We start from the raw sequence: 69,098 nt of genomic DNA on the forward strand, positions 1-69,098 counted from the left end.
CTAAAAATCCCAGTTATCTTCAGATCAATCATTTATAAGAGTTTCTGAGAATGCAAGGATGTATGCAAAACATTAGGGATATTCTACCGTTGGAAGAGTCTTGTGTCCTGCAGATAATTTTAAAGTGTGTCATAAGAAAAAGATTTGTGGTAAATTTGCTCCTAGATTTATTTGATATTGAATATGTATAGTGCTTATTTTTATAGATAATCCTGGCTAACTGATTCCTCCATTAATGAAGTCTTATATCATTGTTTTTCTATATTTGGCCTGAGTTGTGGTCTTTACCTCTTGTTCATTCAGGATTACCCAAAGGAGCAATAAAGGGGAATTTAAAGGAAATGGAAGGAGTTAACTGTATTCCAAGATAGGGATTGGGCATTGTACCCCATTTAAATTTAAATTGTACACATATGGTGGGATTGCCCAATACTACAGCCTTACTGGCGAGGGGTTTTTGAAATTTGTTCAGACATGTATTGCACTAATGTTTCCCCTTCTCTGGTGTTTGGGTTGCTCCCCATCTCCCCTGATCCAGAGCTCAATATTAGGAGAAGACTATGGGGACACCTCTTTTATGGAAACAGCCTTCCCCTCCAACACTTTCACTCTGGGTTACAAGGGTGAATGAGGTGATGAGGATGAAGGAAGTAAAGGCCTTTGATAATGATTCTATGGACAAATTTATCTCTAGGTGGGCCTGTTGGGAACAGTACAGCATCTCATCTAAACTTAAAATTAAGATTGGTACTCATTCTCTGCAGAGTAATGCTTCTTGACATGTTTCTAAGACATACCTTGTTTCTTGGGCTCTCATCATACGACCCCCCTGCACTCATTTTTGTTATTATGCCCTGTAACATATGAAACAATTGTAACCACTGATATTTTCACTTTGTTTTATTTGTGACGTTTATTTTATTGAATGACCATATATTTTGAACCATAAATTTAAATTTAGATCAGAGAAAATTGACTATGGCTACTGGTAAATAAGTATTAGGGGCCTGTAACTTATGTCAAGGTGTGTTTAAATCGTGAGGGACGGAATTTTTTTTTGTTAACAAGAATACCAAGACAAGGATATCATAAGTACAATCCAGTAAAAGAGAGATCAGAAACATATGCATACAAAAAATGAACATTGATCAAGCACATCCAGGAGAAGATAGTAGGGAATTTGGACAACACCTGCTTATGCACTATATTCTTCCTAGCTAAAAAAAAGCCAAAAATAACAACTAATGTAAAAGTATACATTGTGAAGCAGTAGGAGTTAAGGTGAAGATACCCAAGACTCAAACACTCAAGCTAATTGGACAGTTCAAAAGGTCATGAAAGAATTTAAGTATATACTTCCAAAACCAGTTCATAATAGAATGACGCTACATACGCTGTGTAAAAGAAGCCCGAGTTGCTGCACATTGGAACAGGGAATATCCAACAAGAAAAATGTCTGCAATTTAGGAGCAGAAAATAGGCAATGTGGATAATACAAGTTTGCAGGTATTATCCAGTGAAAATATTCAAGAAATTGTATTAGCATATGATGAACAGTAACCAGATGTAACTACATAAGTTGTGCTCTGAAGGCATAGTAAAGATAATCGTAGAAACTACCTCAAGGCAGAATAAAGGAGTCACACAATTGGCCAGTCCCCAACAGTTGGCTAAGGAACTACAGCCCAGCCAGGGGTGTAGTCGTAAAAAGAAGAGAGGGCACTGTACTATCCATGGCGACCGCACATGTGCATCATTGTTATGTAAATGTCTCATTCCCAAAAAGAGTGAGGGCACACCGTGCCCATACGAGCCCACCCCACTAGACCCCTAAGCCCAGCAGACTTTCAAAATGAATATTGCAAAGCTAGGAGAGGGTCTGGGTATTCCACAAAGGGGTATATTAATCCTAGATCGATGTATACCATTTCTAAGCCCAAATACAAATACTAGTAGTCTTTTTTAAGTAGGTTTGAGGACAATAGTGCTCCGCGAGCCACACCATTAGGAAACTCCTAAAGAAGCAGTATACGAGCTTGTAGAGAATCCAAACAATTGAGGCTTGTGTGTCATTACTAGCAAACTTTTGGGATAAATGGGACAATTGGGCAGCAACAATCTATGTGAATAATCTTTATTCACATAAGGGTGAGTCAGACCTCTAAGAGAAATAGGGTTGAATTTTTAGGAGAGCTTGGTTCTGCCTTAATTTCAAAACACTAAACTCCAAAAACTCAAAAAGAGAAAAGATCAAACCTCTAAAGAAGCCCTATATAGCAAAAGGAAGATAGCTTCCAGTGAATATTATGAATACCATTTTGTTAAAGCAAAAGCAAAATTACAAACGGGGCAGATTTTATGTACGAGGTGTAAAGGGAGGCATGAGTTTGGTTTCCTGGAGTGCTATATCAGCCCCTAAAGAATGGGAGAAATGAAAAGCTTTGATAGATTTTACTTGAGAACTGAAACATTATGTGATAACATGCACATTGTGGTTTTCCTGTTGGAATGTGCACTATACATTGTGAGTAGGAAGATGTGAATGCCAACTTGCTGAGCCTTTGAGAGTTTAATTAAAGTTTTGGGTTGCTGTAGAGGGAAGGAAAGACGGAAGAAATAAATCTGAATAAATAACACTGGGGAACAATTTTGAACAAATTTTTTGTAGACTTCAATTTTTAAGCCTATTTACACTAAAATAGGTATGCGGATTCTAAAAGTGCAGTTAGTTTTCTTCTATCACGTCAGGATTTTTCTCTACCTCTTATATTAATGCAATTACTGTAGCGTGGATTTGTATAGGCTATTTGTTTACATGCAAGACAGAGTGGTCAGACGTTGTGCTCTGCTTTACGTAGTGAATAGGCAAAATGTATTTTTCTACTTACACACGTATTTCCTTTCTTTCAGATCATGTCTGGCTCTGCTGTTTTTCGTTGTAAGTGCCAAAACAACCCTGATTCATTTTGTTATATCTGTGGCAGTTTTACCATTCCCAGACAAATGGCAAACATCAGCACATTTGTAGAGCAAACCTATTTGGCATATTTCAAGGTTAAACCTGATGATCAAGATAATTCTTGGGCCCCTCATAAGGTGTGCAAACAGTGTGTCGAGGGTTTACGGATGTGAACAAAGGGAACACGTGATAAGATGCCATTTGGTATATCTATGATTTGGCGAGAGCCAGGAGATCATTTCAGTGACTGTTACTTTTGTATAGTGAAAACTTCAGGATATAACAAGTAAAAATAAAGTAATATAGAGTATCCTAGTCTACCATCAGCTATACGCCCAGTGGCTCATTCAGATGAAATCCCAGTGCCGGTTTTCGTTACACTACCCTCTCTTGAAGAACATGATTATGGTGATGAACTAGGTGACAACAATGATGAAAAGTTTGAAATTGAAGAGGAATCTGTTCGTAAGGGATTTGATCAGCATGAGTTCAGTGATTTGGCACGTGATTTGGGATTATTGAAGAGGGCTTCAGAACTCCTAGCATCATGACTGCGTGAGAAAAACTTACTTGAAAAAAGAAACAAAGGTATCGTACTTTTAAACCAGAGAAATTGCATTTCTGTAGTACTTTAGAACTGACAGTGGCTTTGTGTATTGCCATAACATACCTGGTTTAATGGAGGAATTGGGAATTCCAATCTATAACTCAACTGAATGGCGGCTATTCATCGATAACTCGAAGCGGAGCTTAAAGTGTGTCCTCCTTCACAATGGCAAAATATTTGTCTCAGTCCCAATTTGCCATTCAGTTTCTCTTTGTGAAGAATATGCAGACATAGAGTCACTGAGTTGTTGCAATATCACCAACACATTTGGGTCCTCTGTGTTGACCCTAAAATGGTATTGTTCTTGGTCTGCAACGCAGGTACACCAAGTATCCCTGTTATCTGTGCATGTGGGACAGCAGAGTACCTCATTTTGGCATTTGCTAGCCTGGTATTTGAGAAAAAATAGGCCGGTGTGTTTGATGGTCCATAGATTCGGCAGCTTATCAAACATGAACATTTCATCAGGCCAATGTCAGAAGTCAAGTGTAAGATCAAACTCAACAAAAAAGGTGTTCCCCAGTGTAATCTGAGAAAGGTGTGAAAGTAAAAAAATGTTCAAATAAATAAATGTATATATATATATATATATATATATATATATATAAAATGTTCATGGGAACAAAAACACAAATTCTATTATCCCCTATTTGGCAAAAGAAAAAAACATTGGCCAAATATAAACAATAGTGAAGGGGAATTGAAACCTATAAACCTAACTAGAGGGAGACAATCATGCCTTGTGTTTTGTTAAACCCAATGGGAAAAAAATGAGAGAATCAGTATATAAACCAGATTAAGGAACTGTATACTGGCAGTATAGAGATCAGTAAAATACTAGAAATCCTCTTATCTATGTAAAAAAATGGTATTTTACACAATAGTAAGTGGGGCTTCAGTTAGGTAAAATAAATAAAGTTTAATCTCCAATAACTACAGGTAATTGGCTTAATTCAGTGTTAAGCAAAAAAAAAAAAAAAATCATTATTGGGCTGTATTTATAAAGACTTCCATTGTCACTAATAAAAAAGAAGGATGTGTTCAGCAACTGTAGTGAGGTTTAGAGAGGCTGTAAGAATGTAGTAATATATATCCATCAGACTGGATGTTAAGGACTCTTAACTGTTTTTTTTACCCAATCCTACTCGTTCTTATCCAGCATATGGTTAAAAAAATTTCTCTTAAACATGATGCAAAGAGAGGGTTGCTTCCTACCTATTATTATATTAGTAACTATAGCTGGCTTAACCCCGTAAGTGATTTACTCGCCAGGAAACGATTTGCATTGCCAATAATCCTTATTTCCTTTCACAGCAGAAGATATCTAATCCCTAAACTGGCTTGAAGGGCTTCATGAAGTGTGACTATTATTGTAATAATTGGTTGTGTAGCAATACATCATAATCTCACCAAGTATTCTGACCCCTTTCTGATAGTCTTAAAATCTAAAAATCAGATCTTTGTTCTTTCCTCTTTTTAAAGATGAATATCCAGCCAGTCATACATGGGTTTTAATCTAATCATCAGATTATAGATCAGAACAGATTTTAGTATTTTTTTGAAACAAGAACTTGACGCTACATTGTAGTTAGATCAGTCAGTAGACATTATATTTAAATGTAGGAGTTTTTTACTTTTACATGTTAGGCAACTTTTATGGATTTAATTCATTACTCCAAACCTACACTTATCCACACCTAAAGCATTTACATTTGTGTATGCCTGTTTAGTTGGCAGGAAATTAAAATAAAATAACAAAGTAATACATATTGGAGTCCTGCATGGGGTTGATAAGTTTCTTGTTTGGGTTGATAAGTTTCTTGTTTGATATGTTTTTTGGGTTGTGGTTCACATGCATGTTGAAGGTATTGAGGATCAGGGATGGCTGAATAGTGAAAATAAATATGTAATTGCTTTTATTCTGAGGAATATATCTAACTTTTTTAAAAAAATAACCTAAATAAACCTTGTTACAAACTTTCACAGATTTTGTTCCTGGTCCTTGCAACTGCCAGTATCTGCCTGGTGGAAGTGAGAGAGATCTTCTGACAGTTTAACATAGGACCATGCAGGTCTTAGAGGCAGTTATGGACTACAGGGCTCAACAAGAAATGTGCAGGGCCAGGATTATAGGCATCTTGAAACTACAACCCTCAGCATACACGTTGCAGCCAGATTTTGTACACAGGTAGTTGGACACTTAAGGGTTCAGCATGGTCTCTGCAGGACTAGGATTACATAATACACACAATGAAGGGCTGTGAGGAACTATAAAGCTGACTATTGGTACCAGGGTCAATAAAGAACCTCTAGGGGACTAAGGCTACGTACACACCTGCAATAATTCTTGTTGGAAATGAATGACCGTCCCAGCGGATGTGGGTGACAATCAGATCACAATCAAATGTGTGTACGGTCGTTCAGTGATCGTGGATGGTTCTGCAGTACACTTTCTGTAGTACACCTCACCTCCTGCATAGTTCAAACGATCGTATCCAGTGTGTGTACATTATTGGTGGATTATATTTGAACGATCATATTGTTACAGCATGTACAGAATCGTGCACTATACGATCGTTCAAAATAATCGTGCATAACGACATTTTGCAACAAAAAATATTGCACGTTTGTACGTAGCGTAATGGGTTCACTTTGCAAATTTAAAAGGTAAGCTTTCATTCGCAGATGAATGAAACAGAGTAGATACACAAGTAACAATGTTACTTTGAATCTCAAAAGTTGCTTCTGCAGCTGCTATATATATTTGAGCTTCCTGTATCATTTTGTTAGCTAGTAGTTTACAAGCTTCTGCCCACTGGTATTTAATGTAAATAAGGATCTGAAAGCCAGGTAAATGTCCAGGTAAATTATCAGACAGCTTTCCTAAGGACTGCTTGTTGTCAGGTGCAACACCCTGTTAAGGTAAACTTGGCTTTTGCTTAAGCCCAATAATAACCTGTGTTGAGCTGAATAACCAAGTAAAAAATATGTTTGACCAACATTAACAGCTAGGCATTACCATTAAGTTCTAGTGCAAATTACAGACTTATATTCACATTGCTGAGGTCTCAGGTGATGTTAATATACTGAGGTTAATTAAAAAGGAGCTCAGAATGTTATAAACTCACTAATTTCCCTGCAGGATCAATATGTATTTTAGGCATTTATCAAACAGAAATAATAAAACACTATCCATATTTCAATATATTCCTTATTCAGATGTGCCCCGATTTGGCAATTACTTCAGCTGACTATTACATTGTGCATGCACTCCAAAAAGGATTATATTTATGATTATATTCCTATACATGAGGCGAATTTTATTAAAACAGTGCACTGGAAATGCAACCTTCCCTTTACACTGTGTCATTTACTGTGTGTCAAAGCCTGTGACCTTCAACCAAAAGCAGGTATACCAGTAGTCATCTGAACAGTTGTAATTACATATGATACCCATATTATGTGTTCAGATTTGATTTGATTTATCAGTAATATAAAATACTAAATTAACACACGCATATGTATAAAAAGGAATTCTATTTCATATGTGAATATATTGTTGCAGGTGGAGAAAAATATATCCCGGCGTTAATGTAGCTCTTTTACCATCTTAAATAGAAAAAAAAATCTTCCTGTAAATGAAAAGTTTGAATACTTACTTGTCTGACCACCTGTGCTACCAATCGCCGTTCTCTTGAAGAGCTAAGCTAGCTGACCAAAGAATCTTCAGCATCTGACTGGCACAAAGAGTCTTTGCACAGCCAAAACCCCCAACAGATACTCTACAGTAATATAAAAGCAATTAGGCTTGAGGCACACCACCACCACAATCTTATCTATATCTGTCCAATATCTGAATTACCACAACTATGCCAAATGGCCAGGACATTACCTGCATTGAGTATGTATGGATTTCCTATAGGCAATACCAAAAATTACTTAGCTTACACCTAAAAAATGCCATTAGAATATATTAGAGACATATTGGCTATGGTAGGGACAGGTAGATTGGAATCTGCCCCAGGGGACATCACACCCGCATTGGTAACATGACTATGGACTGTGTATAGCACTGTATAGGAAGTGTCTAAAGAAGGAACCCATCTTCTGAGCTTTGAAAAAAAGAGAGGATTTGGGATAGGAATGGTTCATGCCCACAGATTCAGAGTAATGGGGATATTCAGATGTGTAGGTAAGGAAAGTAAGGCAACCTAAAGTTCAGGTTTAGGCACTCCTACCACATCTTTAGACAATGTCTTTTGGGGAAATGGCAGCTTTTAGCTTTACCTAGTGTAGGGCAGACTGGTGGTAATGGAGATTTTGCAGTAAAAATTACTTTTAGTTTTGCAGCTTTCTTTTAAATATGAGTTCTTCTAAAATTTCTAGTAGCATTAAAACTCTTTCTGATCAACAGTTTGTAGTTCTGTAGAACACTGCCCACTAGATAAAATATGATTAAAGTAGATTCAAGTATGAACTAAATTCATTACTAACAAGGAAATTGAAAAAACAATCTTTTGAAAAACATTCACCATACATTTTTAAAAGTGAATGTCAGAAAACGTGAGGAATCAAAGCAAATGCAGCATGGTGTGAATGGATTTTCTAAGATATTTACACAGTACGGAAAAGGTCAAGTGTTAGATTTTTTTTTTTTTACTTCTATGGACAAGCCCCGCTCAGCCTCAAGAGGCTAGTCACACTGTCCCAGCACTGGGGTGTCCCGGGATCAGAACAGAGGGAAGAAGGGCCACTGTACAGAGTGGTAGGGGAGGTTTACCACTGGTGGTCTGAGTCATTGACTGGAAACATATATGCAGATCAGGAAAGTTAAAGTAATGGCAGAACTGCCTCATACACACATTTGTGTTCCAGGTAATGTTTCCAAACATTGAAGCCAAAGGCTTAACATGATGTCAGACCACTGATCAAACCACAGATCTAACCACCCTGAGTATTGGATACATTAAAGAGATACGCAGATTTGCAAACTTGGCAGAGACTTTCCTAATGATCACAAATAAGACATGGTTACCTAATCTGGTCCTGTTAAATCTCATATCTGTGGGTGCCCCGTACAGAAATGAGGAATGATTGGTAACTTATGGAGAGGAACAAAGTTGGTTTCTGTTGTCCTCAACTTCTGGTGTTTTATTAATGGGATCTTTTCATATAAACATTTTCACTTCCCTTTTCTGGGCAAACATTGGGAAAGTTTAAAAGAAATTGAGTTTTTATTTTTTTAAGTTTTCAACTTCAAAATTTCAACTCATATTACTAGAATAACTCCTAAACATTAATTTAACAAACAAAACATAGAGGGTCATTCACTAAAGTTCAACTAAAATTGGTTGTTAAGAGGTGAACTCTGTTTTGAAAAACCAACCAAACCTTTTTTTTTCTTAGTATGTTTGGATTTTGTGTTTCTGAGAAAGAAAAAAATAAATAAATCCCTGTGTTTTGTTTTCTATGTACAGTAACGTGAAGCCCCCAAAAATTATTCTGAAAGACAATAAAAATCGCAACCAGGAATCATATTTATAGAGTCTGTCAATGGTTATGTGACTTATGAATTGATGATGTAAACAATTATTGTAAGAGCTGGCACACATTTTTTTATTACTTGTAATGATTTCTGATACTAAAATCCAAAAGTGAATCCAAAGTATACCTCCTACTGATAATAACCACCCATTTCGCCTCCTCCTTTTATCTTTCCTTGATTGGTTGTGGATGAAGTAATTGGAGGTGTTCCAACCGAAAGGACGATGTTGTGTTGTGTGCACAAACAATCACTTATGTACAACCAAGGTTCTGATCACTTTCTGTTTTGAGGCTTTTGACTGATCGATACTGAAGAGAAAAATTGAATGAATTTGTCGATGAAACACAAATTCAACAAAAAAATCTGTCCGTGGGTGTTAGGCCTAAGTGCTCTTGTGGAAAGGGATTGGACCTTTGCAGATGGAAACAGTTTAAGACACTTCTAATATCAGAATCTAATGACAGGAAAATGTGACTTGCAGTTTACCTTATTCTGACCTTCCAACGACCAGCTCAGTCGGTTCTGTTTTCCTAAAAACTTGTATAAGAATTTCTAATGCCCAATAAACCTAACAAAGCCCACTGAAGCAGACCTTAACAAAGCTGTTTTTGAAGAGCTATGTAGGGCTAAACATGTAGGGCTTTCATGTACATGCAATTAATTTACATGACCATCTAGATAGCAGCATAGGATTGAGCAATATGTAAAGTAGAACTGAAGTCATGTGGACTAATATTACATTTTTTACTGAACAGGATTTATATAGCGCCAACAATTTACGCAGTGCTGTACAATAAATAGGGGTTGCAAATGACAAACGAATACAGACAGTCGCACTTGAGGAGAGGACCCTGCCCCGAAGAGCTTACAATCTAGTAGGTGGGGGAATTTCACACACAATAGGATGGGAGATATGTAGTGGTGGAAAGTGGTGATGGTTTCAAAAGACAGAAGAAGATTGGTAGGCAAGTTTGAAAAAAATGGGTTTTGATGCTCTTTTAAAGGAGCATAAGGTAGGAGCAAGCCGAATAGGACGGGGAAGACTGTTCCAGAGAATTGGGCAGCTCTAGAAAAGTCTTGTAGCTGTGCATGTGATGAGGTTATGAGTAAAGAAGTCAGTAGTAGGTCATTATTATAGTTTTTTTTTGTTACCAGGTCACAAATGTAAGTGGGACAAGAACTGTAGAGGGATTTGAAGGCAAAAAACAGGAGCTTAAGTTTGATTCTAAGGTGAAATGGAAGCCAGCGTAGAGATCTGCAAAGGGATGCAGCGGAAGAGGAGCAGTGGGAAGGATGGATGACCCTTGCTGTAGCATACATGAAAGATTGTAGAGGAGAGAGTCGGGTTAGTGGAATACCAGAGAGGAGGAGGTTACAGTACAGACGAGAGATGATAAGAGCGTGGACAAGGAGTTTGGTGGTCTCAGGGGACAGGTAAAGGTGGATTTGCGAGATGTTGCGTAGGTGAAAGTGACAGGACCTGGAAATGTTCTGAATATGGGGGGTAAATGAGAGGGCCGAGTCAAAGGTGACACCAAGACAACGTGCCTGAGAGGAGGGACAAATAACAGTGTTAACAGCAGTTAAATATATGTCAGGGGGAAATTTGGAATTTGAGCGGGGGGGGGGGGAATTTGAGTGTCACCAGCATACAGATGGTACTGTAAGCCAAAGGAGAATATGAGACTACCGAGAGAGGAGGTGTACAAAGAAAAGAGAACCGGGTCAAGGACTGACCCTTGGGGAACACCAACAGGGAGGAGAGTGGGCGAGGAGGAATTACCATTGAAAGAAACTTGAAAGGAGCGGTCAGACAGATAGGAAGCAAACCAAGAGAGAGCAGTGTCACTGATACCAATGGAGCACGTGATTTGTATTAGAAGGGGTGATCAACAGTGTCAAAAGCAGAGGAAAGATCAAGGAGAAGGAGCAGGAAAAAGTTGCCTTGAGACTTAGCTCTGATGAGGTCATTGGCCACTTTAGTAAGGGCTGTTTCAGTGGAGTGGGCAGCTCGAAAACCAGACTGGAGGGGGTCAAGGAGAGAGTTGGTGCTCAGGTAATCGGTGAGTCTTTTGTAGACAAGACGTTCAAGAAGTTTGGAGACATATGGAATAGGGAGATAGGTAGGACGGTACTTAGAGGGTAGGGAGGGGTCCAGTGAGGGTTTCTTTAGGATAGGGAGAATTATGGCATGTTTGAAAGTGGAGGGGTATTTACCAGTAGAAAGGGAGAGATTAAATATTTTGGTTAGGGCCGGGCCAGGGTGGAGGAATGGGCACGGAGTAGATCAGAGGGAATAAACTCAAGTGGACAGGTAGCAGATGGAGATGATGAGAGAAGGGAAGAGACTTTGTCCACAGTAACAGGGCTGCGGGAGGCCAGTGATGATTTACAGGTAGAAGAGGTGGGTATGGTTGGAGACATCATGTCTGATTTTGTCAATTTTATCTATAAAGTAGGTGGCTATGTCTTGGGCAGAGAAGGTTGTTGTGGGGGGAGCAGGTGTGGGGTTTAGGAGGGAGTCAATTGTTAAGAACTGATTGCGTGGGTTGGAAGCCTGAGAGAAAATGTCCAGGGAGAAATAATTTTGCTTGGTGACAGTGAGCTCAGTGTTAAAGCTTTGTAGCTTGGCTTTGTAGTCCATGAAGTTCAGTGAGAGCCAGGAAGTTCAGAGATTTAGAAAGGAGAAGGTTGTGTATGGAGGTTAGTTTATTGCCAACAGATCGGGCATTCCATAGACTGCCAGAGAGAGGGGGTATCGACTTATGGGTAGGGTGAATGAGGATGAGGTTAGGAGAAGGGAGTGTTTTGCTGAGAGTGTATAGGTGAGGCTGTGGGGGGGGACCAGGGTTGGGTTAGATGTCACCAGAAAGTAGCACTAGAGAAAAAAGGTGAAGGAGCAAAGATAGAAATCAGGAGAAAGAAGGAGCAGAGAGACAATGAGTTATCAGACTGGGGAGGAGAGGGAATAGAGCCAGCAAAGAGAGTGCAGGTTGAATAATACATTTTAACAGATAATTGCGAACCATATGCATACAATTAACAATGTGGCAAACTGAAGTCCATGAGGGGTGGTCCTGTAATAATGGTTGTAGTGAGGCTTCTAGGCTTGGTGAGCTCCATGGGTAGGATATGTTGATTCATTCATCGAGATGGTTTGATGAAATACCAGTTCAGAATGGCAGTAGCACAAGATGTGTTGCAGTCCAGGTGGATGATTCAGTCCAGAGGCAGGCGATGGGAGTGGCGGAGTAAAATAATATGTCCAATTCTGTTCCAATTCCTGCATCTATTCCCTGGATTAATTCCCATTGCACTTTAATTTTGGCACTTTTATTTGGACACGTGACCAGGGTCCCAACATGACCTTGCCTGTTGTTTAAATAGAAGTGCTTTGGGTTCTGATTATGGATGGACTGATCAGAGTAACAAGGAATTTGGGATATCAGTTGAACCTGGGGAGGGGAGGGGTTGGCAGGGCAATAAATATAAATGTGCACTCAGCTGGAACTAAAGCTACGTACACACTTCCAATTATTATCGTTGGAAAACGAACGACGAACGATCCTGCACGATATCTACGAACGATCGTATAGCACCGATCCTTCACATAGAGATAACGACACGATCGTTTGTAGATATTGTACACACAATAGATACGATCGTTTGAGCGATAGAGGAACTATGTGCACGACAGGAAAGTGAACGCACGTTCGTTCATTACGCATGCTCAGATCATGGACGATCAACGAACGACCGTACACACGAACGATGTTCAACGATCGTCGTCCAATCCGATCCGCCGGTCCAGTCATTCGTTTCCAACGACTTTCCTCGTTCGTCGGCGTCGTTGGTTACTTTTTTTACGAACGATTTTTGCCCAATCGATCGTTCGTCGTTCGTTTTGAACGATAAAAATTGGAAGTGTGTACGCACCTTAAGGGATAGTGAACAGATTTATCTATGGGGAGATTAAAGTTGGTGCAATAAATTCATCTACAATGGGAGATGTACCATACACAATCAGATGGTAAGGTATGTTTGGTGTTCCATTAACAATGAATAGCAACCAAGCGCACCAACATGTGCATTTCCAAACCCTAACGCACTATTGGGAACAAGCCCTTACTGCAGCAGTGTCTGTCTGCTAATGTAAAGGAAACTTTGTAAATATTTCCAAAATTGTACTAAATAATGGAACAGTGATCATTCATACAAATGACATAGTTATGCTGTACAAAACTTAAAGTGGAACTCCCACCATGGGTTTCATTTTAGTATTGTATGAAGTACAGAAGGCTTAAAACCGGTTTGTCTTGTTTCTGTGTATTATAGGAATTCTCCAAGCAAACTGGAAAAGTTTTTCATTATGGGACTGGTATTTGTACTGCGACAGAGGACTTTTCATGTTCTATCAGCAAGCTAGGGGGCTCTTTGAAACTGCATGGTTGCCAGCTATGAAGCACACAGCAAACTGTATGATGTATGTTTGCTGATGTGTGACAAACCACAACAGCAACCATGTGACCAAAAGCAACTGTTTAGGAAACGCACTACAATCCCCTCAGCCATGTTAAGCCCCATGCTAAAAAAAATGTTCCCAACTTCTCCCATTCATTTGAAATGTCTCTTAGTCTGACAGGTGGATAAATTCATCATAAAAATTGCTGAAAAAGACTGGGTAGGAAGGACTATACGTTGCCTTTGTTGACTGCCCTCTGAAAACCCTCTAGATACATGTCTGTCTCCAGTTTTAATACCGTGAGACAATGGGGTTCATTTGCTAAAGGAATGTGAGCTTTTCCCTGAACAAAGTGAATAATCCCAATGCACATGATAATCCACTTAGTTTAGTGAAATAAATGAAGCTCTACTGACTTCAGCCATTTAATTACGTTCAAGCAAAAATCCTGTTTTTGATTTCTATACACATGATGTGCATAGACCATATTCACTAAAGCTAAATGAATACCTTTTACAAGGGTATAACTCACTGTTAGGTAAAACCTATATTTATAAAGTTTATTATTGATAATAATAATATTAATAATTTGTTTTGTAAATCGTAAATTAACCCCAATGACCCAGGGCAGGCATGCAAACTAGAAAAGTCAGAGCTGCCTGCATGCTTGTTCCAAGCCAGTTAATTAAAAAAGCGTGCTAGCGAGGGAGGTAATATTTTGAGAAGGAGGACCAGCATTGACAGATTCCATGTCTACTCAATAAGGCTTTCTTTGCATTTTTAGGAATAGTGACAATGCTAGTAGTTGCATTTCAGCTAAATGGTCTGTGGCCAAAGCATTATCTCTAGTATCCATATCTCATGCTATCCCATTAGTTAATTTCTTGTGCATAAACACTATTAGTAAAATAAGAAAGAAAGAGATCTGAGAAGAAATCACATAGAGATAAGGTATGCCTGGTTTTACCGATGTTTGTGCTCCAAACTTCTAGTGAAACAAGTAGATGTAAGTCTGCTAATGACAGTTAAAGATACGCTATGGAGATTATTATCTGAAGCAGCTCGATCAAGATTAGAAGACTTTGTATACCACAGCATCCAGTGTGTAACTTACAACACAAGCTTTCTTCTAATATTTGTGTTGTTTAAAGGTAAATATGATTTCTGATGTCTAAACTTAACCGGTCTCATGGTGGGTCAGTTGACAATCATTTTACACCTCTTGGTACCCTCAAGGTGTATATTAAAAGATGCTGCATAACGACAACATATTACAGTCATCCTAGAAACAATAAAAACTTTTATCTGTTCCTCAATGATTTAGCAAATATGTTACTTTAAATAAAATGTGATTACATAAATATGCTTCACATCTATTGACATATTTAGCATGAATGTGATGTACATGCAGTAGTAGATTTGTACTTCAATGCTTTCCTATACACATGCTGGTAAGCCAAAAAAGCATCTACCAGATATACCATTTCAATCACATGTGTGCATACAGGTAGCCCCCGAGTTAAGAACATCCGACATACGGACGCCTCCTAGATACGAGCGGGGCTTCCCTGCTTGCTCCTGTGCAGAATGGAGGCTTGAAGGGGGGAGGGGCAGTTTGCATGACGTGCAGAAGAAACCTTTTGCTAAACACAGCTGAGGTTGTGGGTGATCTTAGGGGGATGAGCTTTTTCTGCAGCCTCTTGTAACTCTTTAATGACCAAGACAAACTCTGCAGTTGTTTCTTTTTGCATATCAAAGCACAGCTTGCTCCAGAAGTTAATAAATGTCTAGGCTCCATAAAGATTTTTTTTTTTTGCTTTGTGATTTACTCACAGTGAGGATTTTATACAGTAACTGACACCACGCTGCCTAACATCCTAATTACATTTATTAGAATTATGTACCTGTTCCGAGTTACATACAAATTCAACTTAAGAACAAACCTACAGTCCCTATCTCATATGTAACCCGGGGACTACCTGTATATGTGTATTGGACAACGGATTTGAATGGAAAACGTCACACATAAGCATCTCACCAAAAGGCACAGATCCAGTTTTATTACATTCAGAAACAAGAGATCCTAAATAAAAAAAATATTTATAAAACATGAAGAGTACTTTGGAGAATGAAAACACCTGGTATATAGTTACCCAAGGCTCCTGGAGTGTATTTGGGTACTGAGAGGTTGAAGTTCCCCCAGGAGATTATGGATAATTGTAATTTTGGAGTGAAAAAGGGAGCACAATGTTTTGTTACAGTTTGGGAAGAAGAAAGACTTAAGACTGCACTGGCTGTACAATGCCTTCCTCTGCAGGCAGTCTCTTTCAGCAAGCAGGGCATGTGATCAGTAGTCCTATTGTATTCCACATGTGGGCTGCAGAAAAGGCAAGAAAGTCAGTCCAGGCAGGTCTCTTGATTGTCAGGTGTAAAGCAACATATGTTCTGAGCAGCAGAATTTCTCTGTGAATTGATGAAGGTCTAAAACAATGGCATGAAAAGAAAGTTCAGACTGCCTTTGATTTCAGGTACCTCGTTCTGGCGTAGTGTCCTTTGCAACCATCTCGAGAAGCAGACTATTACCTAAAGTACTGATAGTAGATATGCCAGGGGTTGAAGACACAGACATACACATATGCACTTGGAGATCAGATAACCTCTTACTTTAGGTGCACAGACATCAGGTCACATGACAGACTAGGGCCAAAATGCCTTTGGCTTTTGGGGGGAGCTAATATAGCAATAAAGGGCACTGTATGGAGTGGAAATCAAGAACAGGTCCACAGTACAACGCAGAGGGACAATGCACGACTGTGTCACAAAACACAGACAATTTATAGCACTGACTGAGTGATTATACCCTGGGATACCACTATTACCTGAGGGCAATGAAGGAAATACAATAGTCGGCACTGTCTATGTGCACAGCAATGTGTGTGCACATGCACACAATCTCAAATACACATATACACAGGTGCACATACACACAGGATCCATCTAGTACTTTCTGCCAATCTGTTCAGTGAGGTCTTGATAGCATATCTGAACAGAAGCAGTGGAGTAAATTTTCCATATTAATGGAAGGGGCTCAAGCATGAGCTTCATCAACACCTTCGGAATCTGGCTTGTAGATTGGTGCTCTCTGCTCTTTGGTTTCTTCACTCACATCATCATCTTTGCTATCGGTCTGAGGATAAACAACCACACAAAGCTTCTGGCCTGCACGTGTCATTGCATCTAGGGAAGAAAATACAAAAAAATACTAAATTTTACATTCTGATCCATTAGAGCAAAAAATGTAAATTCCCTCCATGGCACAAAGGCGCATTCACTTTTTTAAAGAAATATTTATCTGATTCTACAGCTTCACCCCTTTGCAGGTCAGGACAGCAAAATGCCATACCCTTTTTGACAGCAAGAGAGGCCATGAAAACAGGTATTTTTCTGTCTAATCTTGTCACTGGCATTATGCATTATGTATTTATAAAATTGTACTTTTTTGTAGTTCTCTGCAGTTGCCTTTTTACAATGTTCCAGCAATTTTGAAGCAGAATATATTTTATTACATGTATGAAAATGAAATATTGTAGGGGTTTTTTGTACTAAAAACATTTTAGAGAACGCTTCAGTGTAAATAGATTTCATAAACGTCCGCACAAATATTGTGCAACAAGCATAATAGGGACTTAATATTATATATATATATATATATATATATATATATATATATATATATGTGTGTGTTTTTTTTGGTACACAGTACAAAAACGTCTGTGACTTGTAATGCTCAAAAGCAATGACCAACAGTGCAGCTGCAAATTACTGCTTTTCTGTACGGTCTTTCCTGTCACTGCCTCACTAAAGACAAAGTAATGCTAATATAAGAGAATATTGTGGATCTGCATGTCATCAGTGACACAACACCGACCTCTACTGTCACCAGTGCGGCTTGAGAGTGAGGAAGTGGTAGGTAGAAGGTATAAAAAGGGAGGATACGGATTAAAGCTAGGGATTATATGTAAAGTGAAGGAGGCTAAAATTCAACAGGGTAGACAAGGCAAATACACTTTAAAGTCCATCAAGTGATGGTGCAAGATATTTCTTTTTGAAGTGAAAATAATTTCTGTGAATTTTTATTATATTACTGTAACATGAAAAAAAAAAAAAAAAAAAAAAAAAAGGGAATGTGTATAGATGGTGGTTTGGTGTGTCAAAGTTTAAAACCCGCCTCGGGCCCTGTGTGGCCCCAACCCATCTCCACTTAACCCTGATAAGCCCCTACATGAGCATTCATGCCCCAAAAGTGTAGAGAACCAGGAGGAAACTACAGCAGTTATTAGACATTAGGTTAGGATTATGTTTGAATCAGGCATTAGATAGCTGGAGTTGAGTGAACGGTTGGAATTCTCAAAGCATTGCATGTGATGAGATTCTGCACTTCAGACTTTCCGATAGTAAGAATCAGAATTCTGATCACAAACATATGATATAAGTTGTATAGTTTTGATTGTCTTTACTAATAAATAAAAAATGGTCTCTTATGATGAATTGATTTCCTTTCAGATTATTTCAGATAATAATACTAAGAAAGACATAAATCATACGCAGAGTATGTAGTAAGTTGTTGTATGAAGGGAAGGAGGATCAAACTGAAGAGACGACTTACCAACAAAGTTATTGAAGCATTGGGGCTTGTTTTGCCAGTGGACTCCCAAGAAGTAGACAGGGACTCCAGTAAGCATAATGGCCAAGCCAATGCCACAGACAACCGGCTCAGACCACAAACTGAAGACAAGCAGGAAAGCCCAGAACAGGAGGTAGATTACTGGGAAAATTAGGTTAACCTGTCGAAGAAACAGGATATTTATTATACAGTTATAGAAATAGAGGATTTTTCTTCTTTCATTCTTCTCTTATGAACATATCATATTCAGCTTATACCAAACATTTATGATTTCTAAGACTTGTTTTTTTACCATATATTTCTCTCTATTCTTTTTTTACCTACCACATATCTGTACATTTTTTTCAACAAGAATAATAAAAGAAAAGTGGTTACAGAGATTCCAAATGTACCTGTTGGAATATGTGTTTATTGCTGTCAAATGAATGCATCAAAACAGAACACAACACTGATAACATCCCATTCAATATGAAAATACACAATGGACGAATGACAAAAGCTATGGATATGATTCACTCATCTCTCATTTTGGTACTCTTTGAGCCTGTAGTAAACATGCAGGCAAAATATTGATGATGTCCCAACTAGCAAACTATTCTTTTCTTTTAATCCTTTCAACTACATGTAGTTACTGGGAGCAAAGGTAAGTAACTCATACTTCAAGGTGTCTCCCCTGCCACAAAGCAGAACTGGTGTTTTGCAATAGCAGATTGGGCTTCCAGAGTAGGGGCATTACATGTGGGCAGGGAGAGAATCCTCAATCCTGTAAATCATTTAGGTTGTGGATAAGCCTTCCTCACTTCCACTGGGGCAGGGGAAAAGCAAGAGAGTGAAAGGTAAGAAACTACACTACATTGACCCAAAAAAGGGCAATGAAATGGTTTCTTTGACAATCAAGGGTTATTTTTACTATTTTTTTATTAGGTATTTCTCATTTATTATGACCCACTCACCTTAATTGGTCGAGGAATGTCTGGCTGTTTCCATCTTAAGACAATCTGACCAGCCACGGTAACCCCGTAAAACAGGTAATTGATGAAACCAACATAATTAATCAGAGTATACATGTCACTGGTTACCAGCATCAGCAAGGTAGAAAGGCACTGTGGGCGAAAGTGAGAATTAGAAAACATGGCTATTATAACATCATCTATAATCCGTATATCAATGGACACACAAAAAAAGCAAAAGCAGAGGTGTGGAGACAGACAGGAAGGGCAGACGTTATGCAAACAAGGGTAGAGCTGAAAAGTCTGGAGGATTACCGTAAAAAGCAGAGCTGGGATCGGAGTACACCGCTTGATGTGGATCATGGCCAAAACACTTGGAAGATGACCTTCTCTTGCACCCGCGAAAAACAACCTATGAAAAGAACAGACTTGAGTTAATACCAAGAGAGCAACATGTTTAAACACAGCAAATATATTTTAATCATTACATCAAAGTACAGTTGAAAAAACAAGATCATAGTAACAGGATCTTTACATGGCTTTGTCTATGTATTACATAATAACTATTGCCTTTTTTATTAATGTTCTTATCACCCATATTCTAAAATGTACCTTTGCTTCCTTCAAGAATCACCTTAGTGAATTTGGTTTTCATATTTGGACAGAATGAGAGAGTTAAATCTTCTGTCTAATTACTGTTCTTTTTATCACTGCAGATATTTCCCAGTGACAGGAAATTAGAAGGAGTCCAGAGACACATTTTACAATACAAACATATTTTAATGAGAAATGTGTAATACCCTAACTTGGTATTATTGCCTGCATTCTCATTATGGAGATTTTGAGTAGTTTCCTGTACTGAAAGTAAAGAAAAAACTTCTGAAACAGAAAGCCTGATGAAGGTTTAACCGTTCCCCACCTTATTCATATTAATACAAATAATAAGGTTTGGTTTCCACTTTAACAAGCCATCAGAAAATGGATGATGATGATGATGATGAAATCTAAGTGATCACTTGGTCTGTATATACAGCACTCTTTATTGACCTGCAAGCTGGCATTTTTATAAATAACAGCAAAATGTAACGGTAATAACGCCGTCATGTGTTCATTCACAAAGTATAGTAACCTTAGTGGTGTTTTGACAATATAAAAAATTTTTTATTGCACCTATTACCCAATAAATTCTTTTTTTTTAGCAAACTGATACTCCTAGATAGTAATGTAAAATGTACCCTCTTTTCTATTAAAATAGCCTCTCACCTGGAAGAAGTGAAAAGAGATCCATTGACTCCTCCAAATGTGGACAAAGCCACAGATATTGGCATGATCCAAGCCATTACACCTAACAACTTCTCTCCAAATGTCTAAAGAAACAGAAATAAAGGTAAACAGTGTATTTAAAATGAATAACAAAATACACGATACGATAAAAAAAAATAAAACTAATAATTCAAAATGAGAAATTTCTTTCCCATACTTGTAGAATATTCAGACTAATTTAAAGATACTCACCACGGCTACTGCATTGGAAGCCAGTAGTTCCTGTGGGGACATGGCTGTGACATAGGCAATGTTTGCAAAAACGTATACAAAGGTGACAAGAGGGATAGATATGAAGATGGCACGTGGGAGGTTCCTGTTAAAAGACATAATAAATAACTGAGTTTTGCCACTAGAGGGAGCAATGGATACATACATGGATAGTGAAAAACAAGCCAGTGAGAACTGGAAATAATAAACAGATGTGAATCTGTGTGTCAAAATGATGATATTGGCATGATATGATATTTTTGCAACTGAGTTTTTGTTGAAACGTAAACATAAAGGCGCAGCATATGTACATAAATCATCGAAAATGCAATAATATTAGCCTTTTTCCCAAAACATAAAGTGAACCTATGGCCAGGCCAGGAATTAATCCTCAAAGTTTGCAGTAAAAACATTGAGGTCATTTTCCAAGCACCAAGCAGGTATTTATAAACACAGAGCAGGTGACCTGGATGAGAGAATAATAATGACTTCAGTGGCTTTAATGTCAAATTTAACGACGTGTAACTCCACAGTGACTGCAACTACAAACGTTGGTGGGAAATTGTGTGAAAACTATATTACTGTTTGTTAGGAATATGTAACATTTCAATGTCAATAGAAACAACCAACAGCAACCTTTCTGTAAACTGATTTAACCACTGCTAAAATATCAATGAGTTTGTTTCTTATTAACTCCAATGCATTTGTGTGAAATGGCCTAAATAAAATATCTCATGTCTATGATAAATTAAGTTGAGATTTCTCCTTAGACCACAGGTTCACATTAAACATAAAAATAGTAAATTATCCTAGTAAGCATGGCAAGAAAAACTAGTGCAAGGGGGTTAAAAATGAGGGGTAATAAATGCTTCAGTGTGGCAAAACTCTATAGTTACAAAGATTTCCCAGAAACCTGGAAAACCCTGCAACAGTTTAAGAAGGAACCCTGATGATGAAGAACTCTAATGGTAAAGAATTTAGTAATTTAATATATATAGCTAAAATCTAAGAATAAAAATGCATGCAGCAAATTTAGCTTAATAATGAAATAAAGCCATTGCTAGTTAAATGAAAAAGAATTTTCATTTGTAAATGAAATAATGCAAAATAATGCATGAGATGAACATACCTAATGTGTTATACCTTTGTGAATTGACCTTATGCAGTCTAGTGCCTGACAACCCAGAAAATGTTGTGTCTTTTTATTATTGCCTTGCACTGCTCCATAATGAACAATTTTAGGCAGAAACTTGTTAGAAAATCTATTGGAACACTGGCACCTGCTTGCTTTGTACCAGGATACCATGCAATAAAAAGCTTTGCAGCCAATGATAAATGATCAGATAAAAAACAAAAACAATCAATCAATAAAAAGTAAAATAAAAATCAATTTTTTGGTCTAAAACGATCATGATAGGCTTTTTATAGTTTTTGTTGTTGTTGTTTTGTTTTGATGGTTTTACCAAATTGAATACCTAATCCATAAAAAAACATTGCACATTGTATCCCTTTTAGTCATTTTCAAATTTCAATGGATTCAACTAGAAATTACTTATTAAAAAAAAATAAGTATCCGTATAAAATAAGTATGTTCACTTTGTGAAGCCTGTAAGGATACAGCTAACGTTAGTTACATAATCATGATCAATAGGGATTAAAGTTTCTCCTACAAACATATTTTACTGCTGTAGCCATGACTAACATGCAGATCCAAAGTGATTATATGCTTAGGGGTAGTATTTGGTATTTTTAAAGGATAAGTAACACAAAAGGTATTGTTTAGACACAAGGTGCAAACACTAATCACTCAGACTCAGATATCAGCTTTCATTAGGTTTGCTAAAGAGGAACTAATTATTTACTAACAACAGTGGGCATACAGAGATCTTTCCCACACTCCTTCATATTGTGACAGAGACGTGATTGAGCTATAAGTGGAGATAACTCACCAAAAATGATGATCATTGGGAGATGTTTCCACACTCTAATACTAAATATGGCTGACATTTACTGCACTTTTTATACTGAGCCCACTGCAATTACAATACAGGGCCAGAACTCACCAACTGGGAAGTAAGAAGGTCTTCCCTTTTAGACAAGACAATCAGAAAAGCACAATGTATTGCTTTGTCACACTACCATAACCAAATTATCAAAGGTGGGGCTGTATTTTTCAGGTTGTGGTCATATAAGGTTGGCTGCAAACATAGCAATTTTAAAAGTGTTCATTTAGCTGAAAAGCACGACTGCATGGTAATAAAAGGACAACTGCAACCAAAGTTTGAGGGGAGGGGAAATTGAATAAATGTATTTTGTTTGGCATTGGGATAGTATTACCTCTTAATCAAAATTTAGTCTGCTTACACAAAACATTTAAACTGTGGGTGGCAGATTACTGATTAAACCTCAGTGACCATTGTTTTCTATTGAATGCTGATGGAAAGCTTCCAAGATAAGTGCATAGTTGGTTCTACCAAACTGCTAATAGCTGATATCTGATTGTCTGATGAGGATAAATGACTTTTACTTTTTGCTTCTTTTTTAAAGGGAGCCTAGAATATGAGGTGGGCTATGAATATAAGTAGTGGGGACATGATGTTAACATTTTTTTTACTTAAATAAATAGGCAATTAGCACATGTTCCATTTCATTGATCATCAAAATAATGATCTCATTTTATAACAGTCACTGCATTGTATTTTGCTTTGTATAAATTCAACCATGAAGTGGCAATATTTTTTATTTTCTGACAAATACTGAAATGGCAATTTAACTGTTTAAGTGGTTTGTAATAAATAAGTTCTACATTCTTTATTGGGCATCAGTTTGGGTTTTGTAGTGCATCAATAAAATATGAATGCTGTCTACTAGTATATGGAATATATAAAGATTATATTTGAAGCATTTGCCATAATAATGGTAAAATATCAGTATTGCTGTAGTGTACTATGCCTATTTTGTAAAAGTTGTTAGCCATTAGATAACATTGGTACTACAATCACAAGGTAATTTCATGTGGAATATGCATGAAATTATCAGCCACCCAGTCCCTGTTAACTACACATACTTGTAGGGATTCACTAGCTCTTCTGTGACGTAGTTCAAAAAGTTCCAACCACCATAAGCGAACGATCCCTGCAGAAATGCTAACGCAATGAGACCAATGTCTGGCTCTTGGAAATTCTCAAAGGCATTCTTAGGTTCCAGCCAGAAATACTCCCCTGTGTAAGAAAAAGTAACATTATCATAGATATTTGATCTCATATACAAAAAATATGCACCTATACACAAAAAGGAATTTTTCGCTTTATGAATTTACTCTTCCTGTTGTTGCACAACATGGGGCAACATTGCATGCCCTGAAAATGCTGGTTGCTTGGCATTCATACTGACCCTTGGGCATTCTACATGACTGACCAAAACATATGTTTAGTTGCTTGTTCCAGGTAAATGACTGAAAGAATTGAAGCCAGAGAGATGGCTAGCATGTTAAAAACCTATCTCAGAAAATGACACGATTTCCTAAAATCCTTAGCCAAAAATCTGCAGGTGCAGCAGATCTGCTTATATCAGCAATGTTCCAATCACACATCATATAATGGGAGAATTTGCATCAAGGGTCAAATCTCGTTTTTACACAATATGTGGCCAACATCCATAAGGTCACTTTTAAGTATATGATGCTTATGAACATCCTAAGTATTTCAAAATATATTCCTAATGACTTTAAGTTATTACAGGAGTTTATGTAATATAGGTTGCTTTGATATAATCACAGCACACATACCTTTGCAGATCTGTACTATTCCCATGATTATGATCAAGGCTAATGCCAGCAGCTTTCCGGCTGTAAATATATCTTGAACTCGAGTAGCCCATCGCACACTTGAACAGTTTATCCATGTAAGCAGCACTACAAGATGAAAATAAAACAACAGTCAGTGTTAGGTTCAACAGACACTAATATATAGCCAAATCTACAGATCAGGTTATTATATGCTAGAGAAAGAGGAAGCTGACTTCCAATATCCTTAGCCAGCTCATAAGATATATAGTGTTTTATTGGTTTTCTTTTAGATAAGCATGTGAGCATGAATAGGTAGAATGGATCTAAACCCTAGTCTAAACATAACCTATGTACCTAGATAATGTGAAATGCTGTGTAATATTTACGTATCAGCAGCTCCAAGCTCCCTTTGGCCTCTGGTCTTAGTCAAAGGGCATAAAATATGCTTAGGCAAGCCACTAATAGGTTGAACTGGTCAGCATTTGAAAGTGACCACATGCCAGTACAGCTTTCGGGTGCTGGCCACGGATGGGAGCCTGGTACAGCAGATAGGTGACTACCTTTAGTTGCTTACATACTGGAACTGCAAGGGATGGTAAAATAGGGTAATTACTTCTGATCATTAAGCTCAATTTACTAAGTTTTCACCATTATTATTTACTACAACAAGAGCTGAAAATAATTATGAAAAATACAACATAAAATCTAGTATGTAATAATGTTCTAAAAACGTTAATGCACCTGGCAGGCTTACAAGAACTTCTGCATTTGGGCCAATGAAAAATCCAATACCCCTGGCACTCTGACATTGAGCCTCTGAAACCCCTGACTCTGCACCCCAACACGACTGACACTGAACCTCAACACCCTAAACACTAACTTTCTGCTAGCAAATAGCCCTACTGCCCCCCAGAAACTCTGCAACTGCATAATCCACCATAATCCATTCTTTTATAACAAAGTGTATACATATACATACATATATATATATATATATATATATATATATATATATATATAAGTGTGGGTAAGTGTATATATACATAAATATATGTTTTCAGACAAATTATTATACAGCTTTTATGGTATTGAGTTCTGAATTTAGCTGCACTTATTTTTTATTAGAATTTTTTATTGTTATACTATAGTAACACATATTAAGTATTCTTGTAGATATAGATAAAGTGTGCTGTAATTTCTGTAGTCTAAAAATAATTGAAATTTGAAAATGTGAATGCAAAACTATACATTAACAAGGAGCATGCATATACAAAATGGAAAATACTTTTCTTTAAAAAACAAGTTCCTCTTTCAGTAGACTTTGGATGTACATTATTATTATTGGAAAGCAGGAAACTTGAACTGATAAAAGAATGTCTGCCAATGACTGCGATCTCCAATCCAGTGAGAACCAGAACTGTCCTGAACCATGCTTCCTATAATAAATAGAGTCTGCTTTACTCACTGAGCACTGCAGTATTCCAAACCACATTACGATGAAGATTTATCAGATACATGCAAACTGCTGGTCTTATGGGAATATATTGACATATAATTCATGCTGTACTGTCACACAAGAGCATAGTAACACACAGAATGGCTGCCTATAAAGATTTACAGAATCCTGCGGCACTGGCCGTTATCAAACACTGTATTGATCTAAAGAGTACCATTCAGCTGGGTTTCATGACAACAAAGATTTAATACCCAATACATAGCTAGACATGAATTATTCCTGCTTAGATTATACATCCCTAACGCTTTCTAATTATCTGCAAAGAGGTGGCACTCCATCTGACTCATCAGCTATGGCCTCCTGCCAGTGCCCAAGTCGATGCAGCTCAGAAATGGCATGTGTGACGCAGGGGAATTTTATGGAAAATCGACAAGGTCATTTCCTAACTATCGAGTCTGTACAAGACACAGGAAAGACAATACAGGAGGCACCCACGTGTAGTATTAAACTGTTCTCTCGCGCCTACACCCAATACTACGTCCCTGACACATTAAGATAATGGTGTCTGCCCCAAGACACAATGCAGATAACCAGTACAGCCTGAACTGGAGTAGAACAGCCTTCAGATAACATGGATGATGATGGGTGTGTGGAGAGCACTATGGAGCGGTGCATGATAAACAGGGCAGGGGGAGGTAACTGCACATCCCATCCCCCATGATCACACACACATCTTGGCTGGATACAGAAGACATCTTATTATTTATAGTCCAAACACTCACAGCTTCTATACAGATTCATCACATATTGATTTGCCATCGAAATACAGATTACTGAATTTTTATAATTTATTTAGATATTAGGTATATTTTCTTTTATATTTATTTATACATATATGTACAGGCTGATCTACAAGTACATGGCGACAATAGATTGTATAGGTTTAAATGGTTTTTAGCTCATTAAGGATAACTGTACATTACACCATGAGCAATTATCATCTCTTAATAATGTCTGTACACCTTATTGGTTGGCGTCTTCTACGGGTATCTGACCCCCCCCAACCCTTCCTAAAAAGTCAGAATTACACTATAGCTAGCCAAATACAGGTCGATTTTCCTGTTTTCCTATTTAACTGAGCAGTCGATTTAATCATTCATAGCATGGAAGGTAAACTGATTATTTCTGAATTCTTTATAAGTCATTGAATTGAAATAACCTGGATTGGTCAATTTGGAAACCTTTAATTACATTGAACTAACATTGATTCCTGTATGTCTAATCTCCTCGTTCCTGCTCTGAAATAAACTAGTATGCTTATAGGCTGTCAGATCATGCTTAAGTATCCAGCAGCTCTCTAAAGTCCACCAACAATTTTCCCACATTCTTAGCATTAAAGTAGGTCAACCCTTTAAAAATGTAGTTCACCTAAGGATTATTATTGAGAAGATTATTCTTACAATTAAATTTTTCATTGCTAATGTTTACCATGTGACTGCATAAAGTTACATTTATAAAATGCATGATTTCCTTCCTTCCTTTCTTTAATGTATAAATTCCTTTTTAACTAGAACTCTGCTCAGTAATGTTGATTGAAATACTATAGCATGGGGGCTTAGTGAGTGGCCTTTTATCCTCGAGGACCGGAGATTCGTGATCCATTTGGGGAATTATTTGTAGAGCTTAAACCCCATACAGAACTCTAAACACTGTTGTTGGAAACAATCTTTTGTGATCGTTTTCAGTGACAGAACAACGAATGATGTTCCGTTCTATGAGGGGACGGCATTTTGCTGTGCTCGCCTCCAATGGAAAGCAAAGCTGTTGTTCCTGAGCAGACATTCATCAATCTATAAGGGCAAACTGATGAACAACATCTGGGGACCACAGTACATGCGCTTGATTTTTGCCCAACAAGCTATCATTTGATGTGAGGAAGCTTTAGTGGGGCTGGTACACAGATCAACGTCAAAGCTGTGTGTATAGTACAAGTGTATGCATAGTTCATGTTTTTTGTTTGAATAGAGAAGAGAAGGGTTTCCTTTACTCTGCTATTTAGAGGTACAACAGGAAGTTAGGTGAAATTTTAGACATTTGTCCCAGGAAAGGGTGTCCCCACTGGAATATTTCCCCCTACCTTTTGTTCTGGTGAGAAGTTTTTTTTTTGTCTGTGACAATGGCCAGGAGTACAAGGGGTGAATCTCACCAAAGCTAAAACATTCCAAACAAAAAACGCAAATACAGTTTTGAATGATGGATGGGAACCAAAGTACCCCAAGTAAACAAATAATCTATATATAGATAAAGTTTAGTAAGATTTGAGCCCAGGACCCCATTGGCATTGATGCCAAATATGACTGCCAATCACTAAATCACTGTACTTCCTGCTTCTTCTTGTTTGTATTGTACATTATGGGGATTACACAAAAATAAGAAAACCAAAGCCAATACTGACTTAAAAGGCTTTAAAGATTGTCATACACATGTTTTACTATAAAATCTAAGACACACAGACATTTGAGATGCGCTTACCATGCATAGTTACATAGTAGGTTAGGTTGATAAAAGACATAAGTCCATCAAGTTCAACCACAAGGGAAATAAACATATCCCAGACATAAAGCCCTATAGGACATAGTTGGTCCAGAGAAAGGAAAAAAAAACCCTGGTACAACTTGCTTCAACACGGGGAAAAAAATCCTTCCTGATTCCATGAGGCAACCGGATGTTCCCTGGATCAACAGTCAGTGTTATTTTTACTTTAAAGCCTTAATACCCAGTTATATTCTGTGCTTCTAGAAAAACATCCAGCTTTATCTTAAAGCAATCTATAGTAGTTGCTGAAACTACTTCCTGAGGGAGCTGATTCCACATTTTCACAGATCTTACAGTGAGGAATCCCTTCCTTATCGGGAGCTTAAACTTCTTTTCCTCCAGACAAAAGAGTGCCCTCTTGTTCTTTGTAATGATCTTAAAGTGAATAATGTGGGAGAGAGTCCTCTATATGGACCGTTTATATATTTATACAGGGTGATCATATCCCCCCTTAAACGTCTGTTCTCAAGGGAGAACAGATTCAGTTCAGCTAATCTCTCCTCAAAGCTGAGCTCCTCCATTACTTTTATTAGTTTAGTTGCCTTCTCTGCACTCTCTCCAATTCTACAATGTCCTTTTTGTGAACTGGTGCCTAAAACTGGACTACATATTCCAGATGTGGTCTGACCAATGCTTTGTACAGGGGCAGGATTATGTCTCCATCTCTGCAGTCTATTCCTCTTTTAATACAAGAAAGTACTTTACTAGCTTTAGATATTGCAGCTTGGCATTGCATGCTGTTATTAGGTCTATGCACAATAATTTTTACAAAAGAATAAAACAAAAAACATACTATATTAAAATGATCCTAAAAGCTCTTGTACAGTATCTCTAATACAACTTCTTCAATCACTACAAAAAAAAGTAACTAAGTATGGTATACTAAACACTCATAAATGTTACTAAGTATGCACATTAAACAAGACAAAGAACTACAAATATGTTTTTTAAATCACCTCCTACATTTACTTTATCCTGGCACAAAGAAACTTCATGTTGACATGAAGACATTAAAAGGCAGTTGGATGAACCACATGAATAACCTGCTGGAATACATTTTTATATGAAATAAACAAAATATGACATAATCGTGTATACTTGGATCACCTAACTGAACTTATTTATCCTAAAGGAGGAGGGAAGAGTAAGGGCAGAATGCCCATTCCATCTGGAACCAGCTAGATTAGGTAACAGCCATGAGAAGTGCATGATAATCTGATTGACTATAGTAACAAAAGCTTCAAGTATGTGCTTTAGAATCACAAATGGTTCCTACGATGAGTTCATAATGTTGCCTTGTAATATGCTGATATGCAGCTTTGTTTTTTTAGTATTTGACACACAAAAAGATCTTGCTAGAGGCTGTAGTATGTCATTGACTCATGTGGTGCAGGTATGCCTCTTCCTTACACCAATACTTGGAAGTCAGTTGTGCTCGTATACAATGTCCTGTAGATCAGGGCGTTCTGCCAGGCCAGACAACTTGTTTTTTAAGCTCAGAAAGTAGAAGACAGATGGGAGGGGAAAAATACCAGAAATAGGAGATGGAGCAAAGCAGAAAATTGGACACACACTTGTAAATAAAGTCCAGCAGGACAGGGAGCAATAAGGAAAAAGGGAAATTACGGGTATTACGTATGGTGCAGATGAATAGTATCACACCTAACTAATAGTAATTACTAAATTATAATACCAAGGACTAAATGAAAATGACACCTACTCTAACCTTAAATAGACCCTATCACCAGACCTTTCATTTCAACAAACTTAAATTGTAGCATTTTTCTGTGCATCTGGTGTGCTTATGAGGCTTAAGTCAGCTCAATTGGGAAGCAAACAGAAGTAAATTTACTAAAGAAAAGCATTGCATAAAAGCATGAAATAAATATTACAATTCTGGTCCAATGAATTAGAAAAAATGTTACATAAGCTAAACTAATCACATCAACCTTATATAATAGTCAAAAGAGAGGTAAGCACTTTTCTGTTAACTTTCTTGTACTTGCCTCTAAATGCCGAGTTAATGTTTATCAGCACGCCATTAACACTGAAGCCTGAAGCTTTTAAATTAAATGGCTGTGGTGTTTCAAGCACCCTGTGACCTAAAAGCTTAATGCCTGGATGAGACAACTGAACATTACACTTGTGCAAATGAATTATTAGCTAATACAGCTGTGGTATACAGGTGCTTTTCTTATTTTAGCATCCTTTGATAAAACCTGAACACATCAGCAACTAGTAAAGGCTCCTAAAAGCAGAACTATATGAATATAGCTAGATAAATAGTGCGCAGTTATGGGAGAGAAGATTAGGAGATATAGGACACTCCATAGAGACAAGTTTATTATAGAATAGCACTAATGAGTTGGAGCTTTTTAAGTACCAACACAATGGAGGAAGAACTAGATGATTTCCATAATAGAAGCCTGAAGACACACCACCTTTGGCCCCTTTTACCTATATTAAATAGAACATTTGCTTGTTTTACTGTTCCTAATCTGGAATATATGCGATGACCATCATTAGAATTTTTATGGGGGGAAGAAAATGCTGCCTGTATCCACTAGCCTATCGTGCATCATAAATATAGCCCTGGGTATTTGTACATCTAATATCAGAATATAAGAGCGTGATCCAAAAATTCCTAATGAACACACATGCACATGTAAAAGTACATTTAAACTTTTATTAGGCTATTAGATTTCTAATTCTTTTTGTATGATGGGTATATCTATTGGCTGCACTGTGGACAAGTTCATACAGTTAAGCTCAGCAGATCCACAGTTTTGATTTCTCAACTCTCCAAAAACACTGCCTACATGTGTATAATATTTTGGGTTCCTTATTTGGATGAAAGGTGATCAGATTTATGATTGGATGTACTTGATTGTTTATTCATATGACACAACTTGTGTGCTATCTATCAATATGTACACTGATATTTATACTTAACATGTCCAATCTATCCAACCAAAGAATTGGTGAGCTGATGAATTCCTTCAATTTACAGAGGATTTATTGATAAAAATATAAACCAAGAAGTTGCTTCATATACAGCAAGCATATGAAGTCTTGTTTATGGTGTTTTACTTAAAATGTAAAGTTGTTTTCTCTAATGACAAAACTGTTCTGGAATTATATCATGTGTGCCTGCCAAACAGTCATTTGACTAGTTGTGCCAGTGATATTAAATGCAGACCTTACGAGAACAAACACAGGTTTGTTTCTGTATGCAAGTCAAATGTACCCAGTGCAGGTTTACTTTCAGGAAAATGACCCAGAACAGGTCCATGAATCAAATTCATTTCTACGATCCTTTTTTAGAACTGTTTAGAAGATATCTAAGAACTGTTTTCCTCAGACTAGAACTCAATGTCCTAGTAAATCAGTGCCAGCTACAGATACTAAGCCCTTATCAAATGCCAAGCAAAATTACAGAATCTAGATTTTCTGTGCCAAGACAACAGTAAGACCCAGCCACCCAATGTCACACAAACATATTACACCAAGTCCACATATCTGATTCACACAAAATGATTAATAAAGGAAGTAGGGTTTAAAGATAAATGGAAATTGGAATATATATATATATATATATATAGTGACAGAGTGTCCCTTAAAACGTCAGGTATAGTGTTGGATGGCAGGTATGTTGCGCCTCTGATGAGGTATTACCTGTGTTAATGGCTCCAGGTAAAGGAGAGTGGTCATGTGTGTAGGTTTCTTGGGAAGAAAACCAGGTTCTTTGGGGGCCTGGAGTCAACCAAGGAAAGTGAAGGGTGGGTTCCTTGGCCCAATCCTGACTGGGATACGTTCACCTGGACTCAGGTGCAATTTAAAAAGGTGATCAGTCAAAGTCTGGGAGAGCCAGTGTGTTCCATGCATGAGAAGGAAGCAGAGCTCCAGGAAAGCCAGTGTCCAAGCCGTACTACAAACTGTGAGTTAACAGTATTGATATTGAGTGTATGTGTTAGAGAGACAGGGCACCAAGTGGCACCAAGTGAGGCCAAGTGAGCCCAGCCAGGCTACTGTTTGTTTTTTTGTTTTAAAGTTATGGAGAGTTTGCTGTAACACCAAGTTAAATAAACCTAACTGCTGTTAGTTTGGACATTTTAAGTCTCCTGCCTCTTATGTGCCTTGCAAGAATCTGGTTACCACGAGCCCCCTGTGATATCTCACAATATATATATATATATATATATATATATATATATATATATATATACATACACACACAGTATACGAATATGCATAAGTACTATAAACAGCACCAGTACACTGCCAGCTACATTTTCCTGAGAGCAAGCCGAGAGTCATTCAACCCTACCCAATAAGGGGGCACTCTTCACAGACACACATAGGATGCCAAGATGCTATAAAATCCTAGTGACCTAAAGCAAAAGCTACATTACTAAAATGACCTTATAGTCCATGTAAGTGGTAACAGCCACTGATGGTTTTGTTATTCTAAGATATGTTTAAAACATTCAGCAAAGCAACTTTTTCTATTTCTTTATTATTATACTTCTGGTCACAAAGGTGCAACCTTTATTATTTTTATATGAAATATTTATTATTTTTGTAGAAAGTGAGGGTATATGTGGAGGGAATGTTGGAGCCCTAGTGCTACACTATGAAATCAGATTTGACCCCACACCGAAAATACTTTATTGTTTTTTTATTATGATTTCAAACAAATTACAACACTAATTTAATAAGACAATGTTCTTGAATTAAACACTGAATTTAGTTTCACCCAGAAGCCTGCATACCCTTTTCTTGTCATTAAGAGCCCGTTTACACCATATCCATTGGCCTGCATTGACCAAAACATAGCAATGCAATAAAAAGCCAAAATCAATTGTTCTTACAGGCTCAGTTGACATTGTGGTAAAAATGACCACATTTAAATGCGGTGAAGCATGCCACATGTTTTTGTTCACAGCATCTGCCGTGATCAAAAAACGCAGGCACTGATACAACATGTTAAGAATGCACATCATCGCAACACAATGCCTAAAATAATTGGATGTCAGTGCAAGTCAAGTCAAGGGTATTTAGCGTGTGCTAAATGCAGCTGAAGTTATGAGATTTTAACATAATAAAGCACTGAATTTAGGTGGACCTTAACACAAACACCTTTTTCAGCCTCCATGCATTAAAAATTTACCGTAACTAGTCAGGGAAAACAGCAGAAAAATGTCAATCAACGTGTGAAAAGAAAAAAGCAAAATAAACAGGAGGTAAAATAAAAAGCCAAAACAGAGACTCTTCTAATAATTCCCCTGGTCCTCGGGATCTGATTAAGTTCCTGTAGTAGAGGTGCTGTTTATGTACACATAATAGTAGCAGGTTATATAATTCTTTTAAGCTAGTTGTGTTCTATCAGTGCCAATCTAAGATCTTTGTGACCAAGTATCCCATCTGCCAGTGCAATATTGAATTTCAAGGCCTAATGGAATTTCTGATAGCACCCTCATGTGTTGTATGCTTTGCGTCATTGTTATTATCAGTGACCCTGAGCTGCAAGGAGAGATGGAGGACGGCAAGACGCCACATCTGCCAGGACAAGGTGCACAGACAGAGCACTAAATCTATCTGTGTAACAAAACCAAAGGTAAACCAAAAACCCTTGTGATTTCAGCAGCTGCACAAAGAGCCCACATATAAGCAGATACAAAATCTTCTATACACAATGGTTCTACGTTTGATGCTGCATTTCTCATACAAACACACATGACTTTCTGTTGACACACTTATATACACAGACAGGCTTGTATTTTTTTAGGTTCAATCTCTCATTAATCTCAGCCATGCAAACAGAGGCTTTATCCTATCACTTCCCCTATACTATACCTTCTTGCTGACTCAGCTCTGAGTAATCAGCCTGTCTGAATAATGACATTTGAGGCCCAGCTGTGCTTGCATAATCCAGACATCCCCCCCCCCCCTTATGTTTTTAGCTTCTAGGGAACCAGTTCTAGCAGGATCCTCTCCTCCCGTCAACCAGGCACCGGTGTCCCAAGAGCACAGTCCAAAACAACCCATCCCCCATATCCGCAGAGATGAGAGTCACGGCCAGAACCGAGATCCAGTCAACACCTATTAACTGCTTAGTGACGGTTTTACTCCCACAGGAACCTCAAGCTTGTTCTATCTCTTGTTTTTGTCTTTTCTGGTGACCTACAGCGACCTCTTTATTTTCTAGGCATCAAGGGTACTGTGTACACAACTTGTAAGAGGGAGACACTATTCTCATATATTCCACCTTCCATGAATATAAGGTAGTGCTGTATCACATCCCCCTGCTAAACATCAGTGCCTGTCTCTTCCACAGTCTTATGGTTTTTTTTTTCAATCTGTGTAATCAGTTGCTGGTAGATTACACTCCATCAAATGAGAAATCTCTAAGTGAACGAGTAGTGCAGAAGTTATATCCTATATGGCTACATGTGTAATGCTAGCTGTACTTGAGTTGACTCTGGTTTAATTGATTTGTTTGATATAAATTTGGATTGAAAATCAATCCTATCACCACATACCCCGATTAATGCACAGTCCAACCAGAGAAAAGCACAGCAAAGAGTACATAAGAACGATCTAAAATTTGATCAAACAAGTGGTCTCAAAAAACGCTCAGATACTTGTATATTCAACTGATGTGACCTAAACAATTCAGATTCTTTTGTTTCTATATCCAATTTTGGGCACTTGCAGTCTTTAGTGGGCAAATCAGGTAAAATCACCAAAGCAGGGAGCAATAATAAGGTGACAGAGGTTTTAATATTTTTCAGCTTTAATCAAAACCTAATAAATATATATATTTAGCTGAAGTTAGGTTTAGGACCGGCTGGACTTGCTTGGGGTAAAGTTCAGATACAACTGATGCCCACCTTTTTCTGCTATATAAGTAGACAAGAATAGATGTACCATGTACCATCCATCCAGACAATATATGCCTATAAGCAGAAGAGGCAAAAAGACAGCTTGCACAGTTATTGGTCACATCTGTGCAATAATGAATAAAATACAACCCATAAAAATCTATTTACACATTGTCACAATGATGAAAACCAGATTATTTGAAAAGGTAAACCTGTGTTGTTGGTTTTAGAACCAAAAAGTTTGTGTCCTCACAAACTTGTTGGTTCTGGTGATGGAAATTCATCTCTTCTCTTGAATTTACATTACTTCATAGAAAAGGTTCAGTGGCATCATTAACTATGCATAGTTGTCCACCATCTAATCTTTGTAGCCATGTAAGTAGCTATACTAGGAAGAAAAGGTGGATCAGCTTAGATAAAAGCAATGTAGTACTCCATCTGTATATCACACACCTTCATGGTATTCCAATTTTAGCACAGTTTTAGGTACTGTTTCTGTCGATTGACTTCTAAAGTCTTCTAAACTACCTTAAAATTTGTGACACATCCGCACACTAATATATTTGTGTAGAATGTTTTAAAATGTACAGAAACCCAGAAATGTGTATACCAATTCTGAGTCTCTTAGCATCAAAAACTTGGATCCACGCTGCAATATTTTAAAAATACTAACTAGAAGACTGGTGGGTATAAAGAAATACAACCCCTTGGTTCAGACCAAGGGTCAGACATGCATCTTAAATTAGGGCTCACATAGATGGATGTTCTTTTCAAACACAGCCTTTTCTGTTCAAACAAAGCAGTTGACCTGATTTGCCTGTAATTTCATCACACCATGTAAGACCTTCTGCAAGGAAATAGTCAAATGCAGCCCCTAAACTGTCATCTACAATACTTGTGCAGTCAATGGAAATATGGTGGGATAAACACTTATTTAAATGCACAAAATGAAAGCCCCTCTAGAAGATTCTCTACATAAGCAAATTGAACGTACGGTGTTTTTAAACTCCCCATGTTAAAAAAAGCTATAGAGTTCGTAAGAATGTACACTGTTTTATGGGTGTCTTGAGTTTGCAGCCTATTATTTCATTATAAAGTATGTTTTGACATTGTACTCCCCTAGTTTCTATTTTAAGAGTGGCTACTTTGTGTCGCAAGGTCCTCTGGAGCCCCGTCATAGCCACACACATGCACGCCCTTGCTCAGAAATATACTTTTTTACCCCTGTCTTCTGCCTGTGGGGTTAGGTTAAGGCAGCATAAACTTCTAAAATTTTTGTTGTTGAAAAACTTTCACGATCATTTCTTGTGCCAGATGAACAATTGAGCGCTGTACATATAGTACCCGTTCTGTTCTACGGTGGGGAGAAACAAGGGAGTGGCATACCATTGTTCTCTCCTCCCTTGACTTAAAAAGAAGTCAATCCCCATTGCCCGTTCATGGATCCAGGTGTATATAGGAAAGCAGTAAAATTCTTTCAGTACTCAAAGTAGGTACTAATGAACAGACTACATCAACAGTAATTAAAGAAATGACATCATTATGTTATGAAGCATGTATTAGGTAAGCATGGCATTACAAAAACCTTTTGCATTACTTCATATGACTTTGTGGTCAGCATTTATGGCATACTGGCCTGAAGTTTATTCTAAACCGCATTTCTTTAGTGTGATGTGTTTTCCCTGCAAAATATACAATATATTGGATTTAAAAAAGTCTTCTGCTTACTATGGCCCTACTTTTAAAGTTTGTATGTAGGTGTTAGCTTCTGTGATCTCGGACTGATGTAAACAATTCTGTTGTTCCAATAAAGAAATGTACAATATTTTGCAGCATAAAAATCTATATACATATATAATCATAGGTTCATTAAATACAGTAAGTCTATCATCCATACATAAAATAGATTTAAATGATATGCATATGATAGACAGGTGCTATTACAATGTGAGGGCATGTTACTTACACAAACAGACAGCTGCTAAAAGACGCAGTCCAGATTCAGGTGCAAAACATGTTGGGAAAAGAGGTTGTAGAACATAATTGGAAAATGTAAGTGCAATGACTGCTTGATTTGTAGGATAAATCACTAAGACAGCAATCCAAAGTCGGAGGAATCTACAAAGAAATAGATAGTACTGTGAGGTGATCTATTCATTAGCACATCTCGTCACAATGTAAAGTTCAGGTTTCCTCTTGTAATTAGGCACCTACCCTGCAAGTCCTCCGAAGATATCCTTTACGTATGAATAGTCTCCACCAGACTTTGGGATGGTGACTCCTAGTTCAGCATAACACAGAGCTCCTACTGCAGTGATAACGCCTGTGACAATCCAGACTATGAGGGCCATTCCCACGGAACCAGCATTTTCCAATACTCCCTTTGGTGACACAAATATACCAGAGCCAATAATATTGCCTGAAAGACAAAAGAAAATTATTTTGTTATTTACCAAACCTAGAACCTAATATGACAAATGTATAGCCGTAGTTCAGAAAACATAAAGAAATTGATATGTTATAATAAAGCAGTTATTGTAGAGTTGGCCAGTAGGTCAGTGTTGACTAGGCTATGACTAAGGCTGTAATAATTGTTGTTAGAAAATACTCAAGGATTATTCACAATTATTTTGAAAGATCGTATAGTGCACGATTCTGTTCATGCTGAAACGATCGTTCTAATATACTCCGCCAATAATGTACACACACTAGATACAATCGTTTGAACGATGCAGGAAGTGACATGTACAGGAGAAACTGTATCACAGAACAATCCACAATCACTGAATGACCATACACACAATAAACAGCGAACAATCAGCACCCAATCAGATCTGCCGGGATGGTCGTTCGTTTCCAGCGGCATTCCTTGTTCGTTGTCTAGTTGTTGTGCACTTTTTTTGTAAACAAATATCGGCCAATCGGTCATTAATCGTTCGTTTCCAACGATAATTATTGCTGACTTTATTTAATGTTGACTTTATTTAATCTATAGTTGGGGCCAGAAGGTATGCGTTGACTAGGATATATCTACAATAAGGTAAATAGGTCTATGTAAAGTAGGCTTTATCTACAATTAAGGTAGGTAGGTCTGTGTTGACCAAACATGGTTTAGGTCGATTTGGGAAGGACGCCAAAGAACCTACCAGTAGGTTTTTGTGAGGGACATAAAAACTCCATGCATATAGTATACTGCAAAGAGAAAATGCTGGCCACTGAGCCACCATGCAGTACAAGGAGACATACCTGTTCAGTAATAAGAGAGAAAATGTCCCTGCCAAGGCTTTCCTGTTCAGATAAATTAAAGATCAGCAGTGTGCAGGCAGAGACCAGCAACAAGCTCTCTTAACTTTGTGCCAACTGCTGCTGTTGGAGATTCAAATCAATTTAATGAAAGGTGCTAAAAGAGCTGATTTGGCAACAGTAGTTTTGTAAATTTTTATAACCTAAAATGAATCTGATTGCTACACTGATTCACTCTGTTCTACAACAATGCAAAATTGCTTAATATGTAGCAAGCTTGCTGTAAAGGAACTCATACTGAAAGAAATAGCGAAGCTATCACTGCTGACATCGGCAAATCATAGTTTCTTCCTGCTGCTATCTGGACTTTTTTGGTTAAATGTTTTTCAGTGTTCCAAAAGGCACTGAAGACACGGAGTCAGTGTAACATCCAGACAACTAGAAAAAGTGGCCCACAAGTCAGCTGAATAAAATAGATGAATATGTTTGGACCATTATGTGTTGATCCTGTCTATGATTTGTCTTTGTAGCTCCCAGGCTATAAAGAACTCATACAATTTACAGCAAAGGTTACATATACACTGGGTCTAATCTATTAAAGCACTCCAATACTGGAGAGGATAGACTATCATTAAAGAACGTGGGTGATCCAGCAAACCTAAAATAGATCTGGTCCAGGATTGTAAACAAAAACTAATAGCAAATTCTTTTCAAGAAATCCAGGTTTCCTAGATCACCCAGGATCTCCCATGATAGTCTACCTTCTCCAGTCTTGGGGAGCTTTAATAAATCAAATACAATGTGTATTGTTTTTTGTTTTAATTTTTAGTTGACCATATCAAATGACAACTCATGGACTCTATGTTTAATCACTTCTTAGCATGACCATCAAAATACACTGTATGCTGGCTCTACAAATTTGTGTAGCAGTTGGAAAATTTTGGCCAGCAAGTTACAAAGGTTACATTGACACTGAAACAACCTGGCAGACAAAAGTTCAAGAATACTGAAAAGGATTTCTCAGTGCTGAGAGAGAGCACAGAATCCTATTACAGGTTCAGCGTGTTAAAGGATCTAAACCCAGACAGTCTTGTGATTAGAATTAAATGCCTCGCGTCTCTGGATATCATGAGACTGAACCTTTCCACCTGAGGACAGGACTAAGCTTTGAGCACATACTATGCAAAGCAAGCATTGAAATGCCTTCACTTTTATTTCAAGATATATTTTATTAATTTAAATAGCTAAAGATTGAATGGTATACTAAGCAAAAGAAAGTGAGTACCTGACTTAAGGTGCGTACACACTTCCAATTTTTATCGTTCCAATCGAACGACGAACGATCGATTGGGCAAAAAAACGTTCGTAAAAAAGTAACCAACGACGCCGACGAACGAGGAAAGTCGCTGGAAACGAACGACCGGACCGGCGGATCGGATTAGACGACGATCGTTGAACATCGTTCGTGTGTACGGTCGTTCGTTGATCGTCCATGGTCAGAGCATGCGTGATGAACGAACGTCCATTCACTTTCCTGTCGTGCACATAGTTCCTCTATCGGTCAAACGATCGTATCTATTGTGTGTACAATATCTACGAACGATCGTGTCGTTAACTCTATGTGCAGGATCGGTGCTATACGATCGTTCGTATATATCGTGCATGAACGTTCGTCGTTAGTTTTCCAACGATAATAATTGGAAGTGTGTATGTAGCTTTACCCTCTATGCTTACCTGATTTATATAGTACAAATCCAGTGCAAAACGTGTCCTATACAAATTCATGGCAAGTGATAAAGTCCGCTATGTGACATCCAATCAGAGAGATATAATGATGGATATCTGGACAGACTTTAAAGCTGTCTGTTCAAAACAGACCTCTGGTGTAAGGTCAGTGAGTATAAATCCACACTCCAAGAAGAACAATTGGCCTGGCTTTACATTTCATGAATGAGTTGCTTGAACAAATGATTACTTAAACCTAATCAAGATACCCAATGAAGATACATCTAAAATCTGTACTTTGTTGATCTTTTTGGGAGGACTGGGGTTGAGAAGTTGCAGGGCTCAAAAAGACAAAATACCTCCAATGAGGTTGCATACCGTAATAAAACTTGACTTAATGTCTTATCCACTCTATTCAAAACTCAAAAATGTTTTTGATGAGGTTAAGGCTTTATTATATTTTTTTTACCTTGACTGGTCTGAATTAAAGCAAAATAAATAATGCCATACATGATAACAAGCACTTTGTATTACATGTATGCACATTTTGGGTTTTAGTCTTAAAGAAAGAACATTTGGACAAGCAGTCCTTTTAGGGTGTGGTGTTTTTCTGCAGCATAGTGTGATCAGGACATTTCTTATTGCAGAGGGCTTAAGGTACATTGTACTATTACATTCCTCCCAGGGAATGTTTTTTTGATTACAGATGAAATGCAATAACATAGCTAAAGATTATCACAGCTGATAACAGTTTATTAAAGTACACCGATCTGCAATGAAATAGGTAAACCTTACACTTCTAGCATAAGCTACACTCTGTGAAGTATTATAACAAGCAATTCTTCACCTACACTTACAGACACAATATTACAGGCAAATAGCCTCAATCAGCATTTCAAGAGTAGTTACAACAGGTGACTTTGCCCCTGGTATTAAGAATTTGTACTCAGGATTTGCTTGACATTGCATTTTGTCAACCTTTGGTCTGTCCATATCTATCTATAAAACATAATATGCCTGAAAAGAATGAGGATTTAAAGTTCCTTGTATGTAATTAGGTCAATTAAATGTTATCTTTGGCCTTTGACTGCATGATCATTAATTTAATAAGGCTGTATAGTTTGTGATTGAGAATTTTTGTAAGCAATCAATTAGTTAGATAGTGGGCAGTAAGCACGTATCATAGTAAGATAGGAAAAATCCCTGGCGGTACTGATGCTAAGCATTGTGCTACAGTCAGTAAAGCTACATACACATGCCCATGACAAACGGTCATGATCGTCCCGGATTAAAATCCAGCATGTGTACCCCTGATGTCATTTAGCAGATCAATGAACAACGGACTGGGGGTAACAACTGTACTTTCCTATATGGGACTGCACAGCAAGGTACCACTCACTCATCCTCCTCCTTCTATAAAACTGAACAGCAGTGTTTGAGCAGCGCTTATTTTTACTTGTCACTGGAAATAATCACAAAAACGATGACATATTCAAGACCAAAAATGGTCTATATGTTTTACCAATTTATTAATGTGATCATAAAAAACTCATTATTCATAAAATGTGTAATGCAATGGTTAAGGATCCACATAATGAAAGAAGTGTGCAGATAATGATAACTGCTCCTAAAATCCTAAAAAAAAATTGAAGATTAAACAGGCAATGTCTCATGGGTAATATTGACTGCGGCAGTCATAACAGGCAACCAATCAATATCATTTCATCTTCATTACAAGATGAAAGGCTGTTTGATTTCATTGTGAAGCCTCAGATTTATAACACCGTAGAGCAAATTTCTATGCAAGGTCAGTTTTACCTGCTTCCAAAAAAAAAAAATAGGAGCTATAACCGACCAATCAGAAATTCAGATAAGTCTAAGGTGTAGCTTCTCTGTGAATTTTCATATGGCTGCAGGACTTGTGTTGATGAGTTTTGCAGTATACTCAATACAGCATACTTGCAAATCTAACCTCTAATAACCTTTTACCAATGAATCACAATACCAAAACTGGCAATATACTGAGCAGTACGCACATGTTCAAGAACAATGAACCCCTGGGGCTTTTACATTCTAAAACCAGTATGCATACATAACCAGGCACAAATACAATGTGCTGCATGCCAAAAACATAGTATTATTACAAAATACACAGACAAAACCTTATCAAAGCATTCTGTCCCCCAGGACCCTGCGTACATCTACCATCATCAGTGGTCTCTATAAATAGATCCTTACACGTCATCTTCTCATCAATTATTTAGAGAAAAAAACAGGAGGCTATAGGCATTCTGCAATCTATGGGGCATATGGTATAGAAGATGAGAAGTGGGGAATTGGGGGAAGGGAGTCAGATGATAAAATGAGTGCAATAGGCAGGCTGCGAGCTTATAGAGGAGAAGCAAACATCAATGGGTTAAGTCAAAAGCTTTGAGCTTTCTTTTTCTGTACCATTTTTTTTGCATTGTGCATTTTTTAGAGGCCTGCTTACATTTGTGCACCTAAAAGCACATACGGTATACTTTTTATTGTGTGTTATCAATGCCAGTTTTATAATGCAGTGCTTTCTTCTAAATTATAAACAGTCTTTTTAAAGGGGTCATTCACACTAATATTATACACACTATTATTGCATAATTCTTACTGCATAATTCAAAGAAAGCTTAGTGTGCACAGTTTTGCTGCATTTCCATTGACTTTTAGTGGCACTCAACACTGAAAAGATTTAATAAATAAATATATGCCTTGAGGTCTAATAGGAAAAATAATTGGTAGGTATGTTTTTTGCTTGCCGATACACGTTGAATGTCGGCTGAAAATAAAGGGCAATGCACTGCACAAGCTAAAACACACTTATAACTATGGGGAATATGTGTGAATGCATTCTTGTATTCAATATTACCAAAACAATACATATCATAGGGCGAGGTTTGAACAAAAAAAATGTGTCATTATTGGTGTGTGGAGTCCACAATCCTGGCCATTCAAATGTGCTTAATTTATTAAAGCTTGATTGAAGAGGATACACTATCAACAGTGAAGCTGGGTGATCCAACATACCTGGAATGGATTTCTTCAAAGTGATTTTCTAGCAAATGTTTGGAATCCTGGACCAGATCCATTCCAGGTTTGCTGGATCACCAAGCTGCACTCATGAAAGTGTATCTTCTCCAGCCTTGGAGAGCTTCATTTAATCAGATCCCAGTACTGTATGCATTATACAAAATTGTAAAAGCAAAAACCACACTATTGAAGACAATTGTCCAAAAGTCTTTATGTGCTTTTTGTTTAGTTTAAAGCATGTCTACAGCTATGTGCCACTACTTGCTAATCCAATGGCTTAAAAAAAAAAAAAAAATATATATATATATATATATATATATATATATTTAAAACATCATCATCACTCTTATCTTGAATTAATGTGTGAGGGTTCAGTGACAGCAGTCATACTATGAACTCTGTACACTACATCACTACTCCACTACACTTTGAGCTGTTCACGTGGCAGACATGCTAGTTGCCGGCTCAGCCATTCATAAAAGCAGAGTCAGCTATTCATTAAAATTGTGCAGGTCATGTGACTTCCTTCCCCTGCCTTACCACCTTCTGCACCCACTGATAAGGAGCACAAGAGGGTATGGCAGGGTGGATGCTTCTCATACAAAATCCCTGGAAATGGAAGAATTCGTTTGTCTTTTCAATTCTACTTCAGGCCTATTTGGTAAAAAAAATTAACCCCAATAAAGAGGTTTTGTTTTCTTGTGCAAATTCAGAAGTGCAGCAGCCCAATAGGGCTAAATGTAATTTCATGTACAGACATCAAACCGCCACAAGATAGAACCTGATCAGTTGTTATAGGTTACCCTTTACTAAAGAAGGTTAAAAGTTTGATTTGCCATTAAATAAATGCAAGCAGAAACTAAAAGAATGCACTTGGCAACAAGAATCCTTTCCATCTGCATATATTTTCTACTGAAGGCCTATAACCTTTTATGAAGATACTAAAGTGTTTGCTGAAGATCAGTAACGGAAACTAAAATAAAATGGTACTTGTGCTGAGACTATGGACCCTAAACTATTTATATATCCTTAACAATTGGTATAGGAGGATTAAAACCTGCCACCCTGACCTCCAAAGCTAAAAATGACAAGAAAGACCCCAGTGTCTTATTTCAGTTGGTTTCCAACAGCTAGAAACATCTACTGGTTGTTTAAATCAAAAAACCATCGATATCTGCTCTACATAGAAAAACAGAGAGAAAATTGAGAATTAATTTCTTCACAATGTTGCATATACAGAGATGAATGAGGGCTTGCTTTACACTTTTGCTGCTTGTTTAGAATATTTAAATAACACAAAATGGGCACAGGTTCACTTTAAGGAAATTAACTAAAAATGAGTGCTTTTCCTGGTAACTGCTAACATGCAAACGTGTCTGCCCTTTAACACTGAAAACATACAGACATCTACCCTGTTAGCATAGGTGTTTGTCCTCCATTAGACACAGCTCTGCATATTTCTATTCATTTTTATTTTGAGGTATATAAGGCCATTCTGGGGCTGTAATTGACCCTTATTGGTGCAACAAGTTCCTGACACTACAGGCTAAGCAAGTCATGCACAGCCTTTACTGCATTTAAATGCACAATGCTTTAAGTGAGCTCTAGAAACCTGTGAATGTTACACAAGTATTTGTCATGACCATAAAGGAGCTATAACAAAAAGGATCAATGGCTCCTGGAACATGATTTTATTCTGTCCTGCATATTGCCCACAGGTATAATAATAGTAAAAAGCAAACTAGAAACATTTGTAAGAAAAGAACCATAAGTGAATGTGTATCAAATAATACATATCCATGCTTGCAAACAAACTTGCTCCCATATACTCTATACCATGTAAGTGACACAGCTATCCCTGCAAGTCAGGTCTGTGCTATTTCTGTGGGAAGGTTACACCCTGTGTTTAGGTCCCCATTGTACAGCAGACTAAGAACTGTCCTGCTTTCAGTAATTTGAATCGTAAAGCTCTCCTGTCTTTGTGAAGATTACAAAGAAATGTGCGTTGGCCCAAATCGGATAGGATCTAAAGTTTAGGAGATATTTGCTGCATCCACATTCTTACACATTTAATTCAACCGGACAGATAAAATGTTATAATACTGTTCATTATTTTATTTCCTAAACATTTCTTTCATGTCCAGTTTTTAGAAATGTTAACAGCTTTACATTCTCATTACAACATTAGTTATTGATTAGTGTATTTGTAAAAAAAAGGGTAGAATTACTGATATAAGATAATTTTGAGGAACCCTTGCTCATATTGGATGTGTTAAACCTATTACAAATTTTGTGAATTCATACTAAGAATGTGAAGATAAAATCAGTACACAATGGTTAAGTGAAAGCTGCTTACTTGTAGATTAGAAATTTGAATGACTAATGTGCAAATTTTGATTTGTAAAAAGTTATGCTTAGTCATCTCCCGCCTTCTGAGCCACTTTGTTGGTCGGTGAAGCTGTCTGTCACTTTAAAGTATTCTGTACCAGCTGAGAAGGACTTACCCACAATAATACCACATGCGCTCACTAGCCCAATCTCCTTTTTTAGGGCCACTCCTCCCGCTCCCCCAGAGCTTGATCCAGAGCCAGAATCCTGCCCTTGCTCATCTGGGATCTTCTCAGCACTGGTTCGTAACCGGGCGCCTTCTGCCATCTTTCTTGCCAAAGTGATTGCTGAATATCAGAAGGCAAGAGGTCCTTAATCACCAGACCTGAATGTGAGAAAAGATAACAATAATCAATCTATAAGATATAATAGATTCTTTTGGGAGCCTTTGACCATATAGATCAGGTTCTCAATACCAACCCAAGGCCTATAAATGCCATTTGCCATGTAAGGAATAAATATGCTGTAGTAGCTGCTAAAATGTAAGTGGAATAGGTGCAAAGAAGTCAGATTAAAGGTATAGTGTATATCAGGTAAGATCTGTAATATATTACCAAATTCATGAAAATAGAATATGTTAACAGGGAAACTAAAGTTTATTTTTAGTAAATACATGTTTCGCAATTTTTATTGTGTATGGTATATACTCTTTGCAGATTTTCCCTGTCCCTCATATACCATTTCATACTAGGGAGGGAAATAATGTTTCTAAAACATACTGATATTGTCTACAGTAAACTCATAAAATTCACATTCCCACGTGTATCTAAAAAAAGGTTTTAAAAATACTACAGATCCCTTTAAAGGATTTGAACTTCTATTAACTTGTATCTATTTCTTCTACTAGCAGCTGGTGACTTCCATTATGTTATCATTTGCTTTGTGCACTCTATTGATAGGCCTCAGGCATTGAGAACTACAATACACAATGCTATCAGCTAGTTAATACAAGTGATAAGGTTGCTTTTTGTTTTTCTTACATAAGGACAAGCTGTAGGAGGAATAGTTATGTCAGACACACTAAACAGTATTTTCTATCGATTCAACAGCAACATTGAATCAAAGATCATTTATAAAAGGTGTTTTCCATAGATAATTTTAGTGAAGTAGGTTGGAAACTAATAAGGCAAGGCTTCTATTTTATCAGTTGGCTAAGAAGCATATTGATCCATGGTAATATAGATCAATTAGCAAACATATATATGGTATGTTAAATACTGGTAGTCGATGCAAAGGGTTGATTTGAATGCTGAGCATTGTATTGATCAAAAACAACATTGAGAGGAATTTGCATAATATACTGTATACATAATATATATATATAAAAATCATAAGAAATTTTCCCCAAGAAAAGTATTCACATAGATATCTGGAACTCTGCCAGACTATAATAAAATGGTGTATCCTTAGAATAGACCACCAAGTTCGCACCCCACTATGGGGATGCCCTGTGTCTGTGGAATTTGGGCTGTTTACTTAGCAAGGTAAATTATAAGTTTGTAAGTGATAATTGATTTAATGTAGTAAATGTACTTTGCAAGGAATATCTAATCACGTGCAAAGGAATTTAAAAAAACAGAATTTTTCCTTGCACATGAATGGGTGAATAAAGTCAGCAGTTTTATCTTCTTACTAAGCTAAGTGAAAAATCCAATGAAAAGAGATAATTCACTTTGTTTAGCGATCAGACTAAAATAATTAAGTAAATCCACCTCAATATCTATGTCTGTAGGATAGGATAGATTACCTTCTGGGAATTCTCATTAAATTGTTAGCTACAAGTGAGGAAATGTAAATGAAAACCCACCTCCAGATACAGAAGGGGTTCACAATACAATCCTAGCGGTCATCCAGCACACAAAAGCCTTTTATAAACCTTGTGCACGCCAACTCCAACTCTAAACAAGGGTATTTGGGACAAAGCCCCACATTATCATAAATTAACATTAAAATTTTCCTTCTAACAAAGCGTAAAATTTGATTGCACACCAGTTAATGAACCTTATATCAAACACAGGGCAGGTAGAGAACCTTATTTTAATATAAAGTCCCTTAGAATCTAATGAGCTAGTATGAAATAAATATTTTGTGCAATCATAATGACTGTTATATAAACTTGATACAAAACAAATATGTAAATACTAATAAAACAGAGACATTTGTATTTCACAATATCTTATGATTTCACATGGCAGGGTAAGAACCCAGTTCAGACCTGAACATGGTAGATGACACATTCTAGTAATAAGGAAGAAGAAGAAATCCCAGATTTGTTAAATGTGTGTAAATCTTCTTAGTTGTCTATATAATTTACATTAGCAGAAGTCTGATCCTTATTATTCCCCAAAAGTTCCCTGAGACTGGGACATGGTGGCAGGATGATGATTGAGACCCAGGCTGCCATGAGACTTGTCATCTGAACATGACAGCTCTATCAGATGCCATCGATCGTTTTTTGTGAATGGGATATGAAAGATGCCCGAGCATATCCATACACTCCCATGCACAGATCAGCACCGATCTAGCTTCTGATTAAACCTACAGTGACCCGATTATAAACCACCCCCACCATGGCTGATCGCTTACCAGATCCTGGTCTCCGATGCCTATTTCAGGGTGTTCTAGGCATTTCCTTCACCATGAAATGCCAGCTTGTTGTGTGCAGTGTGAGAGCTGTACCATCCTCCGATCTTATTTGTGTTTAGAAGCTGGCCCTGGGATCAGTTACCATGTATGTGAGCTCTCTGCTGTAGCAGGCTTTGTGTTGTCGTCATGGACAAGGACGCTGCTGCTCCTCCTCTGTACACCTGCCTGTGCGTCCTCCCCACTACTCCTCGGAGCGCTCTGTCATCCTTTATATACCCAGCCAGGCTCCTCCCCCTTCTCTGTCCATATCAACACCCAGATGTGCTCCTTACCCAGATGTCAGGGGATCCTTAACCCCCTCCTCTTCTAGCTCCTTCTTGTACAGATTATAGCCTGCTATTGTTTATTATTTGCAGTCCTCCTGAACAGAGACTTTACACTTTACAGTGATATGTGTATTAGAATGACAAAACATACTGTGTATGGATGTACAAAGAGATGTGGCATACCCAGCATGATTTGTACCCAGAGCTGATCATTTTCACCCACCCATCAGCTCCACTGATTTCAGTAATATTATTGGAATTGAAATGGTAGTAATGAATGCCAATAACCCTTTCACATTGGTGGTCAGTGGGAAAATGCCCCTTTGGTACTGATGGTCAATAGAGTGCCCCCTTACATTGGATAAGGGTGCCTTAGGTGCCAGGGATATTACTGGTCAATGGAGTAGGATCCAGTTACATTGGTGGTTAATGAAGTGTTTCATTATTTTGAAAATCAAATAAAAAATTCCTTTTTACACTGATGGTCAGTGAAATATCCCCTTACATTGGTGGTAAGTTGAGAATGGTGCCCTTGAAGGCAGTGGCAATGGAGGTCAGTGGGGGAGAATCCATTTATGTTGCTGGTCAGAGAGATAATTAGATAAACAAAAGAAATGCTGGGGTTTTCAGGCAAATTAAGATGAGTGTATTTAGTGAGTCCTAATAACATCAGACAACACACCTTAAATATTCAAATAATACATATACATTTTGGGTCCATTTTCTATCAATTAGTAGGGGATATTGGACCTTTTTTTTTTTTTTTGGCACTGTTGTGTGACTCCTCGTTGTGTTGAAAACAACACCAAATCAAAACCCGGTGCAACAAAAGAGTGCACAAGTGTACAACACACCAGGCGTCCTCCATGGTCTCTGCCCTAAAGGGACTAGGACCTCTTTACCTAAACCCCTTGGGCCACAAGGCTTCAGACAGGGGATAAGCTTATCAAATACTGAGCAAACCCTACCTGAGCCGTAGCCTAGGCAGGCTGCCTCCATACTGTGAGGGTCAACTGGAGCCGAGCCCTCCCAAGTATCTTGAGCAATGGGCTCTCCTAAAGAAAGACCCAAGGTTAGGGATGTGCACTCTATCCACACCTAACTTTTGGTGAGGGCAGATGGACCACCCCCATATTGGACCTATGCTCTAGACAAAATAATCCCTGGCTAATTAGAGTATAATAGAAAGCAGTAATGTCTTGTGACCCGACACGTTTCTCCTAACAGGCTTCTTTAGGGGATCTGCGAGCCCTGACGTAAAATTGTGGAAGCTAGGCAAATCCTTCATAAATAATGGGAAGTTTGCAGAGATGGAGCACACAGTCTCAAAGAGCAAGGGACTTTCTGCTACATTGCTGGTCAATTAAAAAAATGCTCTCTTCACGCTGATAGTCATTGGAGTGCCTCCTTACATTGGAGTTAAGTAGAGATTGGTGTCCTTGGAGGTAGTGCCAATAGAGGTCAGAGGAGAAGGGTTCAGTTGAGTTGGTGTAGTGTTCTTTTACATTGGTGGATGGTGGAAAATGCCCTTTTATACCAATTATTAGTGAAAGACGTCCTTACTTTGATGGTAAATTGAGAATGGTGCTCAATAGTGGCATTAGAGGTTAGCGAAGAAGGACCCAGTTAAGTAGGTATTAGGTGTAGGGTTCCTTTATATTGGTGGTAAGTTGAGAATAGTGCCCAAGGAGGTAGTAGCATTAGAGTTCAGTGGTGAAGCAATGATTTACATTGCAAGTCAGTAAAAACATGCCTATTTCACACTGATGTTCATTGAAGTGCCTCCTTACATTGGTGTTAAGTGGAGGTAGTGCTATTTAGAGGTCAGTGGAAAAGGATGCCCCTTTTACACTGATGGTCATTGAAGAAGGATTTTCATCGGTGGTCATTGCTATATCCTTCACATTGGGAGTCACTGTAAAAGTTCTCCTTAACATTGGAGGTCAGTAAAAATGCCTCATTATATTGGAACTTTATAGTATACATCTGATCAAGCATAAACCTTTGCTGGTGTTCAATAGGACTGTGGTGGATCGACTTGTAGATGGGCTTCAGGGAAGGTCCCTTCAAGTGTGAAGATTGGGTATCGTGAGGAGCATCATGTTTTATTAAAAAAAATCTTATACACTTCTAACAATTGGAATACAACGATCACTTTATTAGTGTATGATAAAATAGGGAATGGGACTTTGAAGACTCACCAGATGACCCAAAACACAGAATTCTTATCACAACACAATGAACAGATCACACAATCAACAGACCTAACATTACCAGGGTACTGAAGAAGAACCACAATTCTCAATAATAAAAAAACATTTTAAAGTAATCTATAATTAGTGCTGTTCCTGCATGAGGTGAGTGTGCAAAATACCCCATAGATATCAAATAGCCCTAAAAGCCTTAGAGAACCCCCATTTTTATTTAAGGTATAGCACCACTTAGATGGAGAATATTCCAATACCTGTTCTAGTGCTACTGAGCAAATCACATCAATTTGCTGTATTTGTGCTGTAACTTGTCATGTGAGATATGATTTTCACACTTAGTAAATACGGTAAGAATGCAGTTGGGTTGTTTGGCTTGGTTTGAGGGCACCTTGAAGTTCAACAACTAATATATTGTAAAACTGATTCTAATTTTTGTATTGGAAACACATGCACACACACAATGTTAATAAAGCTCAACTATAGGCAGAAAGCAGAGTGACAGGGCTCAGACAAAGTGGGTCAAATGATGCTGGCCATCAGAATGGGGACATCTAGTGACAGTATGGCAGAGGGAATGTCCAAGCTGAAGGTTGATTTTGCAGCATAAGGTCGTTTTTCTATTTTATCTTTTATTTTATTTATTTTAGCTGGAGTTCTCCTTTACATATTTGAGAGCATACACTACATATGACTGTAATATTTATTGAGTGCAGAAATCTTCAGATCTTTTAGCTTCTTTTTCAAGCTGACATTACTGCCGTTGCTGCACTAAAAACCCAAGCAGAGTTATCTACTTCACCCACTCACCTTAATTTTTCTGGACTACAAATCATTTTCCTCTCTCCTCATTTAAGCAGCATAGGAAGGATGCATTCTGTTTTACAGCAGGTCTGATAGCGCTTCTTGCATTTTGTGCATTTTGTTCGGTGTACATTTTGACTTGAAGTTGTATGAATTGCTCATTCATCAATCCATCAGAAGGGTCGGACCGCCATACACAGATTAGACGAACAGTCATGCTTGTTTCAGGCAACAATGAATTGACGTATACACAGCTCCAGGTTTCAGCTTCGGTGCCCTTTACATGACTCAGTTTTGTAAACAATATAAAGTTTGTGGGGTCCTTAGTGATGTTTCAAGTCAATATTTTATATTTCTTTTCACAAAAATAGAAAAACTAACCTATCAGTGAAAAGGACCAAAAGTAGAGGGTGTAAATAGCACACAGGAAATATTTGGGTTTGCATTGAAGTAGTAAAGGCCAGGAAATGAAGCTCTGTGAGTTTTCACATCCTCTGATTCTGGTGGGTGTGATACACAGAAAGGCAAGAGATCCTCTATCAGCTTTTCCTGCTACACAAGGAATGTCTGCTTGCCACCTGCCAGTCTTTGTAGGACTTATGAACCATATGTTGTCACCTGAACAATATATGGCCAGCCTATGCATCAGCTGTATAATGTCTTTAAAAATGGTTAGGACCGCTGAGCCTGGTATAATTATTTTCTACTGTGAGCTTTTCAATACCATAGGGGCCTCCATGTAAATGGTACTGAGAATAAACAGAAACACAACTCTGTATCAGAGTGCTAACATTTCACTGATACAGAGACCAGTACAAGTTTCCAATAATGCAGAAACACTTCATACATCTTTGTATGTGCCCACAAGCATTCGAGTGGTTGATAAGCATCTGAAAAGAGCAATAATAGGTTTAAACACTGTTTTCGTCATGTTTGTTCATCTTTTGTAAAATATTGCCAGTTATCTACCAGAAAACATACAATTACAGGGGAACCCTGGTGGTGTTCCCCCTGGAAGATGTGGAACATTCATGTGTAGCCAGATTGACTCAGCTTGTACTCTTGTCAGGGACTGATAAATTGAGAATGTTTAGGACAAAGCTAGGGAATGTTTGTGGGCGCTCACTGTTAATACAGAAATCTCAAGATGACTTTGCTAAAGACTTTTAGGCTTTGTACACATGTTAAAGTTTCATCACAGAAACAACCTTGACATGTAGACACAGCACCAATTTTGTTCAATGGAGAGGGAAGGGGGGAGGACCAGTGAAAGAGCTCTTCTCCTTAGTCTTACATAATGGTCGTTCCCAATCATCGTTCATGGATCTGCCGATGACATTGCTGTACAAGCAATACCGTTCGTTTTGGTGGATTATTATCTGACATGCCTGGATAGCCTTATTCATTCCAAGATAGGACTGTTATAGATTACAGGTAAGGACCACATTCCATGGAAGGGTCTTGACTATGCAGCATGGCTTCAATGTATATTTTCAAATGTAAAAAGTTAAACTTCTTTTTTAAAGCAAAAAGTTGAAACAGTGGAATAATTTTTTTGGAGGTTGAGTTATGTGTGCTGAAAACCATATTTGTTCTGTGAAAAGCCTCTTCTTGAATCTTGCTTAAGAAGCCAGTTAAAATTGTTTACAGCAGTTGCCATTTTTGTTTTGCCCCATTGTCATTGATGGAAATGGTGTCCCTGTACCAGCAGAATGAATGTGCCAGAATCAGTAGTGCACTTAACTTTATTACTATCATAAGGTGGCTAATAAGCCCCTTTATGATAGTACATTCACAGGTGCTCTTTATGGAAACATAATGGGTCTGATGTCTCTGCTCAACTGCTTGCAAAGAAAAAATCAAGTTAGTTTTGAGAGAACACTGGGTTTACAAAAAGACAGAAGTTGAGTTAAGGGATGAACATATATGATGGTGGGTATTTATGTAGTAAAAAATAAGTACATATGTTAGTACTATTTTTTATTTACACACCTTCCTAATAATTAATTACACACAATCACATTGTTTATCAAGTTTTTGTAAGTCTTCTAAAGTTTAGTCGCTGAGATACTGCTCTGCTGCTACTTTCACCTCTGAATCATTTAAAATCATCATTATCATTTTTAAAACTTTCTTTGTCTTGTGAACCTTGTGAGAAGGTTAATTGTCCTGCTAAAAGAAAAAATAGAATGCCTTTAGGCAGCATCCCTTGCCATTTTTCTTTCAGTGCTTAATTTAATTGGCACAGCAAGCAAATAGTATTCTGCATTAACTGTTTTGTTTCATTAAAATGACAAATCATTCCAAATCACTTGCAAAAGTGCAGCATAATCAACTTGGCAATATTGTTTGGAAATGATTAACCTGATGAGTTTCCTAAATATCTCTGGTGTCTCAGCAATTGTTTTAACTGACGTTTGCTTTGGATTTGATCAACAAATGCTGGAGCTGACACTGTTTTCTACCTCCCAGATTTTGATTCATTTTTGGCACACCATCTCTTTACAGTTGAGTATGACAGGCACTTTTCAAGCATTTCATCATACATGCAAGGAGATTTTCTGCTGCAGGACAAGGGACTTGAAAGTACCCCAAAGTGTGAAACAGTTGAAAATTCCACATTTCCCCTTGACAAGGTTCTGTCAATGATCTGGCAAAAAAAAAAAGTGCAACTATCTTACAAATAGTAAGTAAGTAACACTGTTTCAGACTACAATGACAATGGGAAAAGAGTTAGGTTGAGAACTTTTCATCACCCCCTAGCAAATGTTCCACAGAATAACCCAATACACACAATCTTTACATTGCACACATACATTTACACACATTACACACAAACATACACATAGCATTGCATTACATACATAAACACACAAACAATCTGCACATACAAACAATTTGGCCAGTCTTAGGCTACATAAACACGTGCAATAATTGTAGTTGGAAAGGATCTTTCACGATCCTTTCCAATGATAAACAACTGCATGATGCATGAACGAGTGCTGTACATACAGCACCGTTCTGCTCTCTGGAGAGGGGAGGGGGAGAACGGCGGAGCAGCACCGCGCTGCACTCTCTCCTCTTCACTTTCAATACGATCCTTCGACGTACATCGTCTGTGGATCTGCCAGGATGGTCGTTCAGGCGATGGACGTCGAGCGCTGTACACACGCCAGATTCTTGTCCGATATCAGGCCTGAGCCGATTATCAGACGAGAACCATTGCACGTGTGTTGTACGTAGCCTTAGTTGGCTTAGTTGGCCAGGTGGTGCCCTTTGCATTCTTGCTATGAAAGAAGGCACGCCACGGTGCTGGAAAATATATCTTCAGGGTTACTGCATGCCTAGTATGAATTCAGAAAGGAAAGCTCAGATGCCTGTTGCAGCAAAGCCAAAACAAGGAGGAGTCTTTGGACTGGTCAGTCACCTGCATGCTGGCAGTGAAAGTGATTTTTGGTGTCTGTATTGCTTGTATTACATTTGCTGATGGGCACTCATGTAGGTGGCGCAGCTCTCTGAAATACAATTGCCTGCCCAAAATGGCAGCCCCACTAGCACCAACTAGCTGTCAATATAACACAAAAGGTCAAATTCCCTTCCACTTGATTGCCCTGAGTGCTAACCCTTCCCTCTCCTATTCTTAGTGCTGCTAATAGTAAGTCTGATACAGATTTTTCTGTTTATTCCTTTAAAAAAGCAAGTATCCCTAGTTTAAATTGGAGATTTCTGAATAATTTATCGAGACTAATATGTAACCCTGTTATTTGTCTGTCTCTTCCAGTTACTGGGAAGATTTTCCTGTATGTATTTGAGGGGGTAACCAATCTCAGGTGTTTATCACATGGACAGTTGTTGGGATTTGTGCCCTTTAAGGAAGGTCTTTTTTTCAGGAGATAAAGGTGCAGGAGATCTTCAGAGAGGAGAACAATGGGTTTAGGTGCAGAGGGGTGTGCAAAACCTAGTCTGGACAGTGCCTGGGCCAAGTAAAGGTGCGTACACACTTCCAATTTTTATCGTTCCAATCGAACGACGAACGATCGATTGGGCAAAAAATCGTTCGTAAAAAAGTAACCAACGACGCCGACGAACGAGGAAAGTCGCTGGAAACGAACGACCGGACTGACGGATCGGATTGGACGACGATCGTCGAACATCGTTCGTGTGTACGGTCGTTCGTTGATCGTCCATGTTCAGAGCATGCGTGATGAACGAACGTCCTTTCACTTTCCTGTCGTGCACATAGTTCCTCTATCGCTTAAACGATCGTATCTATTGTGTGTACAATATCTACGAACGATCGTGTCGTTAACTCTATGTGCAGGATCGGTGCTATACGATCGGTCGTATATATCGTGCATGAACGTTCGTCGTTCGTTTTCCAACGATAATAATTGGAAGTGTGTACGTAGCTTTAGTCATGGGGACAGGTTTTGTTGGAGGTCTGAACAAGGATTAGCTTGTCTGCCAGATGATGCTAAAGGATTGAATCTGTCAATTAAAGGTGTACTTTAGGACTGTTACGAAAGGGGTTACCCTAACTAAAGTTGGGAAGTTTATGGCCCCCTATGGGCATTGAGATGAAATATACATTATAGTTCAATGAGAGATTGTGAGTTATGTAACTTTGGCACATCCAGCACTCTAACCCTCCTTCCCTTTGTTCGTTAAAATTCAATAAACCCTTGGACTATACTTAAGCATTGAGCATTTGTTGCCTCACCAAGAGGGTGAAACCAAAAAACTCACTCCTAGGGGTATATGCTACATACATAAATAAACTTATATATTTTAATGAAGAAATAACTGCACTATGTTGTGATTTCTATAGATGCCTGACGTTTAGCTTGGAAACAGATCTAATAACAATCTATATGATAAATAATTCTATAAATGGCACTACTGATCTAACTAATTTAATAAATTATTATATAACCAATTTCATTTAATCCACTAAAGCAATTAATTAACAAATCAAATCAGTACAAGACTAAGATATCAAATAAAAATGTAAAATGAAAAACAAAAAATTTTTTGCATAATAATCATATTAATAGTTTAGTAATAAACAAAAATTATACTTATTAGGCCATGTTAGGTTTTTTTAATCAATACATAGTTTTAGGATAAATTAAATGTAACTGCTTCCCTGCTGGGGCATTTTTAAAATTCATTTAAAACTCCCCCATATTTACATACATTTCCTAAATGCATCCACAGCAAATACAGAAAATACCTGTTGATCGTGCCAAAAATGCAGTGTATTTGTCACTTCCTGTAAGCTTAAAAGAAGCACAAAGAACGTTATCTTTCTTGAGTAAACTACCAGTCCCATCAATTTACCATGAAATGGAAATGAATGAGACATGTTTGAATTCTTGTCTGTGTGACAACTATAGTTCCCTCCGTTGGTTAAAGCAAAATTAGAGTATACAGAAAGGGACAGTAAGTGAGCTATTTGCAGGATGAAAGCAAAAGGCGAAAAAACTACAAAGAATGTGGCAACCACATCCAAGGTCTAGTAAGCTGCAAAACATTACACTTTTGTTTTCAGGTTTAGATGCACTTTATTGTTATAAAGGTGAAATTATTTTAACACAGGGATCACCACTTATTATTATTATTATTATTATTATTATTAATAATAAACAGGATTTATATAGCGCCAACATATTACGCAGCGCTGTACAATAAATAAGGATTGCAAATGACAGACTAATACAGGAGGAGAGAACCTTGCCCCGAAGAGCTTACAATCTAGTAGGTGGGGGAATTTCACAAACAATAGGATGGGAGATATGTAGTGGTGGGAAGTGGTGGTTTCAAAAGACAGAAGAAGATGGGTAGGCAAGTTTGAAAAAATGGGTTTTGAGCACTCTTTTAAATGAGCAGAAAGTGGGAGCAAGCCACCGAGGAAGACCATTCCAGAGAGTCGGGGCAGCTCTAGAGAAGTCTTGTATCCGTGCGTGGGATGAGGTTATGAGTGAGGAAGTCATTAGTAGGTCATTGGAGGAGCGGAGAGAGCGGCAGGGGGAGTATTTTTTTTACCAAGTCAGAAGTTAGATATGTAAGTGGGACAATAACTGTGTAGGGATTTGAAGGCAAAGCACAGGAGCTTAAATTTGATTCTAAGGTGAAATGGAAGCCAATGGAGAGAACTACAAAGAGATGCAGCGGAGGAGGAGCGGAGGGAAGGATGGATGAGTCTGGCTGCAGCATTCATATTAAATTGTAGAGGAGAGAGTCGGGTTAGTGGAATGCCAGAGAGAAGGATGTTACAGTAGTCCAGACAAGAGATGATAAGAGCAAGTACAAGGAGTTTGGTGGTCTCTGGGGACAGGTAGGGGCGGATTTTGGAGATGTTGCGTAGGTGAAAGTGACAGGACCTGGAAATGTTCTGAATATGGGGGGTAAATGAGAGGGCCGAGTCAAAGGTGACACCAAGACAATGTGCCTGAGGGGAGGGCCGAATACCAGTGTTGTTAACAGTTAGATATATGTCAGGGGGGGATTTGGAATTTGAGGGGGGGATGATGATGAGTTCTGTTTTATCCAGGTTGAGTTTCAGGAATCGGTCAGACATCGATGATGAGATGGCTAACCGGCTGCATGAGACCTTATCCAGGACTGAGGGAGACAGGTCAGGGGTGGACAGATAAATTTGAGTGTCATCAGCATACAGATGGTACTGTAAGCCAAAGGAGAATATGAGACTACCGAGAGAGGAGGTGTACAGAGAAAAGAGGACCGGTCCAAGGACTAACCCTTGGGGAACACCAACAGGGAGAAGAGTGGGTGAGGAGGAGTTACCATTGAAAGAAACTTGAAAGGAGCGGTCAGACTGATAGGAAGCAAACCAAGAGAGAGCAGTGTATAAACTAAGCACAATGAGGCAGATAGGTTGGTTCCTTACCCACAATCATAGAGTTAGGGCTGCAATGAGCAGCCTGGTTGTTAAAAGACTTGAAAGTGAACCCATTTATGGCAAAGGAAATAGTTTACATGATAATAACTACAATAAACAGACTGCATTCATTCTCTCGCCAAGCTTTGTTACCACCTTGATCTAGCCAAGAACATTAAAACAACAGTAAACGTCTTCCCCCATATGACAGTACTCAGGCCTGGCAATTAACTGGTTAGACATACATTACTGTGTTGTGGAGCGTTAGAAAAAGCAGTGATTATTTCTCACTGCACCTTTTGCAAATCAGGATAGGAGGTACGTTCACAGAGGGAGTGTACACCCTATCTATGACCCTTGTTACTTTGCCTGGCATAACAAAGTACATTGGGTTTTTTTTCTTTTCTTAGCAAATATAACTTGCCTTGAAGATATTAATTTACTTTAGTGTAAACATAAACGGGGTTAAATTTCCAGGTTTCTCAAACAGCATATCAACTATTTTACTGGAGATATTAATCGGTTAGAACAGGAACCTGCAGAAACAGGCTGGCATAATAGCCAACAATAATGTTTCAACTTGTCACTTGTTCACCTTAGTAACTCTTCTTAAATGAGATTCCTAATTCCTAGCCTGCAAGAAAACTTGGAGCAGAACATCATTATCATGTAATTCTTGTGGGTTTGGATACATGCTCTCAGATATGACAGTTGTCACCATCAATGACTTTGTGAAATAAAAGCTGCTCTCGGTAAAAAGGCTTGTAAATCACACAACAAAGTCACAGAAATAACTCAAAGGCCTGAAATAAATAAAACTGAAAAACAAAGGGAGGAACAACTCCACAGGAGCACCAGCATCTCCGGGAGACTGGGAGCATTTGGGGGAGAGCTTTCCTGGATATGGGTTTGTGGGTCTGATATTGTTCCGCCTTTTGTTTTGCACACTTGGTTCAGGCCCATTGTTTGCTTTTTTACTAAGGATTATGAATCCTTTTTGGCACCACTGAGAACCCATGTATATTTACCTTGGTTCATTAATAGTTCTTACACATACCAAAGAATAGCGTTTTCCACAAAACCCATGCAGCTTCCAGGATTTCATCTTTCAACTACAATTCGGAAAACACAACCAGTTTCTTTCATTTTTTTCTTACTTCCTAAGCACTTTAGAACAGTAAGATACTCCATTGTCCAATTTGTCCAGACATATCAGATCATGGAGTTATTTTAGTCTCGCCCAGCATAGTTCATAACCATGTTTATCTGTTAAATGTGTGCTATACACCTTCAAGGTGTAAACTTGTAGAAATACAAATGCAATGAAGATGGTACCCTGAAGGAAAAAATAAATGACAGTCCAGGATGGAAAACACTAACAAAACAGTAGGTTGTGTCACTTGTGTGAAAAAACAAGGGAGTCAATGATATTGGATCTTAGTTATATTTTTTGTTTAAGTGTGAATGTTTCGCTAGCTCTACAGATTCCTAAGTTCTATTTAACACCTAAACAGTCTGATTGTTGATTTGTAAAACAGGATATACACACTTCAGGGAGTTATCTGAGCATCAAGACATTCACAGCAAGTTATATGCATAAAGAAAGCGAGCACATTTAGGCTGGGTACACACGTGCAATGGTTCTCGTCCGATAATCGGCTAAGGGCTGATGTTGTACAAGAATCTGGCGTGTGTACAGCGCTCGATCTCCATCATCCGAACGACTGTCCTGGTGGATCGACAGACAATGGACGATGAAGTATCGTAATAGAAGTGAAGAGGAGAGAGCGCACGGGGTGCTGCTCTGTCGTTCCCACCCTCCCCTCTCCATAGAGCAGAACTGAGCTGTATGTACAGCACTCGTTCATGCATTGTGCAGTCTTTAGTCGTTTGAAAGGATAGTGAAAGATCCTTTCCAACGACAATTATTGCACATGTGTACATAGCCTTAGTGTAAGTGAAATTAGCACATGTGATGGACTTTGATAAATAGTTTGGGGATGACAAATGTCAAAATGCGGCACTATAGAAACTCCAAATAATAAACAGAAATGTTTACATTATTCAAAAACTTGTTGCAATGACGGACTAGTATGTATATTTATGTAATTATTGTGAATAGAAATTTGCTTTAACCTTCAAGCTTAAGGCTATGTACACACATGCAATAATTATCGTTGGAAAGGATCTTTCACTATCCTTTCCAACGCCTAACGACTGCGCGATGCAGGAATGAGTGCTGTACATACAGGATCGTTCTCCTCTATGAAGAAGGGAGGGGGAGAATGACAGAGCGGCACCCCACTGCTCTCTCTCTCGCCTTACTTATATTAGGATTGTTCGTTGTCCATCGTCGATGAGCACTGTACACACGCCAGACTTTCGTCTGATATCAGCCTTGAGCCGATTATCGGACGAGAACAATTGCACGTGTTTACTTAGCCTAAGTGTGTACACCCAATATTCTTCAACTCTATTGCATCAGATATCAGACTAATAAGGTCCCTTAGAGTATAATATAAACTTTAATAAAAGAAGGAATTTTGCTTTAAGGAAAGAAAGACATACAGGATCTATTACATTGTTGTATTTACTTCTCATTTGGTTCTAATGGTTATGAGGTGGACTTTGGGGTTTACCAGATTGATATATGATTTAAGGCTGCATACCATGAAGTATAGCTGAAGCAATTCCTTCAGATAACCTTGCTCTTCATTGTGTAAGGTCCATTACATTGTGTAAAAATGGTGCTGATTTGTTAATACACTGGTAGCAGCAGCATTCTTAACTAGGTTAGAAGTGTAGGTCTTCCTTATGTGCAAGACTTGTGTAGAGGATATTGCAATGGTCCATGCCTGATGTAAGATAAGCATGGACTTAAAGAAATAAAATAAAATAATTTTTTTTTCCACAATAGGCATCTAACTTCATCTGTGCATCTGTACATGTTTGAAGATTTATTAAGCAGTTATAATGTAAATAAAGGAGGTCTGGTACATTTCAGTCCGTTAGGTGGTTATCCAGTATTTTTCTAGTGCTGACATGCACTTGTTCTTTTTTGTTCTTGTTTTCTTTGTACTTCCTGTAAGTATTTTACAGAGGAAGTCTCCGCTCCAGGTTTCCAAATCACTAATCACAACAGCAACCTGAAGATGCAAACAGAAACAGCAGTGCTTCAGTTTGGTAGAATAGCGTCATTTAGCCAGTATATAAGCTTTCTATCTGATAACCCAGAAATGACGGTGATCAACATGGATGCTTTAGCAGTTCCCCACATGCACTCTTCTGTTGATCATACCATTAAACCCCTTCCCCCACCTGAGCAATAAATCCTAACTTTAAGTGACCCTTATGTTCTCCTAACACTTTACCGAATCCTATAATTTATCCACCAAAACATCTCGCCTTACCCTTGTATGTAACTGTACCTAAATCTGAAACATAACCAGAAACCTAACACAAACACCTAATCCCCGATCTCATTCAAAATATCTTATCTAACCTTTAAAATAAACTCCAATACTTAACCCGTAAACGTTGGAGTGTATGTAAACGCTAACAATAAACTTCACCTTTTGCTGCCCTTTGGTTTAGTAATTATAATAATTCAACTGAAAACATGTAGGTATATTGGTTCTATAACTAGAAAAAAAAACTTTCATTCCATTGGCCTAAAAATTCCATTGAATTTTGTAGTGTTATCTAAAGCTGTGTTATCAGCCCTGCTCAGACTCATCTTTGATAGACATAAAAACTACAGTACCACTTATGTTACAGAGAAGAGGATAAGGGAAGATTTCTGTAGTCAAAACATACTTCTCATCATGGGGTGATGATGCTGCTCCTCCATAGGTACAGTTCTGGGTGAGCATTGTCACTCAAGAACAAAGCATCTGTTATGATTACCAAATATTAATAAAGGATTGAACAAATGCAGTCACTGAATATACCAATGTATATGCTTTAAAATAAATTTATAACAATATAGTATAATACTCTTAAAATACCGTCTTTGTCCCAGAAAACGGATGCCATGATTTTTTTGGCCGATTTCTGGGTTCTGAATTTCTTCGTCGCGGAGACGCACTGTGGCGCTATTCCTTTGACTGTTCCTTGGTTTAAGGATCTTAGATGTGGAGCCAGGTTTCATCCTCAGTCACTAACCTAGCCAAAAAGTCCTGGGCAGCTTCAAAATGGGCCAAAACGCCTTTGGATGCTTCAACTCTTTTGATCACTGTTCAAACATTTCGGCACCCATTTCGCTGAAAGCTTGCGCATGTCTAGGATAGTGGTGATAACAAACCCAACACGCTCCCGTGAAATTTCAAGTATCTAGGCTATCTTTTTTAGGGATATTCGATCCTCATTAATCGGCCCATGGACAGCATCGCAGGTTCCCGGGTCAGTTAAGATTGGGGGGGCACCCACTGCGGGGCTCATCTTCAAGGGTGAAATGCCCAGTCTTGAAATGAGATATCCAGGTTTTGACATTGCTGTAGGAAGGTCACTTCCCAGTGTTTGTAACATCTCAGTGTGAATGTCCTTTGCTGACTTTCCCTGGAGAAACAAAAACTTCATGACGGCCTGTAACTCCAACAACGTGAAACTTGCTTGTGCTATCACAGCTTCTCACTAAAAGAAAAACAGTTTTAAGAATTGCAAAGACCTGATATTTGCAGTCACATACTAAGATATTAGGCTGTCATATGCCCCCACACTTATTTTTCTATTTCATCTGAAGGCGGGCAACGCCAGGAACTTCTCAGCACCCGTTCCTATGTGTGTATATCAGAGAATTTCAGAGTACGTCCCCTAACTAAACTTTCATTAATCATACCTTGTTCCAGGGCATTACCAGGGTTTGCATTTAAATTTTAGACGGAGATGCTAGCTAGGAGACCAAACAAACAACCCTGGTCTTTGTGCAATATACAGTGCAAATGTCTGACAGATAAGCAACCTACTTGTTGAAAAATTAAAATGTTGCATTGTGATCAGTGGAGAGGGGGAGAATGAGGAAAGGCTTCTTCAGTCGTCAGGACACTGATGGCATTATCTTAGCCTAAGCAATACCATTTGTCTGGAACCCAGAAAGCGCCTCTTATTGATGAATAGATTTTTTGAGAAAATATACTGTCATATGGAGTTTGACCAAACCATTTTTACTTCTACTATATTTCCCAGTTACAGCCCACGGAAAGGAGGCTGCTTTGCATTGTTGCTACTAGACAATAGCTCTTTTGAACCTACTAACTGCAAAATTCTTCTGCTTTATTTTGGTTTTTATATATTTTAAAATCTTTAAAAAATGTTTAATGTCAATAAGGCTTTTGAGATTAAGAAAGAAGCGGGATTGGGAAATCACAATAACTGGATTTTAACATATATATATGTAAGAATCTAAGTTTGTACATATACCAATTAAAAAGAAAGCTCACATGACACAAAAAATGATATAATGAGTTTTCCTCAAGAAACAAGATATACTGTTTAATGAAATGAGGAATAAAATGGTATAGAAGTAAGGTAAAATGAAAAATTAAACAAATGGAGAAAAACTTTTCAGAAAGAAAAAAGAACAGGGTAAGGTGAAGAGAGAATCATTATTCTAACTTGGTTAGCAGCTATGCTAAACCTAATCATCACATTTATGCAATATAGTCATGCTCAAGCGTTAAGGTTTATTTATTAAAAAGTTAATGATGTCCACAGAGCAATGTAAATTATCTCTTTGCAAAGTTATTTTACTTGGCTTAGTAAATAAGGTTAAGCTCTGCTTTATTACACCCAGTTATTTGCAAGAAAAATACTGTTTTTTCTTAGATTTCTGGTAAGGGTTATGAGGCTATTTCCAAACAGTTTGATATCTATTTTCTATAGTGAGAAAAGATTATTCTAAAGTGGAAAACACAGTTGCCAATCTTCACTGCAGAGGACATTTAGCAAATTACCCCAAGGTCTGACCATCTAATTCTCAGAGAAATAGAAAAAGCTCCATCTCGGACTCCCCAGGCCTCTGCTAACATGTTAACATTCATGACAATACAATTAGAAAAAGCCTGAATAAGTATGGCTTGTTTTGGAAGGGTTATCAAGATAAAAAAACATGTCAACATAGCTTAGGTTTGCAAAACTGCAATAAACAAACCACAAGACTTCTGGAACAATGTCATTTGGAATGACCAGCCCAAAGTGGAGATGTTTGGACATAATGCACAGCATAATGTTTAGCATGAAACCAAGTACAACATATCACCAAAACCCCTCATACCAACTGTCCAGCACAGTGCTTGATGAGGGTGATGGTTTGGGTCTGTTTTGCAGCCACAGAACCTGGGAACTTTGCAGACATTGAGTCCAGACCTTAACCCAAACGAAATGCTGTGGTAAGCCTTCAGGAAAGCTGTGCATAAATGAATACCTGAAAACCTTAATGACTTGAAGCAATGTTGTAAAACAGAGTGGGACAAATTCCTTCCCAGCAATGGGCCTGAAATATTAAAGGTCTCCAAGACTGGAGAAGATGAACTTTTTTTCAGTGAACCTGGGTGATACAAAAAAAAAAAAGGAAATGATCTGGTCCAGGATTGAAAACATTGCTAATAAATAGCACATTATTATTATTATTATTATTATTAATAAACAGGATTTATATAGCGCCAACATATTACGCAGCGCTGTACAATAAATAGGGATTGCAAATGACAGACTAATGCAGACAGTGATACAGGAGGAGAGGACCCTGCCCCGAAGAGCTTACAATCTAGTAGGACATGACTTTAACCTCCTTAGCGGTTCATTTCTTTCCGGATTTATATGTCCAAAAGGGGTACTTTGTTTTTCATGAAAATTTATTTTACAGTATAATATAATAGTATGAGTATATTAAAGTTTGAAACACAAAATCATGTAAAAACAATAAATTGAATAAAAAAATTAAAAAATCTCTATTTAAAAAAAAGTTTAATTTTTTTAAAATTTAAAAAAAAAAAATAATACACATTATAGTCATCGTATTCTATATACTGTAAAATAAATGTTCTTGAAAACAATGTACTGCTTTTACACATATGAATCCAATATATTGCATTCAATACACTTATTTTGTATTGAATGCAATACAAATGGATTTTGAATTTCCCGCCCCGCTGGCAACGTACACACGCACTGACGTCACCGCAAACTCCCCGGTGACTCATCCGATGCAGAAGCAGGAAGAAAGAAAAAGAAAGAAGACGGAGATTGCGGCGCTGGATGGCGCGGGACACCAGCGGATCAGGTAAGGCTCTATTTACTAGTACCTTCCCATAGGTTTACATACCCCGAGTGTGACTCCGTCCGAGCCAGAGATCTACTGATATAAAAATATGGATCAAACAAGAATCCAGAGTAAAGCTCTAGCAAGAAAGATATACGGTATGCATTAGAAGCAACAATACCACCATGCACGATCTAGGCCTATTACTTCTGTGCAGCTCACACCAGTGCAGTGAAGAAGAAGATTGAAATGAAAGAAAGGGGAGGAGGGCTGGAAAAATATAAAACTCCATGCAGATCCCTGGAATAGATAACAGCTCTCACAGAGTCACCACTGGAACTAGGGTGGCATAACCTGGTACTGGCAATATGACACATTTGTGTATGCCTCTAAACAGTTGTCAAAATAAATTTACCAAAATTATATACATTGGGACAACCTGTGCTTATAAGTTGGCTGTGGAGTCATGTAGGATTCACTAATTGGCCCTATGGGGGCCTGATTTATAAAAGCTTTCCAAGGCTCGAGAAGATACACTTTCTTTTTTTTTTATAATTTTATTTTTTATTCAGTGAACAGTCATACATACTGGTATTAAACAGTAAAACATACAAATCACCAACTGTGTTATCATCTTCCGCATCACAAACATATTATGAACAAACAAGCAGAATGACTGAGCACAGGCAATTTTCAAAATATTAACAAAAATAACCAAAGAAAGAAATAGAGAAATAAAAAGCAAAATAAAGGAAGAGGGGGAGGGGCACGGCATTGCAGGCCAGATTGAATAAAGGCCAGATTTAACACAGTAGGGAACACATAGCAATAATTCAATGATATCCTCTGCATTCAAAACAGATCGTCGGGGTTATCAGCCTCACTGTATACTGAAAGGTACACTTGAGTAGTGGTATACTGTATCCAATAGAACCAAGTATTTCGGAATTTATCCAATCTACCGTCCCGGCTGGTAATAAGGTCTTCCATTGCCATAATGTCATTTACTCTTCTAAACCATTGTAACAAGGGGGGGAGGAGAGGATTGTTTCCACAGGGCCGGAGTACAGGCCTTAGCAGCATTTAAAAGATGTTTGAGTAAAGAAGCATGGTATTTCTTTTTAGACCAACCATTCAAATGTAAAAGGGCTAGCTCCGGGCTGTTACGTATATCTACCTCTGTCAATTCTTCAATAACCACCGCCACCCCTGACCAGAAAGATTGCAACTTAGAGCACTCCCAGAATATGTGGAACAGCCTGCCAGCAGCCGCTTCACGACGCCAGCATCTATCATCTACTCCCGGATACATTTTGGCTAATAAGTCAGCACTCTGTACCACCGTGTGAGCAATTTATAGTTCAGTTCCTGATAAGAGTTGCTGAGAGCGGCTTTATGACCCGAGGATCCTGCTGTTCTGGGGAGAACGTGGTGTCAAGGTCACCTTCCCGTTTGCGCAAAAATGGTAAAGTTGAAGTTGAGGGGGCAGTATCTGTCAATAGCATCTGGTAGGCACTAGAGAGAGTCCCCCTAATGGTGCCCTGGGCCACACACCCCCTCCACCTGTGATAGGGAGCGCACAAACCTGGATGGCGGTGGGAGAGAGTGAAGAAAATGACACAGCTGTAAGCTACGCCATGGTCCCAGCTCTGAAAGTTCATGAGCAGTTGTCAAATCCGAGACAGGTGCCCACTCCGTGCCCCTCAAAAAATGAGATGCTCTGAAAATTCCCCGCTACCTCCATGAGCGAAACCTAGGACCCCGCGTGTCCCAGAATAGGAGACAATGGCGAAGGGTAAGTACACACCAGAGACCCTGAAATAATTCTGCACAACACGGAGGGTCGTTCCTATCAGCGGCAGCTTGAGAATGGAAGATAGTGTGTCTGGAGGGGACCACATGGCCCCTGCTAACGGTAGATTAGCAATGGCTCCCTCAAGCTTTACCCATGGCTTAAGGCCTCCGTTTCTGCATCAGTCTATCAACCGTCCCAATGTGTAGCCTGGTGGTACAATAGAGGATCAGGAAAGGCAATACCTCCACGTACTTTAGGCAACCTTAAAACCCGTCGCCTGATACGAGGGCTGTCACCCCCCCAGACAAAGTGGAGAAACTCCTGCCTAAACCTGCAGAGTACCTGTTGTGGGATATAAACTGGGAGGGTTTGAAGCAAATATAGCAATCTCAGCATAATATTCATTTTCAGAATGTTGCATCTACCGAACCAGGAGAATGCATGTTGCTTCCACCGCTGCAGGTCCCGTCTCACCCTGTTTAGTAGAGGCAGAAAGTTCAGGTTAACCACTGAGGACAAATCCCTAGGGATCCTGGTGTCCAAATACAAGATATCTGATTTTGCCCACTTAAAAGGAAAGCACGGTGTCAGGGAGTCCACTAACCGAACAGGTAATGTAATGGATAATGCCTCTGACGTCTGCAAATTGATTTTATACTTAGATAGCACTGAATATCTATGAATCTTGTGCAATAAATTAGGCAAAGAGACCCTAGGAGAGGAAACAAAAAAAAGGAGATCATCGGCATAGGCTGCCACTTTTTGCACCTGAGCACCAGTGAAGCTGGGTAATCCAGAATGGCTTTCTTAAAATCACCCAGCTTCACTTATGAAAGTGTATCCTCTACAGTCTTGGAGAGGTTTAATAAATCAGGTCATTAGCGTCTGTATTAAGTTGAAGGACAGCCATATCTGGATGTCTGGATGGAGTAGAAGGACAGCTATAAAATAGAAAAAATTAAAGCCTATTTTTTTATTTAAAAAAACGGAATTTTACTACTACTAGCTAAACTAGGAAGCACAGTTTTACTGTTGATCTGTATGTTCAATAGGCTGAACACAGTCTATCTCTTGATTTACAGTGTGAGTTCCATTGTGCCAATTTGAGAGTCAAGCAGTTTCTTTGATACTACACAATGGAGTACAATTTATTAGCATTTTTTATTCTAGTTTTTGTAAAGGGAAACAACTTGTTATCTTCCTATGAAAATCTTGCTTTTTTTGTAAGTAAGGCAGGCTAACAGGCCAACATGTCAATACAGGTTTATGTTGATGACAACATTTGCTAAATATACCTTCACAACAACATATGGTTTTATAATCCACTAAATTGTTTGACA

The 69,098-nt window shown here is 38.1% G+C and overlaps 1 protein-coding gene across 1 annotated transcript; it reads right to left on the minus strand.

The window, feature by feature from the left end:
• Positions 1-15,607: 15,607 nt before the first annotated feature.
• On the minus strand, positions 15,608-48,720 carry SLC7A8 (solute carrier family 7 member 8). Its single transcript, XM_072415085.1, has 12 exons — positions 48,468-48,720; positions 45,998-46,206; positions 37,677-37,881; positions 37,429-37,580; positions 24,528-24,653; positions 23,808-23,961; positions 20,723-20,846; positions 20,471-20,574; positions 19,523-19,619; positions 19,211-19,360; positions 18,240-18,417; positions 15,608-16,810 (listed from the first exon to the last, which is right to left on the minus strand). Exons 2-12 carry the CDS (start codon positions 46,146-46,148, stop codon positions 16,662-16,664), a joined length of 1,590 nt encoding a protein of 529 aa, XP_072271186.1. The 5' UTR covers positions 46,149-46,206; positions 48,468-48,720; the 3' UTR covers positions 15,608-16,661.
• Between the last annotated feature and the right edge of the window lie 20,378 nt (positions 48,721-69,098).

Source organism: Pyxicephalus adspersus, chromosome 6 (assembly GCF_032062135.1).
Source record: "Pyxicephalus adspersus chromosome 6, UCB_Pads_2.0, whole genome shotgun sequence".
NCBI classification, from domain to species: domain Eukaryota; kingdom Metazoa; phylum Chordata; class Amphibia; order Anura; family Pyxicephalidae; genus Pyxicephalus; species Pyxicephalus adspersus.

Excerpts from the sequence above, each read along its gene's own strand:
- SLC7A8 (XM_072415085.1), bottom strand. The coding sequence starts at position 46,148 with ATGGCAGAAGGCGCCCGGTTACGAACCAGTGCTGAGAAGATCCCAGAT. Across the intron at positions 20,575-20,722 it reads CTTCCAATGCAGTAGCCGTG|ACATTTGGAGAGAAGTTGTT; the intron begins GTGAGTATCTTT and ends CTGTTTCTTTAG. Across the intron at positions 19,361-19,522 it reads TCCCAGCTCTGCTTTTTACG|TGCCTTTCTACCTTGCTGAT; the intron begins GTAATCCTCCAG and ends TTTCGCCCACAG.